The sequence below is a fragment of the Candoia aspera genome, chromosome 2 (genome assembly GCF_035149785.1).
Source record: "Candoia aspera isolate rCanAsp1 chromosome 2, rCanAsp1.hap2, whole genome shotgun sequence".
NCBI classification, from domain to species: Eukaryota; Metazoa; Chordata; class Lepidosauria; order Squamata; family Boidae; genus Candoia; species Candoia aspera.
In genome coordinates, this window is record NC_086154.1 from 57,684,802 (window position 1) to 57,756,890 (window position 72,089).

At 38.7% G+C, this 72,089-nt stretch overlaps 1 protein-coding gene across 1 annotated transcript; it reads right to left on the minus strand.

The window, feature by feature from the left end:
* Positions 1 to 13,807: 13,807 nt before the first annotated feature.
* POC1A (POC1 centriolar protein A) lies at positions 13,808 to 51,797 on the minus strand. Its single transcript, XM_063291907.1, has 12 exons — positions 51,690 to 51,797; positions 46,429 to 46,513; positions 45,800 to 45,971; positions 44,385 to 44,564; positions 42,909 to 43,016; positions 41,189 to 41,304; positions 39,438 to 39,571; positions 33,345 to 33,413; positions 31,389 to 31,541; positions 20,131 to 20,190; positions 18,519 to 18,674; positions 13,808 to 14,050 (listed from the first exon to the last, which is right to left on the minus strand). Exons 1-12 carry the CDS (start codon positions 51,705 to 51,707, stop codon positions 13,952 to 13,954), a joined length of 1,350 nt encoding a protein of 449 aa, XP_063147977.1. The 5' UTR covers positions 51,708 to 51,797; the 3' UTR covers positions 13,808 to 13,951.
* Between the last annotated feature and the right edge of the window lie 20,292 nt (positions 51,798 to 72,089).

Consider the following 72,089-nt stretch of genomic DNA (forward strand, 5'->3'; position numbering starts at 1 on the left):
TCCTTAAGATTACACACATATTTGTTTGGGTGTGTGCATTCACAACTAATACTTTTGAAACAAGGTAGGGAAAGGCTGGAGATAATGATCTGTGACATTTTTTTCAACCCCTTAATCACTTCATACAGGTAGTCCTCGGTTAACAACAGTAATTGGGACTGGAATTTCCACTGCTAAGCGATGTGGTCGTAAAGTGTGACATCACGTGACTACGCTGCTTAGTGACAGCAGTTCCAGCAGCCCCCAGTTACTGTCATTAAGTGAATCACCGTGGGTCGTTAAGCAAAGACCTCACATAATCATGACTTCTGACTTCCTGCCAGTTTCCCCATTGACTTTTGTGGGAAGCCAGCAGGGAAGGTCGCAAATCATGATCACATGACCATGTGACGCTGCACTGATTGGAAATCCAGGCAGGTTGCCGAGCACCCTGATTGCAATCATGTGACCATGGGGGCACTGAGATGGCTGGAACTTGGAGGACCAATTGTGCCACTCTTTCAGCACCACTGTAAGTTCAAATGGTCGCTGAACACATGGTCATTAACTGAGGACCACCTGTATTGGGTCCCATGACATGGAGGGAGGGGGCTTAAAACAGAGCAGTTGGCACCATTGGGAGCCACCACTCCCATTGGAATACATTGAGGGATTTTTTCTTGATAGCCCCAGGCCAGATTCACCCCCTTTCTCTCCATTTACCTACCCCCCCCCCTTCAGGTAGTTTAGTAAATCGATCCTTCCTTCCTTCCTTCCTTCCTTCCTTCCTTCCTTCCTTCCTTCCTTCTTCTCACTATAAAGCTCTTTTTATTTAAAAGGTTATGTTTTGTATTTAAAGTATGCTGTCTTTTATATCGAGTAATATGGTTATTATACATTGTTTTAATATTTAACCTTTGTTCTGCAACCAGCACTGGCTCCCAATTTGCTTCTGGGTGCAATTCAAGGTGCTAGTTATTACCTATAAAGCCCTACATGGCATGGGGCCAGCCTATCTGAGGGACTGCCTTACTCCCATTGTTCCTACCTGGCCCATTGGATTGGGTAGTAGGGCCTTACTCCAGGTCCCATCAATCAGGGTTTTTCATCTAATGAGACCCAGGGAGCATGCCTTTTCCTCTGGAACGTGAAACAGCCCAAGATTTGGATGGCCCCAAATCTGCTCACCTCTCAGAAAGCCTTGAAGACCTGGCAGTTTACAAAATTAGTCAGATTCCTGACTGCATACTGGACCAGATATTTCTTTGAAGTTCTTGAATGCCAAACATTTAGGGTTCTGCCTAAGGTATCTTCAGAGCTTGCATTAGTGTGGTAGACTGTTGTGGACGGTTTACTGTATTGATCCTACTACTGGGAGCAAAATCTCCACATCAGGGTACAGTCAAATGAACTCTCCCATAAGAAACAGTGAATCAGTCTTTTAAAAGCCAACTAAGGAAAATCTGTGCAGTACTTAAGCTAATTCTGTAAATAAAATAAATCGATATCTAAACCTTTAACTTGCTGGCTCCAGAGTTTTCCTCTCACTTCGAAGTGTAGAGATTGCACTTAGAGAAAATGGCAGTTGATCTAACTGGCTGTTCAGCCAGTTTCCAAATAGACACAAGACTGGAGGTTGCTAAGCCTCCTGCAGTCCTTTAGAAACTGGTATGAACAGTTGCTGTGGGAGTTCAGGTTGGCTGCTAATTACTGAGAGTCATTTACATGACACGCACGCTGCTCTGTGTTCCTACCTCTTATCCCAGACAGATTATGTTCTGTAGTTGCTATTGTTCTGCAGCATTCTTGTCAAACCATCAATAGCAGGTTTGGATTTCTGGAGAAAAGGCATCAAGCTGTGCCTGTGATTCTCATCTGGCTTGTGGATAAAGAAAGGTTTAAAAGAGCCAGGGAAGCTGTTTGGCATGGCAGTGCTGTCAGTTGTTAAGCCAAACAGACAACATGATAAAAGATGTTACTTTTCCAAAAGCAACTCTTAGTACCATATAGAAGGATGTTGTGAAGGTCTTGCAAATAGGAAAGCAGCAGTAGAAGGTTGGACAACATCTCTCGCCTGGTCTTTACTTTCCTGCTCAGCCATTTGCTGGCAGAGAAAGAACAAGATGCCACTTCACAGACATCACAGGCAGAATTCTTGGCCCAATTCCTTTTATTCTGGCCCAGAAAGAGGGAAACGTTGTATTGTCCAAAAATGCTGTTTGCCACTAAATTTCAGAGATACAGTCTCATGTTTTGGAGGCCACAAAAATGGGCCATAGCTTTTCCCACATTGATATATACCCCAAAACTGGAGCCAAGGGCTAACAAATCTGTATCTGCCAATACATATAAATAATGAAGAATGTGCATGCATAGACACACACACTGACCCACAGCTTTTTGTCCTCTGAGGGTTAATAAACCAGGGCCAGATCATTTTATGTCCAGATCATCTGGTGTAGAAGAATTTAGTTCTGGTCTTGAGAAGAAGGAGAGAGAAGAAGACAGTTGCCTAACCCTGGGAAAGTAGAAGGCATGAGGAAGAGACTCAGAATAGCCCCAGCCTTGATCTTGTTGTCCTTAAAACGGGGTAGTGAAGGTTTTGGACGGGCTTTCTAGATTGTGCTGATGTACCTACAATAATTAAGTAGCATTCCTGGAATCCCTGCCATGTCTGTGCCTTGACCTTGACCATGCCCTGAAAGGCTGACCTGGGCAGAAAAATCTGCCAAGAATCCTCTGACTGTGTGTTCCTATATACATATACAAAGATAGATCGTCTGAGTGCTACTTCAGAAAGAAGCCCATCGAGCATCTAGTAGAGCATGAGCCTTTTTGATGGTGGCCCCAACATTTTGGAATTCTCTTCCCTGATCAGTGCTATCTATTGTTATGTTTTTACATTTTAGCCTTTCTCCCACAGAGGCTGTCTAGAGTTTATGTTGAGGTCATGCTTTAGATATTATTTTGATGTGTTTTATATAATGTTTTGACTTTTGACATTATTAAGTGATTATCTTATTGTGGTTAATTCACTTTATTGTTATGTTTTGAATATTATAAACTGCCACCAACTGGCTATTCTGCAACTCAAGCAGTATGGACATTTGTTCAATAAATGTACGTACAGGTGCACATACATATTCATGTATACACACTGCTTTGACAACGGAGCAAAATACTATTTAGCAATAGAAGGCATAACAACAAAGCATCCTATCTCTACACTATCATGGGATAGCTGGAGGCACAGTATAAATTAAATAGTCATTTCCTGAACCATTTTTGCTTTCTAAAAGAAAATATCATTCAAAGCTAAGTTGAACAACAGCAGGTAAAGTTATTAATTTATATAATAGCTTTGTCTGCACAACACATTAAGCCTCTAAACCATGGTTAGCCAACTATACTAGCTGTGTTCACACAACATGCTTAGCCAAAAATAACAAATCACATCATAGTTTACCATGGTAGCCTAATTCATACAACGCACTACAACACAATGTGATTGGGCTTACTCATATCTGAAAAACAAAGATTAACAGTTTAGCATATTGCATGAGCACAGCATATATGTGTGAGTTTTCTATAAGCATAATCATAAGAAAATGTGCAGTTCTGCACATTAATTGTGCCTAGACTCTCTCTGACCCACAGTACTCGTGCAGTGCCAGCTTTACCTCCAGGAGCTCTACTTCTGTAGGGCAGAGTTCCCATCCGCTAAAACTGTATTATTACTGTTCGAGCTTCCTAAATTATCTGAAATCGCTGGTTGCTCCCAAGTAAGTCTCTGTTAAAAAACAACTTCTAGGTAAGCTGTTTAGGGTGATCAATTTATAAGTTCTTCAAAACAGTCAAATAAATCAGTTAATATTATACTTCTCTAATCCTAAAGAGCCAAAACTGCGTTTGAAGTTTCAGTCTCAGAAAACCTGCGAACTTTTGCAGTCTCCAGAGCCCCTCCAGAATCGGAGAGGCCACCATTTTCAATTTATTTTATTTTATTTTATTTTTGCTTTTAGGAGTGGAGTTTTTGGGGAGTTTGGAGTGCTGGTCTCAACATGCCACATAAAACCCAATGAGCCAAATAAAGGTGTATACATCTGACTCAGCATAAAAATACTAGAAGGAAGCAAACTGAAAATAAACCTATGAGTAAATATAGTTGTTTTGAAGGGCATGCTTGGCTGACTGATAATCAAAGAGGCATCCCCTATTATTCTATGCCATGATAAGACAATGTATGAAATCCAAGTAATGGAATTAGGACACAATTTTACTCAGAAGCAGATCCCCTATGCTTGCCTTTTGGGAAAAACCCTCACTGAATACTGAACCTAAGAGGTAGAACATACCACTGAGTAAATAACCATAGGATTGTAGTATTAGTTAAGAAAAAAAATAACCTGGGGAGAAAACAGTGCAAAATAAAATCCATAGTTGAGCAATATCTTTATTAGGACCTAAAGTATCACAAAAGAGTGCAAGTTTTCCGATTGTCAAGAATCTTCAGCAGGTGGGGGGACTTCTGGTGGGGACCAATGGCAGCTTGAGCTGTTTTTTCCTGCTGTCTGCAGACTGACCTGTCAGAGCAGCTTTTTTTCTTGGGCTCAGGCAGGCTTCCTTGGAGCCCAGAAGCGTTCTCCGGATTAAGGAGAACCCCAGGAATCACCCCATGTGTTCTCCAGGTGGCTGTCACAGCCAGAAGACCGCAAAACAGTGTTTCGCAATAATACTGAGATATGTAAATGTCTTGGTTTACTTTAAAGTGGGATAATTGTCTAAATGTGTTTATCAGGACGGTTTCTTAAAGGTTTGGATAAATGGTTATGCTGTTTGGAGAATTCTTACATTTTTGGTAAATGCTTAGTTTATTGTTTAAATGTGGTTATCAGGAGGGTTTTTAAAGGGTTTAGATAAATGGTTGTGCTGTTTGGAGAATTCATTAGGTTATTTTTTTTGTTAGTTTAATTGGCAGATAGGAGCGAATTATAGTGAAGGATAGTGTTTGTTACTGTATTAGGTTTTAAATTATGTTTGAAGGGTTTTGGGTTTTTTTAATTGGGAGGATAATCGTGTTTTAGAATGGAATGTAATAATGAGAATCTAAATGCTTTATAGAAATAAAGTTTACTATAATATGAATTGGAGTAAGAGATTGATACCGATTCATGTATATCTTTGCTGTAGAAAGTCGGAAGTCGCTTTATAGTAGTTTGTTTTGTGTTTTTTCACACCTTTTTAGTTCTGTTTCTTTTTCTTTGTAGGCTTCTTTGTTTCAATCTTTTTAGTTTTTATGTATATTTTGAAAATGTTTTAATAAAGTTCTTAAAAAAAATCTTTAGCTGGTGGAGGAAAGCAGAGAAGAAACATGTAGATTTAAAATAGAATTGCCATTTGTTTCCTGGCCAAGGATTATGATTCTACAATTATATGGTTTAAAAAAATCAACAGATGTGCTTTTCCTAACAAGGAAGTAAGTGTAAGGTGTATAGTTTTTAAAAACACGGAACATCAGTCGGAAGAAGCCTGAACCTTTTCTCTGATTGACAGAATCTGAGTGGTTCATATCATAGTCTTGTATGCATACAAAGAAGCAACAGTCCTATTCTAGTCAATCAACTCCTCTTTACATTGGAGTTTGATCAATGACTTTGAACACCCCTACCATGCTAACCATTGAGCTTCCGCCCTGACAAAGTTTTTATTTATTTATTTATATTTCAAATTCCGTCACCTATCTCGCTCAGAGCGATTCTGGGTGGTTTACAATAAAATTGGAAATGCCTCTGCTAACAAACCTCAATCATCTTTTTATGTTTTCCTCTCATAAACCTGAATCAGAGCAGACTTCTCATATTGTTTGGTTGTTTTATGAGCCCGGAAAGACTTCATGAAACATTTACTACACATAAGGAAAGTTGAGAAAAGGCACTGAAGGTGTCTCTGCACCATTGTATTCAATGTTTCAAACAGAACATAGTGGCAAGGAAGTGTGCTGAAGAGCACATCCCAAACCCCAAGGTGTGTGAGTGTATGTATGGGCTTTGGTATTACTAGCCATGGAAGAAGATTCATTTGTTCTTTCAAGTGAAGAATAGTTGCCAGATTTGGGGGGCAAATGCACCACATCTCAAATCAAAGGGGTAGAAGAATGGCAATGCTATGGCCTCTTACCACCACCAACCTCCCTCTCCCTGCCCTCCACAAGCTTCCTCCCACCCCTCAAAACAACATTTGTATCATTCAGTCTCTAGTTTGCTGAGCTGGATGGCACAAAAAGGCAGCCTGAGAACAGAAAACTTTTTAACTTCCCATACATCTGCAGTCTCTGTGGTGCAGGACAGTTACCAGCTCCAAGCTGAAAGATGGTAGCTATCTACTGAACAGGAGGGGAATATTCTTTCATTAAGGGGTAGTAATGGGGAAATGTCTTTTCCTCAATCAGACTACACAGAATCTGAATTTGTTGTTCTTCCCCCCTTGTTTCAAAAATCTCTGCTCTTCCAGCTGGTCATTTAACTGAGATCCATGCTAGACTATTGTTGAAGGTTTCTGTAATACATTTATTATATGACTAAGGTAATAATTCAATTCTTTTCAGCCCCACAAGGAGACAGTGTTTTTTAGGTTATAGCTCAGTATCTATACTGACATTGAATTACTGAAAACGACAAATGGAGGCAAGGATAGGGGTTGTTATCACAGAATAACACTAGTGTGCCAGCAGCATGGTAGGACAAACTCCACAGTCCAGCATATTCAGCTAGAAATGCAACTATTGATTGATTATATGCCATTAAGTCAGTGTCAACTCCTAGCAGCCACACAGATATTCTCCATGACAATCTGTCCCTAACCTGGTCCTTCAGGTCTTCCAACAGTGCACCCATCACCACTGTAATGGAGTCCATCCACCTTGCTGCTGGTCACCCTCATCTTCTCTTAAAGTTACTGCTAGCTACATTTATTTAACAGCTATTACAAAAACAGGTAGGAACAGTAGGAGAAACTCTGCTTTAATGCTAAAAGCTGTTCTTCTTTCCTTCCTTTGTATTTCAAGAGGCACTGGCATCTGAGCAGCACAGTAGCAAGGATGTTCAAGTGTTGTGGATTGTTCTGTGTATCAGACAATGATAGATTTGCCCTACCTTCATTCATCCTTAAACTAGGATAAGCAGAAGATACTCTATATGTTAAATGGGACCACTGGGTTTTTTTCCCCTTTTCTTTCCCGTAAAGGGTGTGACAATGGAAACTTTACTGAGAGTACCAGACTGCATGTTTTCATAAGCCCACACTAGGGGAAGTCTGAATGGAACAGATCCCAGACAGCTGTTAAGAAAATACTCACCGAGGGAGTGCAAAAGAGAAGTGAAGCAATGCTGAACTTCATTCAAGCAACCCGTACTGCAGTTACTCCATTAACTCTTTCAGTAGTCAAACTACACGTATGAGCCATTTATGTGGGGAAATGATTAAGATGGCTCTTTGCCATACTGGAGAGACTAAAGAAGAAATGTTGCAAGGCCAGAGTGGCACAATTATGAAAACAGGACTTAAATCTACCCTTTGTGAGAATGAAGCCAGCATTCCAAGTTTATTGTCAGCCATGGAAACTAATCAACTGCACATGCAGTTGTGTGTGGACCCAATCACTTGAAGTGATGCAGATTTATTTTCTCTGATGGAAAGGCCAAGAGGGAAGATTTTAAGCAGATGCTAGGGGAGGAACATTCTTCCCCAAGGTTAAAAACTACAGATTGAAACAGCCTGATGGAGCAATTTAACCCTTCTAACTTAAATGTATAGAATAACAAATGCAGGAGTTAGGGAGGTCTCTGTTGAGAGTGAACAACCCAAAGGAGCCCACTAGTAGCCATCAGAATCCATCCTTCTTTCCTTCCTGTTTAAGCAGCACTAGGCAGATTGTGCCGGTTTTAAATTTCCCTGACATACTATCACTGCAGAACACCATAACAGAGTAAAATGGCTATAAAAATACTTCCAGTGTTGTTTACCACTGTCTAGGATCTGCTCAAACTGAAAGCTACTCCTACATCCATCTTTGGTAACGTTTGTCTTCATAAGTATTCTGGGCAAGCACACTTGCTATGAGTCTATTCCCATATTGAGTGTTCACATTCAGAAAGGTTTCCACACTAGAGGTATAGTTGCCTGGGTCACAAGTTAATGTGCTCCTGCTAGAAAAACCCTAAGACATCTACTGAGACATTTATATATGATTCAGGGTTCACCCTGAATGCTTACTTGCATAAGAATTTTATCAGTGTTAAAGTAACAATGGTAGGAATGAATTTTTATAGCTTAAAAGGCTATGTTAAACCCAAAATTTAGGGCTGGCTCAGAAAATGAGAAACTGAAATTAACAAGAACTCTAGTATTTAAACAGCTATTCTTATCCATTCTTGGAAAGATATATTGAGCCCAGTTCATGCATATTACATATGTACAAAATTACTGGTTATCCCTATCAGAATGAGCAACCAAGGCATGTAAAAATTAAAAATAGTTTTGCTCACAGTGACTATGTGGATATAGAAAAAGAATGCAAACATGTCTCTTGGTGCTTTCTGCTTTAATTGTAAGGCAATGTTCTGTAACCAAGAGTTAAATTATGGTGATTACAACTGTGATGATTGTATTGCCTACCCCACTTTTCACAATTTGATGCCCTCCAAATAGTGTTGGAATAACAACTCCCAGAATTTCAACTGCGCATCAAGTTGGGGAAGGATGGCCTAGCCTTTGAACATCAAAGTATCTTTCTGTGATAAGCCAGAGCTTCAAAATGGCCTTTTCTCCATCACCAGTTGTGAGATCAAGTAATGTATCAAGTATAACTACAAATTTAAAATACCTATTGATGCTAAAGAAAAAGTAAGAGCTAAAGTGAAGAGAGAAGAAAAACACTAGAATCAATACAAAAAGAGGCTTCATTTTTCCACCAGATTACATTGTCATTGTGAGAATGGGAATAGAGAAACTATCTCTCATGCTGGATCGCTGACATGCAGCTTTTTTCCATCCCTCATACTGAAATAAATATGCAGCGCTATATAATTACAAATTAACTATAACATTGCTTCAATTTAAACTCCTAGACAGGAAGGAAAGTGGGCATTAAACACTGCTTTTTTCACAGTATTTGAGTATGTTTTAACGTGTTCCATGCCCACAAGAGCCAAAAATATTCCTTTGCTTCAGGCCCTAGGGAGTAATCTAAGTGAAAAGAGCTGTTACTAAAAACTTTAGTGAGGTCATACATTTGGCAAAGCTAATGGCAACAAATTAAACTGCTGTTTTAAGAACTTGGCTTAGCATTGGCCTCCGAGTTGCCAAGAGAGTCCCTTAACTCTTTGTCATCTGCTCCAGAACCAGTCACAAGTCATTTCCTAAGCTGCATATACTGATGAAGTGCTTATCCCAGAATTTGCAACGCACAATTAACTATTTAGTTGTTTCCATAAAGGGCAGTTTGCAAGATGAGGAATATAGCTGTTTCATGAAGATACATGCAAGGAATAAGTATATTTATGATCCTCCCTGATTAGGAATATTATTTGAATCTACTGACATACTTGAATTCACACATCACACTAAGTCAAAATAAAGTTTGATTCTAGCTTACTGTGTTGGATGAACCTAGCTATCTCTGGCTTATTCAACAAACCATAATTCAACAAACCACAGTTTGGCAAGATATGTAAATTAACTCTGAGAGTACTAATTAGAATTATGACCATAATGCATTAAGAGTTATATTGGCCAGATAGAATGGCTGACTCATCTTAAAGGGAAACTTAAGTAAATAAGCATCATCAAGAGACTGTCCGTGTAATGACAGCAGACCATCAGCTTCATCTGCACCTTTATCAGAAAGTTTATTGCTACTTCATCTACAACTTTGTCACTTAATGGGCAACTAAGAGATCAAAGCACACCTCAATAAACTGGATTTCAGCTAGCAATGCTTTGGTGAGCACTTCAACTCCTTAGGCTACAGCTGTAGCAGCTGGGCTTCCCACAGTAGTGTAAATTGCTTAGACTTTTCAGCGCCAGTGACTTATTCTCAATGTGAGTTTGAAATACTGTCCAGCCTTTTGGGACATCTAAGGTACGGAAACAGATGATTTGGATGAGGCCCTTAAATGAAAGTCTGTATGGATACTCAGAACCTTCAGAACCACATGGGAGTACACCCAAAGGCAGATGGGCCTCAAACATTGATATATCTAGTTTAAAAGGACCATTTTATGTGTACTTACCCGCAATTAATCCCCCCCGTTTCATTTAGTAAGGCTTCCTCCTGAATAAAAGTAAATATGCAAGCTACATGTGCTCTTTTTCAAGTCTCTCTATAAATGTACAGAAAAGGACAAGGCTCATTTGTGAAGGAGATTTGATGAGCTGTCCCACATGTGCTTATATATTCCCTGCTGTTTTCCTCTTTGACCATTTCCAGTATGATGTAAAGAATCCAGGGGAAGAAACATACAAAACAGTGTATGTTTTTGGAGAAAAACATACAAAAATAGGGCAAGAAACAAATTTCCCTTAATTTCAAGATGTGAAATTATAGTCTTTTAGAGATATTTGGGGCATAATCTAATGGAAGGTGATGAAGAATTTATGGAATTGACAAATAGTTACTTTTTAAAAAGTCTCTAAAATGGAATAAACAACCTTCAAAAATTTCAGTAAATCACAGACAAATACAGACTACTACAGAACTTCCAGGGAAGAAATGGCGAACTGAAGACAGCTCCACTAAAAGTGGAGCCAACTGCAGAGGAATGAAGAGCCAGCGAGTAGAATGGCTCTTTGATAATTCCTCTCTGGACAAGGAGAGGACTTAAGATCTCTCACAAGTGCTCCATACAGTTGCTCCTTGCAAGGACACTGCAGGACAGAGGTCTCCAGAAGGTTTAGAGCTCTGGGAGACAAGGAAATAACCATCTTACTCAAACTGCGGTTGGCGTCTTTTAAAGGACACTGGGTACTTCCTTTTCTAATCACTTTCAGAAATTGCTTGTTAATGGCTTTTCAGCTATTAGGAACCTTTGGATTCACGAGTTTTACAGCACAAGGTGAGTTTCCTCCAATCCTTAGCAAAATAAATTTTAACTACAAGTTTAAAAACTAAAAAAAAAATTGTTGGAATAAACAGCAAAAGGGTGATTAAAACTTTGATTTTAGAAACTTACAAACAGACTAAAGATCCAGATAAATTTAAGATTTTGAATTAATTATAAAGAATCCTTCCCATGGGAAAATGCTTTTGTTTTGAATTTTTCAAAAACGTAAGATTTTAAAAGACTTTAAAAATTGGACACTAGAGGGAACTAGAAGGAACTAAAGATTATGATTAAAGGAGAACACTCAAACTCCACTTACAAATACAGAATGAAGCAAAATATTTTAACATTGGACATACTGAAGGATATTTTTGAACAATGGACCCAGAAGTTAATTTTAAGACTGTCTGCCTCTACAGATGGACTGTGCCTAAAAGATGTTATGGAAGAGGAACAAATTTTACCTGACAAGATTGGGACTGAACTGAAAGTAGATTTAAAAATGACAGGCTACAACGACATGGAAAAAGATGTTACACTGGACATACAAAAGAAACCGGCTGATGCCTTAATAATTAAAAGGGATATACAAATAACAAACCAAGAGAGTGACCTGGATAATTTTCCTATATTGGATTTACAAAAGAGGCTCATTAAAGTTTCGAAGAATTTTGTGAGAAGGGACAAAGAAAAAAATGAAAAGAAATCAAATTCTAGGACATTATTTGAAGGGGCTAAAGATCAAGATTGTTAGAAGTAAAAGGAAGGAATATAAAGTTGATTTGATCAAGGCTAAAACAGGTATGTTGTTCTCTGTTAACAATGACTATAACAAGGACTGCAATGATGAGGTTTTATGGATTTGTTTATAGATAAGAAATGGATATAGGAAGAAGAGATTATTTGTTGTATTTTAAGAGAAAGTGATAAGTTACTAAAATTGTTTATACTTGTTCTGATGAAGATAGGAAGTTACTTCTTTACATATTTTTCTTTTTCTTTACTATATTATTTTTTTCATTCTTTTCTATTTCCATTTCCATTTCTATTCCTATTTCTTTCTCTTTTTTTTTTTTGCACCTTCTAATTTTTCTAAAAAGAAAATTTTTTTCAGTTTGTATTAATTTTTACTATTGTAATTATAATTCTTAATAAAATTATTGTAAGAATACCAAAACAAATACAGACTACCTGTCCTAACAGCCAGGAACCACGCTGAGACAAGGAATAGGTCTCTAGTGTTTTATTACTGCTACATAACAGAGAATCCTAACAAACTGAAGAAGCGTGAGAAAAACCCAGACCTATAAACCCCAAAGGTTAAGGCGGGCCCGATCTGTGTCTCTTTGAATGGCCACCTAATTCCTCAGTGCTACGCATGCGCTTTACAGCCTGGATGGGAGCCCCCTGCTCGCCATCCTCACTCATGACACTACCAGGGCATGGGAGTGGGGGTGAGAGGAGGGAGATGAAATTTTGTATATTCTATTAAGTATAAAATGTATGTTAGCAAAACAAATTTGGGTTTATATTCCAGGACAATCTGATGGAATGTGGAATGACTATTATTTATATTATTCCTTTGAACTGGCATGTGGAAGGTATCAGAAAGACAGAAAAATGTCAATGGCTAAGTGAGGGCAAAACTAACACAACTTACTATTACAGCTATACTCCATCATAGACCCTTTCCCTCCTGCCTGGTTAACATCAGATACTTCGTTCTACACAAGGGAAAACCATGTTGTGACTTCTTCCTACACTAATGTCACTGCTGCTTCCAGGACAGGTAACTTTCCAAGAACAGAAAATTATGCCACTGGACTTCTTGACCTACAGCTTAAAAGCAAGGAAACAAACTATACAACAACACTCCTATATGAAAGAAAGAAAAAAGAAAATTGTAGCAGACATCACACTAATAAATGTTCTAAGGAAAAGTAATTACAGGTACTGTATCAGTAATAGAAGTATGGCAAACAAGCAGCTACGGCAAACAAGTCTATGACCAAGAACAGGCATACAAATCTAAAACTGACAAATGGAAAAAATATACTAAAGGTATTGATATTTGATAACTAGACAAATAATGTTCATATTAACATTAAACTAAAATACAACATATAATGTACTTTATTTTACAGACAAGCTTACTCTTTTCAGTCCCAACCTATTCAAAAGTATGTGAATCAGCATGGTGTAGTCATTTGGATGCTGGACAGGATGAGGAGGATCCAAGCTCAAGTCCACCCTCAGCCATGGAAGCTCAGTGGGTGACCTTAAGCTGATGGTCTCATCTCTCAGCCTAACCTACCACACAAATTTTTATATTTGGAATAAAAGGAAGTGGGGGATGGGATACTCCCCCAAATAAAACACCTTGAGCTCTTGGGAAAAAAAGCAAGACAGAGAGGGGCAGTATAAACCATGGACCCCTCTGTATAAATAAAATTTCAGACGTTCTTCTGGCACTTGAGATTCCAAACAGAATCTCCCCAAAGCACCAGTCATGTTTTTGCTTTTGTTTTTAATTTGGAGTGTTTGCAGCACATTTGTAAGAGACCTCTTCTATTTTCTAATGAAAAACTCCCACAATGTGCCATATGCTTGAATGTATTCATATTTATTTAATTTCATTTTTGTTAGATTTGAAATGTTATTGTTAAATATACACGACAGTATTTCCTCCTCTGGACATCAGGACAGTAAAGCCAAGCAACACAACTGGCCATTTTTAATAAGAAAGGAAAGTTTAATCTTAACCAAAATTTATTTCAAGCATCATTAGCTATACAATTTATTCTAATAAAATAAGGTATGTTTCACTTTAAAAACATTCACACACAAAATGCCTTCATCAGCTCGGGGGAGAATCAGTTAGATTTACTTTGAGCAATTTTTTGTTGATTCTCAAGACACTCCTTCAGCTTGTCTTCTGTTAAAGTTAATCTTTGTTCTAGAATGGAAACGGTCTGCAAAATGAGAAAGGTAATGATAGAAAAGTACTATAGGATTAGCATAAGACAACAAGCTATGTAACTACTTAGAACAAAATTGAATTCAGTGAGACTTACAGCTGGGTAAATAAGTATAACTTTAGACTATGCTGTACATCTTATTTAAGGATATATGTGCTGTTTTTCTAAGAAAGGAATGCAACAGAATAAAATAATAAAAGCAATAAACTCACACAAATATCTGGCAAAAATCATATTTAAGCATTGGCAAAAACACAGCATTAGAGAAAAAAACATGTTTCACCATACTGCATATCTGATTTGCTGGCTGTTCCATTTAAATAATGGTAAATTAATATCCAAAGTAGAAAAGTATAAAATTAATGAAATAATTCATTACTACTAATCTTATCCTTTGGGAAAAGCTAACACGAAAAGAAAATACAGTCTAAATTCCACATTAAGGCCCATCAAGCAGAAAGGATAGAGAATTGTCATCGTTTTTCCAACTCTGCTTCTCCTATTAATTCATCCAACTGCCTCAGGAAGAACAAACTTGCTCTTTTATATATTTCTTTCACCTCTCCAGCATAAATATTGTCTCCAGTATCCAAATCATTAAAGCCAATCCCAATCTAAAAGGCATCTCTGATGAAAAAAGAGAGGTGATGCTCTGCCAAACATTGGGGAAGACCCTTCCAGAAACTTAGTGGACTTCCCTTGCAATTCAGGAACTTCCTTAAAGCAGGAGAAGAATGGGGACTGATGGAAATATTATTCTGAGCTATACTTTATTCATCCCCACAGGTATGAATGATAGCAACTGACTTACATTGAAGAAAGTAGTGACACACATTCAAGGTCACCAAGGTGGTAGCAGTAATTTGCATGTCAGCAATACAGTGTCTGACATGAGAGAAGTTTTTGTTTGCTCTCAGAGAAAAAAGGGAACCAGAAACAACTCAATTCCATTTTAAAGGCATAGCCAAGATTCTGTTTTTCTGAACCTGGAGAATGATGAGAAGATGATAGGGACTAGCTTTTGCAAGCATCTTTTTGGGGAGGGGGTACCTTCCAGTCAGTTTTTCACTCCTGGTGACTCCCTGTGGACTTGTCCCTGCGGTCTTCCTGGCAAGATTTAAGAAGATTTCAGAAGGCTGCTTCCTAGGGCTGAGAGGGAGTGACTGGCCCAAGGCCACCCAGCTGGCTTTGTGCCTAAGGCAGGACTAGAACTCCCAGTTTCTAGCCGGATGCCTTAACCACTACCCCAAACTGGCTCACTTTGCAAGGGTCTAGCACATATTAAAGCCAGGTACCATATACAGGAAAGCTAAAAACTATCACTTCTCAATAGATACCAAATTATTACACTCTAGCAACTTAAAGCATCTGCTAGACTATCTAACTGTCACAGGGCCAAAATAAAAATGGGAATAGGCTTCCTATCACTTCAGTGTTGACTGACTGATGCTATAAAGATGCTGTAAATCCCTAGTGGGAAAATGGCCCATGTATGGCTTAGGAAAATACCATACAGCAAGATTTCTAAACTTTTATTATTAGGAATCAAGCAATCTGGTGGCAATGGTTTCCTTAGTTTCCTTAATCTCCTTTAAGCCTTATGACTGAAAAAAACCACATATTTAAAGTGATTGTGACTATATACTTCAGATAGGTTAGAAAGCAGAGGGAACATAAGCAGATGCTCCTTCAGTGTAGTGTGGTATATGTTTAGATCCCTCTGCTGTTCGTTCTATGGTACTAGCCAAAGAAGTGCTTATGGTACAATACAGTTCTTGCTTGAAACTTCTTCTGCTATTCTTCTGGAATCTGTCACCATGGAGGAGCAGCATCCCAAAAACCCTTACCCAACCCAAAATACCTTGAAGATTAAGGCCATGGTGCAGTAATGAAACAATGTTTTCAATTCAAAACACATTTTTATAGCTACTAAGCATGGATTCCTGTAGGCTGTATTTTTTAAATATTACAGATAATAAACACAAAGTAATGTACTTTTGCATACAGAAATAAAAGGACTATATAAAAAGATAAAAATTTAAATTCGCTTAATAAATAAATAAATAAATTTCTCCGTTACACTTACTATTTTTACAACTTTTTTTCCAAGCGTGGCATTACATATGTTCAGTAATAACCAAAAGCCTCCTGCACCACACCCAATCACACCCAGAGCAAGCAGATCATCATCCCTAATGTCACTGCCATGGCTGAGGTAAAGGTTGATCTAGGATTTCCATATTGTAACTCCTGGTCTTAATGTACTAACTCCTGTGAGTTCCCAATACAGACCCATTTTCCTCCTTTTACACTACAGCATCTTGTTCCAAGCCATCCCCAAATAGCCATGGCCATATGCCCCATGCCAGTCTTACTGAATTTCCAAAGCAAAATTCTTCTATGAAACTTTCTCTAAACTCATCTTCAGGCTGACGTTTCTAAGCTTAAGAATCATGAATGCAGCCTCAGTGCTTCACTGAGATTTTTAAGACCTAGGCCTGACCTCATTCTTGAGATTGGGAGCCACCGTCTTTTTGCAATAGTTCTTTCCCCTTTAGCTGAAATCCTATTGTGGAAGGTATCATACCATTCCAGCCTCATTATTTCTACTAATTATCATTTGGCAGATTGAAGTTACTTCACAGAATAAAAAGAGATTCCACTGTCCTTCAACGTATACAGCTTTCTATCTTAGCAATGTTACCTTTGGGGGGGTGCAGTACCACCCATCCTAATGAGACAATCCAGAATGCTTCAGCAAATCTAAATTAAATTAAAAACATTTACATCCCATCCTTCTGCCTCTGTATGAGGCATTCAAGACAGCTTGCAACAGAATAAAAATGTATGTATATATGTCCCAAAGAACTCCCCTGCTTCCTTAATATCACACTAAAGTAGTTGTAGTGGGATTAAATAAGGACACGTCTCAGAACCTAATATGTTCAATGTTTTAGCAACTTCTAAAAATTAGTTATTGTTCTAAATGCTACTTTGCTAAAGACTTATTCTTTAAGCACCCTAAAGAACTGGGTTTCATTTGTGGATGGGGGGGGAGTCCCAGAATTCTCTTTCACCACACCTTCAAAATTGCAGGTTTTCCCACTTATCTAGGCAGGAAGTTTAATAAAAAGTTTGTTTAAACCTTTAAAAAACTTTAAATATCTGACAACCCACAAACCTACATTTAAAAACAACAACAACATATAATCTTGGCTCTGGCCACTGACATGTTGTGGCTCGATATACTTTATATCATCCCTCTACTCAGTGAGATCCTTGAGGCTAGAAAACACACGAAAGTATGGCCTCTGCCTAGCCAAGCAGTCTATTTACTCCTGACCTTATTCATTTTGGCTCATGAATTACATTAAATAACAATAAATTACATTTACTGTAGGGGAAGTTCTTTAAATAAGCCATTCATTATACTGGAGAAGACTGGTAGGACCCTAGCAAAAGAGGTGTCTTAGAGATTGCCTACGACTGAGGCAGCACATAGCACTGAATTTATCTGAAAAGAAGGTGAGCCTAAATTTAAGATATTCCCCCAAGAGAAAAGTAGATGGAAAAAAAGAACGAGAAATACAAAAATCATGTACAATGCTGAGCTGCTCCACCTTTTCAACCTAAGGCTGCCAATATCCACTAAAACCAGTAATAGATATTCCACTTGCCTTTTAAATGTGTACATGTGAACACTTTCATATGTGTATGCATATATGTATGAATTAGCTCTGTGCCAATAAAGAAAATGGCAAAGAAATGGGAAGCCTGCTCATCTCCTCCTTTAAACGTGTGCAAAAACTTTTCCGATCATACAGTGCAACTTCAAAGGAAAGTCACCTCACAACTTTCAAATGGGGTCACATTACATACAAATCCACCGCCCTTATAGTGTCCATATAGGGAAAATACTAAAGGCTGTCATTTGGGAGCCACTGTGGCATGTTGGTTAAGGTTTTTGCATAAGAAAGGGGAGAATCAGGCCCAAATCCAACCCATGGACACAGAGCAGCTTTGGACCAGTCACTATCTCTAAGCCAAGCCTACCTCATCTGTTGTGGGAAAAATTGGAGAAAAGAATGACATATATGCCTCCTTAAGAAAAGATGAAATACAAATGAAAGTTAAAATGTCAAGCATTTTGCCATGAGCATATATGGCAGGAAGTTGCTAGCCATGTATTATGTGCACAAGCTAATTCTTCAACATTAGCAACTTACAGGCAAAGAACTAAAATATGCTGTGAATCAGAAAATTCTGCTTTGCCTTCCATTACTAAGAGCAAGGCAAGTATAAAAACTTTTTCTCTTTAAGACTTCACCTTAAGATGGAGCTACCCAGAAGTTTCTTCATCATATTCTCAACACCAATTCTTCTTTATCAGCATGATTCCATTGTTATAAAACTATTTATAATACTATAAAAGTTCATCGAAATGCCTCAAAGCCTTTTCTACCTGAGTGAGAACGTCCAACTGTCCCACAATGTGCTGGAGAGTGCTGGTAAGCCCAACCTCATCCATCTGTTCTTGCTGCCTTTGGATTGATTCTGCACTTCCAGCTTCCTGAGTTTTTTGTTTAACTGGAAAGTCTCCAAAATCCATCTCCAGGTGCTGGAGGATGAAGAGACACAGTGAAGATAATGAAACAAGAGACATGTTACTCTCATGAAATATGCATTTAAAGTTGGCACAAACACATGCACACAGAGAAGCACAGGACAGATATTAAGAGAAAAACCAGAGTTGTGCCAACATAGCCTTCAATCCCCATGGTTGGGGAATGGTGATCTAAATGAGGAAGCTGTTTTTGACTAAAGATCCTCTCTTTCAAGAAGCAGCTAAATTGCCACTTCTTGTTGCTGGAGGAAGATGGTGGCAGCTGCTACTTTCAACCATGTCTGGGACCTCCAGGAATTGAAACAGCAAAAAAGAAACCTGGAGCAAAGTCAATAGGGAAGCCAGCAGGAAGCTGCTAGTCCCAGGTGGCTTGCAAGCAGGCCGGCAGGCAAGTAAATGACTGCTGTGGCACAAGTGCAGTGTGGGTGCTCCAGAGGGTGCTCAAGTGGCTGCTGCAGCCCAGCACGAGGGCAGCCAGGTGTGGGGGTTGGTGCTGCAGAGTGTGGGAGGGTGCACGGGAAAGTGGCAGGAGTGGGAGCAGCTTACTGGGGTGGTTTGCAACCTTCCCTGATGGCTTCTCCATTGACTTTGCTTGTGGGAAGCCAGGAGGGAAGGCTGCAAATCATGATCACGTGACCATGGGATGCTGCAACCGTCATAATTGTTGTCGTCAATTATGACAGTTGTCAAGTGCCTGGATCATGATCACATGACTGTGAGGGTGCTGGGACAGCCAGAACTTCAAGGACTGGTCGTAAGGACCACTCGTTCAGTGCCATCGTAACTTTGGTCACTGAATGAGTGGTCATTAACTGAGGATAACCTGTATACAAATATGATAAATACATCTGTCAGCTTTGGGGTGAGCTTTCATCCATGTTCTACTGATACACAGCTATATATCTCCATCCTTGGTCGGATAGGAGATTTAGTAAATGGAGGAGATTCCACGTGGGTTTATTTTTCATTTTGTGCATACCTCCAGAGGGGAACTAATGAAAAAGAGAGAGAGAGAGCAATTATAAACAGTATTAAGTTAAATTTAGTTTTGTCCTGGCCCTGACCACTTTTGGCAGTCCAAAGAATATATGTGGCTCTCATCTCATAAAAGTAATTCCTTTTCTTGTTAAAATATTGTGCTGTAAATATTTTTACAGTATTTTATAAAAGTTTGTAATTATGTTATAAACAAACAATAAACAAATATCTAAGATTCTTGATAACTATAGTTACTGAAATTCTAATACCCACCAATCTGCAGACAAACTCAGCTCTTCAAGCATTCAGATGTCCTTTATGCATGCAATTATTTTCAGAGTGTACCAATTATGACTTCCTCTAATTTGTTACGTGAGCCCTATGATAAAGGGCTCTTGTGAAGGGTTTGTGGCTTGCCTCTGTTGTGAATAGAAACATTATGTCAGTCTAAAAAACATTCAGTTTGGCTTACCTTTTCTTCTCTGTTAATTCCAGATTTTTGTTGCTCACTGCTGGCAGTGTCCATTGGTTTCTACAATCAAATATTTGATAAGGAACTGTGTTATTCTACATTACTTGCAATTTCACCATAAGCATCCAGATATTCAATCTGCTATCCCCAAATCTCAAGTCCTATATCACCCCTTACTTTAACAAATGTCCCATCAATTAAAGAATATCATCTGATGGGACTGCCTTTTCTGTTGTTGTGCCTGCCCTGTGGAACATCATCCCCACCACCACCGAGGTCAGACTGGCTCTGACCCTATTGGCCTTTTCCAAGGCCCTGAAGACATCACTGTGTTCCCAAGCATGGGGGTCAAAGTGTCAGTTAGAACTCGTAAAATGGTTGTGTTGATGGTTGTCCGGCTGCAGGCTATTTATTTTGTCTTCTTGCTGGTTTTGTTATTAGTCTCCCAGAGTCACTTTGATGAGATGGGCAACCATGTAATTCCTGGCTGGCTTTTTTCTCTATTCCCAGTGCAGCCTTCACGATGAGCTATTACTTGTTTGTTTTAATGCAAGAGTCCGGGTTTTCAGTAACCCATGCTGGACTCCCATTGTCTCCTCTGGTTTTCTTCAAACCAAAGCCTCTCCAAATTTATACTTTGATTATTTCAGTCAAAGAAGTTGATGCCTTCACACCTTCAGTCAAGGAAATGTTCACACTTGCCTAACAATGAAGTGGCTGCTTGGCCATAAAATTATTCTCCAGATGCACTTTCTGAGCTTCACAGTCAATACCAAAAAATCTAAGTAGGGACTATTTGGAAGGGAAACTATATAATTATACTGGGGAAGAGATGTCATTTATTTTAGTTCATTGTTCCAGTGCAAAATTTATTCAGCACAATGGAACAGAACTATTTAATACTAATAGGTGATGGAATTAAAGAACAGAAGAATATTTACAGTAAATGGAAAGATAGACAAGTGAGTGTTAGTTCAGTTATCAGCAACAAAGAATCCACATTACCTAATTGTTTATAATCTCTACTAAAATATTGGAATTGAAACAACTGTGAGGTAGGAAGGAGAAAAAAGTAGCCTTTGTTCGAAAATTCTATTATATGTCCATCACAGAACATTCTAGTTAACTAAGTTGGCCAAGCCAGACAAAACAATCTATCTACAAATAATCTTAAAGACATCAGTGCATTGAGGACTGAAGGAGATGTTCTTCACAGAAGCATAAATTCAACAATAACCTTAAAAACAGTTACTAAGCATTTTATCCAAAGTTTCTGAATATTAAAGTATTTCACATATTTTCTTTACTATAATCTTTACACTTCAGCAAAGGATCGTTACCTTGTCGTGGTGCTGGAGCTTGAGCACCTCAATGATGCCATGAGCTAAACCGTGAAGGGCCACCCAAGACGGGAAGGTCATGACAGAGAGGTCAGACTAAATGCGATCCCTGGAGAAGGTAATGGCAACCCACCCCAGTATTCTTGCCGTGAAAACTAAATGGATCAGTACAACCAGAGATATGTCGGTATACCATCGGAAGGTGAGACCCCCAGGTCGGAAGATGGTCAAAATGCTACTGGGGAGGAACAGAGGATGATCTCAACTAGCCCCAGACGTGATGACGCAGCTAGCTCAAAGCCGAAAGGACGGCTAGCGGCCGACGGTGCTGGTGGTGAACGGCGAATCCGATGTTCTAAGGATCAACACACCATTGGAACCTGGAGTGTAAGATCTATGAGCCAGGGCAAATTCGATGTGGTTATTGGTGAGATGTCAAGATTAAAGATAGACATTCTGGGCGTCAGTGAACTGAAATGGACTGGAATGGGCCACTTCACATCAAATGACCACCAGATCTACTACTGTGGACAAGAGGACCACAGAAGAAATGGAGTAGCCTTCATAATTAATAGTAAAGTGGCTAAAGCAGTGCTTGGATACAACCCAAAAAACGACAGAATGATCTCAATTCGAATTCAGGGCAAGCCATCTAACATCACAGTGATCCAAATATACGCCCCAACCACAAATGCTGAAGAAGCTGAAGTAGAGCAGTTCTATGAGGATCTGCAGCATCTACTGGACAACACACCTAAAAGAGATGTTATTTTCATCACAGGAGACTGGAATGCTAAGGTGGGCAGTCAAATGACACCTCGAATTACAGGTAAGTATGGCCTGGGAGAACAAAATGAAGCAGGACATAGGCTGATAGAATTTTGCCAAGACAATTCACTCTGCATAACAAACACTCTCTTCCAACAATCTGAGACGGCTTTATACATGGACTTCACCAGATGGACAACACCGAAATCAGATTGATTACATCCTTTGCAGCAAAAGGTGGCGGACATCTGTACAGTCGGTAAAAACAAGGCCTGGAGCTGACTGTAGTTCAGATCATGAACTTCTTCTTGCACAATTTAGGATCAGACTAAAGAGATTAGGGAAGACCCACAGATCAGCTAGATATGAGCTCACTAATATTCCTAAGGAATATGCAGTGGAGGTGAAGAATAGATTTAAGGGACTGGACTTAGTAGATAGGGTCCCGGAAGAACTCTGGACATAAGTTGGCAGCATTGTTCAGGAGGCGGCAACAAAATACATCCCAAAGAAAGAGAAAACCAAGAAGGCAAAATGGCTGTCTGCTGAGACACTAGAAGTAGCCCAAGAAAGAAGGAAAGCAAAAGGCAACAGTGATAGGGGGAGATATGCCCAATTAAATGCAAAATTCCAGAGGTTAGCCAGAAGAGATAAGGAATTATTTTTAAACAAGCAATGCGCGGAAGTGGAAGAAGACAATAGAATAGGAAGGACAAGAGACCTCTTCCAGAAAATTAGAAACATTGGAGGTAAATTCCAAGCAAAAATGGGTATGATCAAAAACAAAGATGGCAAGGACCTAACAGAAGAAGAAGAGATCAAGAAAAGGTGGCAAGAATATACAGAAGACCTGTATAGGAAGGATAACAATATCGGGGATAGCTTTGACGGTGTGGTCAGTGAGCTAGAGCCAGACATCCTGAAGAGTGAGGTTGAGTGGGCCTTAAGAAGCATTGCTAATAACAAGGCAACAGGAGACGACGGCATCCCAGCTGAACTGTTCAAAATCTTGCAAGATGATGCTGTCAAGGTAATGCATGCTATATGCCAGCAAATTTGGAAAACACAAGAATGGCCATCAGACTGGAAAAAATCAACTTATATCCCCATACCAAAAAAAGGAAACACTAAGGAATGTTCAAACTATCGAACAGTGGCACTCATTTCACATGCCAGTAAGGTAATGCTCAAGATCCTGCAAGGTAGACTTCAGCAGTTCATGGAGCGAGAATTGCCAGATGTACAAGCTGGGTTTAGAAAAGGCAGAGGAACTAGAGACCAAATTGCCAATATCCGCTGGATAATGGAAAAAGCCAGGGAGTTTCAGAAAAACATCTATTTCTGTTTTATTGACTATTCTAAAGCCTTTGACTGTGTGGACCATAACAAATTGTGGCAAGTTCTTAGTGGTATGGGGATACCAAGTCATCTTGTCTGCCTCCTGAAGAATCTGTATAACGACCAAGTAGCAACAGTAAGAACAGATCACGGAACAACAGACTGGTTTACGATTGGGAAAGGAGTACGGCAGGGCTGTATACTCTCACCCTACCTATTCAACTTGTATGCAGAACACATCATGCGACAAGCTGGCCTTGAGGAATCCAAGGCTGGAGTTAAAATCTCTGGAAGAAACATTAACAATCTCAGATATGCAGATGATACCACTTTGATGGCTGAAAGCGAAGAGGAACTGAGGAGCCTTATGATGAAGGTGAAAGAAGAAAGTGCAAAAGCTGCCTTGCAGCTAAACCTCAAAAAAACCAAGATTATGGCAACCAGCTTGATTGATAACTGGCAAATAGAGGGAGAAAATGTAGAAGCAGTGAAAGACTTTGTATTCCTAGGTGCGAAGATTACTGCAGATGCTGACTGCAGTCAGGAAATCAGAAGACGCTTAATCCTTGGAAGAAGAGCAATGACCAATCTCGATAAAATAGTTAAGAGCAGAGACATCACACTGACAACAAAGGCCCGCATAGTTAAAGCAATGGTGTTCCCCGTAGTAACATATGGCTGTGAAAGCTGGACCATAAGGAAGGCTGAGCGAAGGAAGATCGATACTTTTGAACTGTGGTGTTGGAGGAAAATTCTGAGAGTGCCTTGGACTGCAAGAAGATCAAACCAGTCCATCCTCCAGGAAATAAAGCCAGACTGCTCACTTGAGGGAATGATATTAAAGGCCAAACTGAAATACTTTGGCCACATAATGAGAAGACAGGACACCCTGGAGAAGATGCTGATGCTCGGGAGAGTGGAGGGCAAAAGGAAGAGGGGCCGACCAAGGGCAAGGTGGATGGATGATATTCTAGAGGTGATGGACTCGTCCCTGAGGGAGCTGGGGGTGTTGACGACCGACAGGAAGCTCTGGCGTGGGCTGGTCCATGAAGTCACGAAGAGTCGGAAGCGACTAAACGAATAAACAACAACAACAATAATCTTTACAAGAAGTCTATAAAATCTATCTGATAGGCATTAAATCAATTCACTGTAGTATCAAGATCTGACAAAGGATTACTAGTTCACAGTTCAATTTTTTTTCCAGTATCTTATACCAATTTCCTTAACCTATTACTGAAAAACTTGCTGGTCATCTAGCTTTTTCTTAAACAGCTACAAGAATCTTTGTTATTGAACTCTGGACAGATGTCTTTTTAAGGCAAATTTGAAACGTAAGGAAGAACATCCTAGCCTCCCTAAGAGCAAATTATATTTCTAGCGTTCAAAAAACGTGCCAGGGCCAGGACCGGCTTAAGAGAATCAGAAAGGATATAATATTTATGGAGATCGTATACAATTAAAATTATATCTCTTGTCTAATGTACCAAATATCCTGGTTGGGAAAAATCAAGCGAAAGTAGCATTAGAATTTCACTTAAGTCAAATTAGTGCTCACAGCTTATGCCCAGTTAGGTTGTAATAAAAATCTTTATTTTCTGCCTTTACTGGTTGTTTTAGCTGAGTAAAATATATTTTCGCTGTAGCTGCACAGAGTGTAAGACTGACATCCAGTGGAAGCACTATTTTGCTAAAATAAAGCAAATACTATGCAGAATATTAGACAAAGTAAAGCGGAGGCACGAGATTTCTATAAAACCATTTGATTCAAAAGTAAAGGATGGGTCTATTATAGGAATACATAACTGGAAAATAATTTTGTGAGATAAATGTTCCACAATCCTCTAATTCAGGAATACACAACTGAAGCGTCTTAGATGCTACTGGCTCCCAAATGTCTTGAGACTTGCCACAGTCCCTCCAAACACTGTCCTCTAATTATAATTTTTTATGTGACAGAGTGGGAAAATTATTAAATACATTGGAAGGAATTATTAATTGTACTTTATTTAATGAAATTTCAACTTACATTAAATTCAATCACATTTAGCTTTTGCCCATCTACGTCTTGGCCCTGCTATTTCTTTCATTTTAGAGGATGGCACATAGCATGCAGATTCATCCATTCCTACAGCAGCAACCCGTACCATCCTCAAACCCACCCATGGAGCAGATTTTCAGGAGTCATACTCAAGAAGCCTGGACCATAAGGAAGGCTGAGCGAAGGAAGATAGATGCTTTGGAACTGTGGTTTTTGGAGGAAAATTCTGGGAGTGCCTTGGACTGCAAGAAGATCAAACCAGTCCATACTCCAGGAAATAAAGCCAGACTGCTCACTTGAGGGAATGATATTAAAGGCAAAACTGAAATACTTTGGCCACATGAGAAGACAGACACCCAGGATGCTGGGGAGAGTGGAGGCCAAAAGGAAGAGGGGCCGACCAAGGGCAAGTGGATGGATGATATTCTAGAGGTGACGGACCCGTCCCTGGGGGAGCTGGGGGTGTTGACAACCGACAGGAAGCTCTGGCGTGGGCTGGTCCATGAAGTCACAAAGAGTCGGAAGCAACTGAACGAATAAACAACAACGCTCAAGAAGCAGGAATCAGTCAAATCAGAACCATGTGGAAATTTCAGCTAATAGATATCCTGAAATGAAAGCATTTAGCTTAGCATTTCTTTTGACTGAAAAAGAAAGGTAACAGAGTTCTAAACACTGCCACTGTATTTCCTTAAATCCAAAACTTTCACTTAAAATGAAGTAAAATTGATAAGGTGTATTTAAGATGAAGACCACTTCAACAGTTTAATTAAACTGCTGTGATGTTTTCTGAGACACATTTTTGTCTTAACTGAATAAATTAAGCAAACTACTGCCAAGAACACAGTGTTGATTAAAAGTACAATAGATACAAAGTCTTAACTCATCTGCTCTGTGTCCTACCAAAGTTTATAAACTGTGCCCCAAAAAGATGACACAACCAGAAAAAAACAAATCATGTATTCCAAAGTGTGTGGACTGAATGGTACTTATTGATTACTAGCTTTACTAAGTCATTTCTGCACTTAATTTGTCAAAGAATTCAGAATTTTCTGGAAGTACCACAGTATTACTAGGGACACAGTGGTGCTGCGGGTTAAACCACTGAGCTGCTGAGCTTGCCGATCGGAAGGTCGGCGGTTCAAATCCGCGTGACGGGGTGAGCTTCCGCTGCTAGTCCCAGCTCCTGCCAACCTAGCAGTTCGAAAACATGCAAATGTGAGTAGATTAATAGGTACCGCTTCGGCAGGCAGGTAACGGCGTTTTGTTTAGTCATGCCGGCCACATGACCACGGAAGTGTCTATGGACAAACGCCGGCTCTTTGGCTTTGAAATGGAGATGAGCACCGCCCCCTAGAGTCAGACACGACTGGACTTAATGTCAAGGGAAACCTTTACCTTTACCTTACCACAGTATTAAAATAAACAAGAAATGCAAATAAGCAAAAGAGGATTTTTTTTTTAAACCAAACAGTGAAATGCCACCTGATCCGCATACTGATTGTTTACAGGATGCTTCTACAAGTCTCAATTTCTCTGTGAAAATAAGCTATAGGCTACAACCCTCTTCACACTAATTGGACTCAATGAAATTTTCTTCTGAGTAGACATATATACTGATCTGCTTTTCAAGAAAAAAGGCATCATGTCAAACAGAAGAAACAAATAATTCTGCATGCAACTAGCTTTGTAATTTTAGCTACTCCTAACAGGAATTCCAATTTTCAAAGAAAATATTCATTGTATTCCCTCACAAATACAACAAAAATATGTTGGGGAAAAAATGAACTTTTGCCAAAAGTAGAGAATAATGAGTTCAGAACTGAAAGCACATCTAGTACAGGAGTAGCTGGTGAAGAATTTGCTTACTTAAAGAATAGCTGTATAAAAATAATAAAATGTTACAATCAGAAATAGGAATAATCCATGAGATTAGCAACGAAGTGCAGAAGAAAGAGTCTTACATAGCAACTAGAGGATTAAGAAAAGCACTTCTGAACTTGAGTACTAAATCTAATTCAGTTTCTGAGGCTCATTTGTATGTTATACTATTACTGCAAATGTTTTAAAAAGCTGAAAGGAATAAATTTGTGATATTCTTAATAAAATGTTTATATATCACCAAATCATGTCACAGGGAGCATGACAAAGCTATCACAGTATGCTTTCTTTAACAAACTTCTGTAGTACTCCCAGAATATTAATATGAAAAATAATTGCAAAGCATAAAGATGATTCCAACACGGTTTGTACCCCAGAATTTCAGATTTCTCCCCGAGTTCATAGGATTTTTTTGTAAAATTTACCAGAGTTTGTGTTTTGTTATATGGGAGGAGGAGAGAACTCATGCTGGATTGGACCTTCATTCACCCATATACATTATTATTAGTATTTCTATTGCACTTCTCCACATACATTAAATTAGTGGACAAGAGCCTGCTTTTGAGGCAGATAATACATTTTGAAGGGCTTTAGAACATGTAATTCTTCTACTCTTATAACCTTGCTACATCTAATAGGATTGCTAGAATAGGCAAGAGAACAAACACTTATCTAACTTATATTAGGACATTACAATCTGTAAAAGGAAATCCATAAATAACTTCATCTGTGAAGAGCACATGTGGGTTTTACTACCAGTGCATATACAGGTAGTCCTCACTTACTGAGTGCTCGTTCAGCAACTGTCTGAAGTTATGACAGCACTGAAAAAGGAGACTTACCACCGGTTCTCGAACTTGTGGCTATTGCAGTGTCCTCGCAGTCATGTGATTATGATTCAGGTGCACATTTATGATGGTCGCAGCGTCCCACTGTCACGTGATTGCCATTTGCAACCTTCACAGCTGGCTTCCAGCAAGCAAAGTCAATGGGGAAGCCAGCAGGAAGTTGCAAGTCTCAGTCATGTGACATCACATTTAACAAATGCGGGTGAGTTGCTTCACAACCGCAGCTGGAATTGACATCATAAGTCGGGTGCAGTCACATACTTAACTTTACAACTGCGTCGCTTAGCAACAGAGTTGCTGGTCCCAATTGCAGTCAGTAAGCAAGGACTGCTGTGGTGGAATTTGGTGCAGCCGCTGATTCCCAGGAAGGAGGGGGCACGTTTCAGGCAGATAAGAGGATTCACAGTCCGGAGTCTATTGCTGGGAAAGTTAAGAGGTTCAAGGTAGCTCTGCCCTAGAGTCTCCCAGGTTATAGTTAGAGTAGATTTAGTCTGGCAAGATTCTGTCTGTACGATGAAAGCAATAAAGAACCGGAGTCTGAAATATACTGACTTGACACTGTTCTTGTGCCGACCCTGACAACTACCCATTGTAGGATTCCAATCTCTTTCTATGAGTGTGCAATTTGCTTTCCTTCACATACAGATCTGTGCAGGAATATCATTATGGATCAATGATCTTAATGGAGCAAGTTAACATGTTTTAAATTTTAAAAGTTTGTTTCTCAACAGTACATCTACTGACACAGCTACATCAATGATACAGAGAAAGAAGCCAGACAACCCTCATTCTAGATATAAGTTCCACCCTATGAACAAGAATTTCCATCAAGAGATATTACACTGATTTTGTTTTAAATTACAGTGAAACTTCAATTTTAAGGGTCCCAGTTGAACTGGCTTTACATGCAATAAATGAAATTCCATTGTAATTTGTGTCACTTGAGTAATGACGTCATCATGCAAATCATGTAATTTGCAATTCAACAGATTCTCTGGATTCAATGGACATTCAAGAATAATAAATACCCCCAGTTACTCCATCAAAACAAGATTTCACTATATGAAGTATTTTGTACCTCTTTAAACTTTCAAACCAAAGACTCCTACAACTACCAATAAAAAAGACACTGTAGTAACAGTGAACAGGAAAAATGTAGAAGAGAAGGTTGGAAAATATAGGGCAACTGAAGATCATCATCTGAATCACTCTCAGACTGAAAGCACAGGTAGTAGCTATTATATATGTGCATGCATGTCTGTATGTGTGTGTATGTGCATTACTACAAAGTAATTTCCTTCCATTTCTATTTGAAAAGTTTAATAAAGATTAAAGTTCTTACATCCTATTCATATTTCAAAAATTCTAGGGGGAGGATACTTTATAGTGAATTCTGAGAAGTAAATGCTATAATGGGGTAGTAACAAAATAATTAGAATTATTATACTTGCTTATTGGGAATCAAGTGGTGTACAAATTATACCTATGTATATATATATATGTATGAATAAATAAATATTTCTCTCAATTGACTCTCCTGGAACTAAACTTAATACTCCTTTTTTCTTTCCTCGTTCCCATACATTATGTTCTAGACTAGCAGAGACCATTCCAGGAATTGTTCATAAAGGCTTCTATTGTTTTTCCCTTGTTGCCAACCTTACTTATTCTTTGTTACCATTATATCTGCTCTTTGCCTTTCACTCAATCTGGCTGACTGCTAGTGTGTGTTTAATATCTGAATCCAAGCATGCTTTGGAACCAGAACGTGCACCTCTTCTCTCAGGTAGAGAGCTGACAGGTAAAGAAAGAATGGCCACTACAGAGACAAAGCACCTTTGCCCACTTCAGATCCAAATGCTGCATATTACTCTTTACCTTTAAGTGTTTCATACAGTTCCACATTCTAAAATGATCAATCTGCCCTACCAATCATTTTTATTTTTTTGCCTGCCGCTTTGTCATTCTTTTAACTCCATCTGTAAACTAATGATAATTATCAGTGGGAAATAACTGAAAGTGAGAAATGCTAAGCAAGGGATAATTTTTTTTTAAAAAGCTAAAAATGCAAAGCATTAGTCCTATTTTATGTTGGCACTTGTTTCAAATAGTAGTAAGAATTACATCACTATAATAGTGGTTTCATAGTCCAAAATAGCATAGTATATCAGAATAAGCAAGATCACCATGCACAGACAATAGTTAGAAAGCCAGATTGCTAAAGAAAACACTTATCTCAGTTCTATCCACTAATACATGAGTTTCTTTCTGCTACTTTCAGTGTTTTCCTTATAATAACAGGACCCATCTATTTTAACCCAAATAAACAAAAATTCTAAAGCTGCATAGTGGTTGAAAACTTCCTATTATCAAAATCAATCTTTTTCCATTCCAGACTGTCTTGATCTTTCTGAGAATTAATTATCATCACTACTGACATGTTAACAGCAAGTATATGGGAAAAGCAAACAAGATGAGAGCCAGGGTAATGTAAACTACTGGTTAAAGCAGGCTTTCTCAACCTTCTGACCCTGGAGGAACCCCTGAAATATTTTTCAGGCCTCAGGGAACCCTTGCACATTCAGGCTCAAATACAGGCCAGAAGTTAAAAAATTGTTATATGGGAAGGCCTGTATATATGCATTAAGAACGGTGTTCTTAAACTAAAAATAAAGACTGAAACTTACCTCTTTAATGTGAAGTTGCCCAAATTTGAAATAATGTTTTAAATAAATCGTGATCTCCCAGGGAACCCCTAGTGACCTCTCACAGAACCCTGGGGTTCCATGGTACCCTGGTTGAGAAACCCTGGGTTAAAGTGTTGAATTAAGACTGGGGAAATCCAACTTCAATTGCTCTTCAACCATAGAGCTTGCTAGGTAACAAAAGGCCAATCGCATCTTCTCAGCCCAGCCTACCTCCCAGTGGTATTGCTGTATTAAATAAATATAGTTGTCTTATTATCTAAGAAAGCAGGAAATACCTGTTGTTTCAAACCAAGTAACTACAGAAAAGCCTAGAAGAACAATTCCATCAACTTACCATACTGTTAAAACTGCCATTCATATGCATACTGGATTTCTGTGTTTTCAGGTTACTACCGTAATCAACACCATTCACATTCATACTATATTTCTGGGTTTTTAGTGTATCACCATAATCAGCAGCATCAAAGTTTGTCTTCCAAACCATTACCTGAAAAGGTAAAATTTACAGACACCTGTAAAAATGTTTAAATAATCAGACTCAGGATTATAAGTCTGAAAGGGCAATGCACTAGTTCACACACACCTCGCTCATTCTACATATACTTTTTTATATAATATAAATTCTATACAGAATTTTTTTACAGAAATTGATTTGGAAGATTATCAGAATGATTTCAACCTGAAATCCTAACTGAATTTGATAGCAAGAGTCTCTCTGATCAATGCTATATTAAAAACCACTGTATGTATGTAATTGCTATTTTTTATCTAAAAGTACATTTTTGTCTCATTCTTTGCCCTGCTTGTCCCCACTTGTTACAAGGGTTTACTTGGTTTTTAACAAGCATAAAATTAAGTTCCAGGTGCTCCTAGAATTACCTGTGCTCTCCCCACACAGGGCAGGCAATTTCTTGGAGAACATCTGTAAATTCAGACTAATGCTTATCCTCCAGCTCTTCTCAAATGAAAAAAATGCAGGGTGGGCAAAGCCCCAAGCCACTAGAATTAGAAGGGGAATGCTTCCAATTACTTGCTGTTTGGGGTTTTTCTGCTCTTCCTGTGTAAAAATAACTACATTAATTTTGTTTTAAATGGATATCCTAAAGCAATGAACATTCATAAGAAATAATGGGAATTGAGATGCTTCCATCACCAAGGTAGAAATATTTCATCTTACATTTTCTGTGCTGCAGCGACAGATTCTTTCTGGGAGTTGAGGGCTTGGAATAAACTGACAGGCACAAAACTAGGAGCAGAAAGCCGGGCAGGGCATCAGAATGATGGATCCAATAGGCCTGACATTCTACTTCAAAGAGCCATCAATCCTGGTATCTCTACTTTTCTCTTTCTTAATATGATTAAATCAGTTTTACTTCTTAAGTTTCAAAAATAATAGAACAGACCATGGTGATTTAAGTAATTTTTATGTTTGCCACATGAAGCACGTAAGTATTTTAAAGGCATATAAAGCAAATATAATTAACACATAAAATACAGGAGAAAAATAAACCATCTGATTTCATTTCTATTTCTTTGTCCCATTCTAAATTCTTTCAGAATATATCCTGGAGTTTACATGTTGCTCATGTGCACTGACCAGGGAGCACAATAATGTCATTAGTCATTCACAAAAGAGTGGAGAGAAAATATTAAACATTGTTATTATTAACTATTAGGCTAATAAAATATTCATTTCATTATATATGAAACTTCTTCCCAAGAAAGCCCTGAGCCACTGGTAATAAAATGAGGAGTTCTAACCCTGACACTTCTAAACCATCAATGGTTAAAGACAAAACAGCCTTTTCCATATGTCTTCTTCACGGAGTTCCTAACCCTTCTGGATCAATGGGCACATTTTCTAATTTGAGAGTATGCCACAAGTGCTCCCAAGCAGTGGTTGCTGAGTGGAGGGTTTTCTTGCCAATTCACAAAATAATTGTCATAGCCGGTATAATTTGTTACCAAACAGCAAAAGATGAAGTTGCTCCCTGATGCACACTCTAGGACATTTACTGTAGGCACAATTAGATTGAGGAGCACGGGGGTTTTCATGTAGCATCTGTTTGCAACTCCTTAAAGCCAAATGCATCTTTTCCTGGGGTTTGGCGATTACAGGAAAAGGCACAGCTGCTTTAAGGAATGGCAATTAGGGCACTATGTAGGCACACTCATGCGTTCCAAAGCACCTTTTCCCTTTTGAATCTAACAGGTTGCACAGCACTCGTGAGCATACACCATTTCTATCGTAAGCATACACTTGCTAAGAATTTATTTACAAAAGCAGTACCTGCTCATCAAAACCTCCAGATGCAAAAAAGTCTCCTGTTCTTGAAAAAGAAACACAGGTAGCTGGTCCCTATAAAGTTAAAAGAACAAACGTTTAGTATGGACTGGGGATGCTAAATATCAGTGTGAAAGCCCTGTGGGGATAGCATATTCTCTCTATTATTTATTACAATACCCACACCAACAATATTGATTTTGATTTGATCTATACAGAACTATACATATAAATAATATATACAAAATGCTGTTTTCATTGATTTTATTCTATATTCTATTCTTTATTCTATCTTGCAAATTGCCTTGAGATCACTTTGCTTTGAAAATCTGACATAAACTTACTTTAAAGAGAACAAACAAAATTGTACTCGGTGTTCCCAAGAAGGCTTTATTGTTCTTAGTTCACTCTTTAGATAGACTCCTGTTTCTAAGTCATATACAACAGTGTCCACTATCGCACTGAACAGCAGTAATTTCCCTAGTAGATGACAGATCTATGAGAGTCATGAAGCATGGTTTCTGTACCAGTCAAACATCGACAATGGATCTAAGCATTCATTCCAAGCCTTGTTTATATTTTAAGGGAAAAGAATTCCTTAAGTCAAGACACTCAAGATGCAGTCAGAATGTACCAAATTGTGCAGCTGTAAATGTCAGCAATTAAACTCCATCTCCCTAACAAGCTTTCTGGTATGAAAAGTAAGCACCATTATAATTAAAGACAGCAATGTAAACTTGGCAGTATTTCTATGTAAACCACAACTAATCAACTGGCAATGAATTCTGGTACAGAAATATGTTATGTCAAAGTACATTTAAGACATCTGAGGCTTTTCCCATGAGTAAGTGTCCCAGAGAAGTAATCAACGGTTAGAATACAAACCATATTTGAGCTGAACAGTGTCTTCGGTACAAACATTCAAGGTATAAAAATTTAACAAGCTCTTAATACAGATAACTAATATTCCTCACAGAATTAACACGTGATTTAGAAACTCTTGTATCTTTAAACCTGCTCTTATTTATTTATTTTATTTATCACATTTTTCCACCGCCTATCTCAACAATCTTCAGCAAAGGATCGTTACCTTGTCGTGGTGCTGGAGCTTGAGCACCTCAATGATGCCATGAGCTAAACCGTGAAGGGCCACCCAAGACGGGAAGGTCATGACAGAGAGGTCAGACTAAATGCGATCCCTGGGGAAGGTAATGGCAACCCACCTCAGTATTCTTGCCGTGAAAACTAAATGGATCAGTACAACCAGAGATATGTCGGTATACCATCGGAAGATGAGACCCCCAGGTCGGAAGATGGTCAAAATGCTACTGGGGAGGAACAGAGGATGAGCTCAACTAGCCCCAGACGTGATGACGCAGCTAGCTCAAAGCCGAAAGGACGGCTAGCGGCCGACGGTGCTGGTGGTGAACGGCGAATCCGATGTTCTAAGGATCAACACACCATCGGAACCTGGAATGTAAGATCTATGAGCCAGGGCAAATTGGATGTGGTTATTGGTGAGATGTCAAGATTAAAGATAGACATTCTGGGCGTCAGTGAACTGAAATGGACTGGAATGGGCCACTTCACATCAAATGACCACCAGATCTACTACTGCGGACAAGAGGACCACAGAAGAAATGGAGTAGCCTTCATAATTAATAGTAAAGTGGCTAAAGCAGTGCTTGGATACAACCCAAAAAATGATAGAATGATCTCAATTCGAATTCAGGGCAAGCCATCTAACATCACAGTGATCCAAATATACGCCCCAACCACAAATGCTGAAGAAGCTGAAGTAGAGCAGTTCTATGAGGATCTGCAGCACCTACTGGACAACACGCCTAAAAGAGATGTTATTTTCATCACAGGAGACTGGAATGCTAAGGTGGGCAGTCAAATGACACCTCGAATTACAGGTAAGTATGGCCTGGGAGAACAAAACGAAGCAGGACACAGGCTGATAGAATTTTGCCAAGACAATTCACTCTGCATAACAAACACTCTCTTCCAACAACCTAAGAGACGGCTTTATACATGGACTTCACCAGATGGACAACACCGAAATCAGATTGATTACATCCTTTGCAGCCAAAGGTGGCGGACATCTGTACAGTCGGTAAAAACAAGGCCTGGAGCTGACTGTAGTTCAGATCACGAACTTCTTCTTGCACAATTTAGAATCAGACTAAAGAGATTAGGGAAGACCCACAGATCAGCTAGATATGAGCTCACTAATATTCCTAAGGAATATGCAGTGGAGGTGAAGAATAGATTTAAGGGACTGGACTTAGTAGATAGGGTCCCGGAAGAACTCTGGACAGAAGTTGGCAGCATTGTTCAGGAGGCGGCAACAAAATACATCCCAAAGAAAGAGAAAACCAAGAAGGCAAAATGGCTGTCTGCTGAGACACTAGAAGTAGCCCAAGAAAGAAGGAAAGCAAAAGGCAACAGTGATAGGGGGAGATATGCCCAATTAAATGCAAAATTCCAGAGGTTAGCCAGAAGAGATAAGGAATTATTTTTAAACAAGCAATGCGCGGAAGTGGAAGAAGACAATAGAATAGGAAGGACAAGAGACCTCTTCCAGAAAATTAGAAACATTGGAGGTAAATTCCAGGCAAAAATGGGTATGATCAAAAACAAAGATGGCAAGGACCTAACAGAAGAAGAAGAGATCAAGAAAAGGTGGCAAGAATATACAGAAAACCTGTATAGGAAGGATAACAATATCGGGGATAGCTTTGACAGTGTGGTCGGTGAGCTAGAGCCAGACATCCTGAAGAGTGAGGTTGAGTGGGCCTTAAGAAGCATTGCTAATAACAAGGCAACAGGAGACGACAGCATCCCAGCTGAACTGTTCAAAATCTTGCAAGATGATGCTGTCAAGGTAATGCATGCTATATGCCAGCAAATTTGGAAAACACAAGAATGGCCATCAGACTGGAAAAAATCAACTTATATCCCCATACCAAAAAAGGGAAACACTAAAGAATGTTCAAACTATCGAACAGTGGCACTCATTTCACATGCCAGTAAGGTAATGCTCAAGATCCTGCAAGGTAGACTTCAGCAGTTCATGGAGCGAGAATTGCCAGACATACAAGCTGGGTTTAGAAAAGGCAGAGGAACTAGAGACCAAATTGCCAATATCCGCTGGATAATGGAAAAAGCCAGGGAGTTTCAGAAAAACATCTATTTCTGTTTTATTGACTATTCTAAAGCCTTTGACTGTGTGGACCATAACAAATTGTGGCAAGTTCTTAGTGGTATGGGGATACCAAGTCATCTTGTATGCCTCCTGAAGAATCTGTATAACGACCAAGTAGCAACAGTAAGAACAGACCACGGAACAACAGACTGGTTTAAGATTGGGAAAGGAGTACGGCAGGGCTGTATACTCTCACCCTACCTATTCAACTTGTATGCAGAACACATCATGCGACAAGCTGGCCTTGAGGAATCCAAGGCTGGAGTTAAAATCTCTGGAAGAAACATTAACAATCTCAGATATGCAGATGATACCACTTTGATGGCTGAAAGTGAAGAGGAACTGAGGAGCCTTATGATGAAGGTGAAAGAAGAAAGTGCAAAAGCTGCCTTGCAGCTAAACCTCAAAAAAACCAAGATTATGGCAACCAGCTTGATTGATAACTGGCAAATAGAGGGAGAAAATGTAGAAGCAGTGAAAGACTTTGTATTCCTAGGTGCAAAGATTACTGCAGATGCTGACTGCAGTCAGGAAATCAGAAGACGCTTAATCCTTGGAAGAAGAGCAATGACAAATCTCGATAAAATAGTTAAGAGCAGAGACATCACACTGACAACAAAGGCCCGCATAGTTAAAGCAATGGTGTTCCCTGTAGTAACATATGGCTGCGAGAGCTGGACCATAAGGAAGGCTGAGCGAAGGAAGATCGATGCTTTTGAACTGTGGTGTTGGAGGAAAATTCTGAGAGTGCCTTGGACTGCAAGAAGATCCAACCAGTCCATCCTCCAGGAAATCAAGCCAGACTGCTCACTTGAGGGAATGATATTAAAGGCAAAACTGAAATACTTTGGCCACATAATGAGAAGACAGGACACCCTGGAGAAGATGCTGATGCTAGGGAGAGTGGAAGGCAAAAGGAAGAGGGGCCGACCAAGGGCAAGATGGATGGATGATATTCTAGAGGTGACGGACTCGTCCCTGGGGGAGCTGGGGGTGTTGACGACCGACAGGAAGCTCTGGCGTGGGCTGGTCCATGAAGTCACGAAGAGTCGGAAGCGACTAAACGAATAAACAACAAAAATCTCAACAATGACTCTGGGCGGTTACCTATAGTTATTATCATAGATTTAACTACAGCTCATTAATTAGGAAGATGTCATTTAGTAAATTATACTGCACAAAATAAACAGTACAGAAATATATCCTCAGGTCTTTCTGGTTTATTCCTACTAACAGAACTTACAGAAGTCAACTGTAATGCAGATGACAGATTTCCAAGTACACAGAAAAGAAAACTGGGAGAACAGGCAGCTTCAGAAATGTTAGACTCAAGTATTATAGATAAAAACCACCATCTTTAACCAACATTAAGTCAATCAAACAAATTATGTTTACAAAAATTACATTCTATCATTCTAGAGCCCCCACTGCACAATAAGATCTGTGGCACAGATCCTTATATACTGTGTTTTTTTTCCAAAGGATTCTCCCCTCCAAAACACACACAACCCCCCTCCCCAGCAAATCATACCTTATCTTTGTGACCACAGATATAGTCTGTGATGTGAGGGTTCTGTTGAAATCCCATGTAAATATCATGGATACCTAGGTACAACTGTGCTTTGTAACTGTTTCTGTGCAATAGTGCCACTGGAAAGCAATGAATCCTTTTCCTTTTTTTTTATTTTAACTGCACAGTTTACTTTCTTAGTGATTTGGAGAGGCAAGTAATGGTTCTTTGTTGGCTTGGAGGAAAGAGCTCATGTACATTTAGGATAGAATGCTTAAAAGAATGTATTTTATCCTTTCTATTGAGATTGAACTCTGTTCAAACTGTATCAAAAGGAAAAGTGAAGAGGAATAGGACATGTGCCCATGCATGCATTTGGCTTCCTGACTGCTTGCAACACTATGCCTGTATATTGCAATGTGTCGCATGTGCAGCTCCCTTGGAACTTCACTTAATACAAAATGCATCTGCAAAGTTATTGACTAGGATCAACTAGAGTGGGCATAGCACTTATAGCACTGGTTACTGGTACATTTCTTGGCAGAATTCTAATTACTGATTATTTCACCAATGAAGTCCTAAGTAGCTTGGAACTAGGCTCTACAAAGGATATCCCAACAGCCTGTGATCTGGAGCCTTTTTCCTTTACCAGAGACAAAAGTCCTCAAATCCCTCTATGTCATAGTAATCCCTCATGAAATACTGCCCCCCGAAGCTTGCATAGCATCAATTTTTATATCTTTTTGATGCCAAGCAATTAATTCTTTTATATAGCCAAGCTTCCCAACATACTTAATAACCTGTTTTAATTATGATTTAATGCATTTTGCTCTTTTTTAAACTCTACTGAATTTATAGTTACTGGTTTTCAATTGCACTTTTATTGTTTTATTCTATTTGCTTTTATAATAATTTTAACATATAACCTTTTGTGAGACTTGAATTAAAAAAAATGACTGATCTTTTTTAAAATATTGAATGCTGGTAGCCAAACTGCTACATGAGATGGAAAAAACTTTTTTTGGATCTTGAGAACATCTGAAATTCTGAGAAAGCGTTGGAGCACTCAGTTCAAACACAGTCCAGTCACACCAAAAACCTGCCTTAAAAATTAGTTGATTTCCAATGACTATAGAATTGAACCCTTGAGATTGTTCAATGTGTGATCTATTTCTCCATGGATTTCAAAAAATGTTTATGTCCCATCTGAAAGTTGTACATTTTTGTAATGACATATGTATAACTGAACCTATACGTATATGTAAAAGATATAAATGAATCCATATGTGTTATATTATAACAACTTCTGCTATAGAATTGTTTACATATTTATTAAATGCACAAATGTTATCTATTCTTCTGAACCAGCTGTCCTTACCTGGTGGCCATGTAGGGTATACAGCAGCCTGCCTTCTAGTAAATCCAATATTTTTAGGGTTGAATCATTAGAAGCAGTAATGAGGTAGTTTCCAGAGGAGTGAAAGGACAGGCAGTTCACTGAAGCACTGTGAACTACAAAAGAAAAAAGGAAAACAAATACTTGCATGTTACTAACGTTCACTCAAATTAAAAAATAGGAAATGAGATAGGAAAACAGTGAAGGAATCATTCTAACAGAAAATAACTGGAAAAAAATTAGCTCTTGTTTTATTGTAATATAAACTTTTATAAGTTTTGCTTAGCTCTCAAGCATCCTAGGGAGAAAAAAGACTCATGTTGTTTAATGAGAATAGTAACAAATGTGAGTTTTGCATAGATTAATAGCACTGCACCTAGAAATATTCAAAGTCCATCAAGGAACAGTGAGTTCTAGTCCTGCCTTAGGCATGAAAGCCAGCTGGGTGACTTTGGGCCAGTCACACAGTCTCAGCTCATCCCACCTCAGAGGGTTGGTCTTGTGGAGAAAATAGGAGGAGGAAGGAGTGTTAGGTATGTTCACCACTTTGAGTTGACCAAAGATAACAAAAGGGAGGGAGAGAGGGAGGGAAGGAAAGAGAAGGAGGAGGAGGAACGACACATACAAATTTAAGCCTGCTGTATGTATTAACAGGATAAAAACATTAAAGGCAGAACAAAATCTGGTGATAAAGCTAGCCTTGGGACCTTCTTTTAACAAGCTGTATTTGTAGCTTCCTGCATCTCCCTCCTCCTCCTTTCATGACTGTGTCCTCTTCCTCAACTTTTGCTATTTACACCTATTGCAATGCCATTTAGTTATCTGCACAGATGTAAGAGAAGGCCTGCCAGGCCTTGAACAATGGAGCTATAAGGGAAGGGAGGCAGGTTAAGGAGATCTAAAGATAAAAAATTCAAGGACAAATTTTTGCAGTTTTATTAAATATCATGGGCTTTTAAATTAGAGTTTGATGGTACAAAATGGCTGGGCAATTTTTAAATATTTATTAGGAAAACTCTTCAATCAAGTACAGCTAGTTGCTTATGGTATGTCATATATTTGTTGACCAAAAATAGTCTGTCAGATCGTGAATTAAATACATACATATAAAAAGTATACAGCCTAAAGACAAATATGTATAAAATAGCCATGCTTTATTGTGATATGTATGTGTGTGTGTGTGTATGTGTATGTGTGTAAGTGTGTGTGTGTGTATGTGTGTGTATATATATATATATAATATACAGCATCATTACTTTTTAAATATTTAACTCCCTAAAGTTAACAGCACTATCCATACATAATAGTATAATCAGGAAGGAACTCTGGGGCTGTATTGTTTAAAGAAGTATATTTTTATATAAAAATGAAAATGATGTTTGCATACCGCCAAAGCTTCAAAGCAAAATTCTTCATACAGTCAAGTACGAAGTCTTTTCAAATGTTCATTAAGTTGAAGGGAAAAATATGATCAGAGAAATAAATTGCTTTTTTCATTATTAGGGGTTTATTGTTGTCTGAAAATCCAACAATAAGCTTAACAAAGTTTATTAACTTAACCCTAAGTTCTGTTACTGGTTCATACGCTGGGCTATGTTGCTCCCTTAACTGTAATTTAATGAATTAATTAGAATGGACTGAGTTTACAGAAAACCCTAGGCTGAACTCAAGCAGATCACATTATGGCATGCAGCAGTGAGCACACCTAGTCTAACAGTGCACAAATTACTTACCTTGATAATGTTGCAGCAGCCTGTTCATCCTGACATCCCACACTTTCACTGTGTTGTCAGTGCCAGCTGAAGCAATGGATGTACCACTAGGATGAAAGTCCACATGAGGGACAAACCTGCAGTGATTAAAAATGAGGGGAAAGATATTGATCCAAACCAAAAATGAAGAAAAGTTGCTCAAATGTTGTTTTTAAAGTTTTATCATTCTCCTGTAGAGTTTATCATTACTGTAGAGTTTTTAAAGAGTGCTGGATGAAAAATGCTGGATTTAAAGGGCGCTGGATTAAATTTTCTTCTTTTTAATTCTCCTGATAAGGCAAAGCAACCAGGGATTTGTCTCACTAAAAATATATATGTAACAGTACACCTCTTACCCCTTTAGAAGCAGAAGTGTACATAAGGCCCAATGCAAGGGATGGCTAAACCAAGGCCCAGCAATTAGTTAACTACATTTTTACCTTTGCTTTCCATTTAGAACTGCAAGAGTCTCATGGTGATATGATTCTCTCTACCCACTAAATTTATTTTCATTAGTAATTTTAACAATTGGTTCATTCTTTCAGTCAGTCCACCTGCTTGCGGATGATACGGGCTTGTACAAATCCCTTTAATGCCCAACTCAGCATATAAATATTTAAGTAATGCTGATTGGAAATCGGTTCCTTGATCAGTAAGAATCTCTCTAGGAATACCCAGTCTATTAAAAATTACTAAAAAAAAGTAAAAAGTCAGGTGTTTGTTCAAGGTCATCCCAATAGCTTTAATGTTGAGTCTTATATAACCACAATGGGACCTAGCAACTAGAAGTAGCTCCCATTCTATGGGAGCATTAGGACAAACTGAACCCTTGAATCAACAGTATGCATAAAATCTAGTGACTTTCATTGAGGACAAAAGCAAGGATCATCCTAAATTATGGGTATGACTAGGTTTGACAGAATATTGTGTAATTATACTTTAAATAATTTTTTCCAACGTAGAATGGGGTTATAAATATTTTAAATAATCAAGTAAGTGTTTTATAAGGAAGATGGCTGTGCAAGACTACCGTATTTGTGTAAAATTCCAAGCCTGAACTACATGAATTCTAGATGCAACCTATGAGGACAACTTGGAATAATGGGTACTTCTTTCATCAGCCTTCAGTGAAATTCTCTCCTCAGTAAATGCTAACTCCATTTATAAGGGGCTCTGTTCAGGGTTCTACAAATCATAGTTAATTATTCCATACTCTTTGGGGGGCTTTTCCAGTTAATCTTCTTATTTCAGCCCTATGGTCTCTTGGACTAATCACATCTCATGCACATCTTCCAGGCTACCCTTGCTATCCCTGCTCCTGAGTATCTTTTATGCCACTCAGTGGTTTGACAGAGCAAGGCAGAACCAGGGTTTTCATCAGGTGTGGGTGGAAAGAAAAGCCCAGCAGTTCTACTGATCGTAAAATTGTTAGAATTTAACTTAAGTAATAATGCCTGCGGACCATTGCTTTGATTGTTAGGATAGCAACGTATATAAATTTCATTATAAAAATTGGATCACTTTTAAAACATTTTCTAATTAATTAATTCTTACATTGGCATGCTGCCTGACTCCCAACGATTTAAATACCTTCAAGGCAAAATATAAATGGCATAGAACTATTCTTTTTTTTAAAAGAGAGATTTCTTTATATACTTGAAAAAATGTAAGACAAGCCCCAGTGACTATAATTGATACTTGCCCACCATGCTCACAAAAAGAATGTATACATTCTCGGCTTGCTTTATCCCAAAGCTTGACTGTTTTGTCATCGCTCGATGATACAATCAATCTTCCATCAGGAGAAAACCTACAACAACGACATTTGTTGAAGTGCATTTAGCGATAGCCAGTATAAATTAGATCTGAGTTATTCTCAGAGGGAAATTACTAAAATGGTGCAAATGCCATCTGGTTAAGGGGCTACGTGAAACGTTCAGAGCGATGTTTCACAAGTCAACGAAAGCACCCATCCGTACTTAAAACAAAATCCATGCTTTGGGCCCCCTCAACTGTTCACTGTGGCCACTTTGAGGGCCTTCCCACGTTGTCTGGGGATTCAGGTACATGCACCAAAAGCATGTCCACCCCGGCTGCTGCCCAAACAAAGTCCCTCTGAATGGTTTGCACAGCCCTTATAGTTAATAAGACACTCGTTTTCAATCATAAGGTTATGAGAACCATTTTTTCCTGTTCTCTCTCTGGCAAGCCATTATTCTATCAATTATGTAGCCAGGACAACGGATATCTGCATTTCTGGACAGCTCTTAATAAATCAGCAACTACTAATATACTATTCTTAATCATTTTTTTTTATATTTTTGTAAACATGTTTTCCCATTTTTCAACTTCTCCTTTCCTGGATGATCTAAAATTCTAAGCATTAAAGAGTGTAAGAAAACAAATTAACAGTGAAGTTTTAATCACATCTATTTAAAAAGTAAACCTATTTTCAACAGCCCTTGGCTTCAGTTAAGCATATTTGAAAGGTCTTCAGAAAAAGCCTATTACATTACATACAACTGAATAAATGTTATTGCTTCTAAAAGTAGAAGTTTTCTTCTTTTTCCTAACTTGAAAAAGAGAGTGAAACCTCTCCCCTCTTCCATTCGGTCCATGTAAAACAACTGGTTTTATTCCACATTATTCTCATTTAATCTAGGCCAATCTGGCCTTGAAGTAGTAATAATCTTTTCCAATAAGGCAGAGGTATGTAGAAAGGAGATCTGGAAATATGAAACGTAGCAAGTTCCTAAAGTATATAGGTAACCATGTTAAGAAATAAATCAATAGGTACATTACAGGCCTTCACAGATAGTGTTTATGAGAGCCCTAGTCAAAATCTTTTCCTGTCTATGCAAATAGCATTGCATAGAGACAATGAGAGTGTGTGCTATAGGCCTGTCCTGCTCTCACATCTTTTTGGTCTCCCCTCAGTCTGCATATTAGAGGATGACCTAAAGGACAGACAACCGACAACAGTTTCTTCCCCTTCCAGGGCTTCTTCCAATAGATGGACAGAGGCTGCAGAGAATTTAAGAACAAGGCAAGGCTACTGCACACAGCTTCCCATGCAACATTAGTCTCTAAGAGAGACTTGAACACAGCTTTCATCACATGACAAACAGTGTGATGCCCTATGCATGATCACAAAATCGTTTTAAAAAAAAAGACTTACTTGGCACAGCGAACCCAGTTTATGTGCTGATTCAGGGAGAATAAGAATTTTTGTCTGTGAACAGCCCATACTTTGACTGTTTTGTCATCAGAGGCTGTAACCAATGACTGGCCATCATTAGAAAAGTGAACACTTCTGACTGTTGCCGTATGAGCCTTGAATGCAGTCGATTCTCCCTTGCTTAATTTAGGGGAACAAACACACACAAAAATAAGAATTCTAAATCATTCAGTACTTGTACATGTTTGGTAACTGGTTTTAATATACACATTTGCATTAACAGAAAATTGTTGAACTTAGACTTACACAGCAAACCAAACATGGTATGGGAAGAAATTGTCTACTTTTATTTAGGAGCTGGAACAGCTCCCAATGACAAATAGCTATTTTAATCTGTTGCACAAAATAATAAAGTAATGTTTGAAGTAGTAAAATAGTGACATACTATAACTGTTTATACTAATGACGCAACAAAGAAAAGTAGAACATTTTGTTAAGTGTTTTCATATAAAATGAAAAAGAGCATATAAACAACAGGGGCAAATGGAGAACTGGAGAAGCTTTATAATCAAATGAGAAAAATCACACTTAATCAGGCACATATATAATTTCATCTCATCGATTATTTTTCTGTCTGTTGTGTATAACCTAGCAAAATTTTATTAAGCTAGGAAATAATTCCAAACACAGGCACCGAGTTGCCAGCTCAGAGTAAACTGCAGTGGATTTTCATGCAACAAGTAATGTATTTATCTTCTTACCAAAAAGTTACAAACAGGAAATAACACACAAAAATGCCTAGTTCAGCATATTCTTGAAAAAGTGACTGCCATATAACACACCTTTAAAAAAAATTCATCCTGTGAGATCTTCCCAGGATACAACATGGATTAGAGGAGATAAATGATTTTTTTTTCTATTGAAGTAAGAATGACATATAACAGCACTTTCCTTCTATTATCACTAACTTGTATTATCCTGATCTCTCATTTCTATTTCATAATTTAATTTTTTTATATACTGCTTTACATTAAAAATCTCAAAGTGGTTTACACTAAAATTCAAAATGAGTAAATATGAAGTTAAAACAGTTATATAAAATATTGATGAAAATGTATAAAATATGTATGAAAACAAATGTATACAAATATATAAACATGTAAACATACATTAAAGTAACTGAGAGCCATCTTTTCTGCTATGAAGACAAGATACTTTGACCTTTTCTCCTCTTACATATAACTGTTTCAGCTGATTTTTAAAGAAAAATAATATTCAAACCACTCTTCACAGCAATAATTTCTATGTCCGAAGTTAAGCAGCAACCATTTGCAGTATCGATTTAAAACAAAAAACAAATTTGAAGAATCTAGAAAGAAAGCAAACTAAGCAATATAATTTAACATTGTACTTACACACTTGGAACCCACAAGCGAACTGTTTTGTCTCTAGAACCTGAAGCAATCAGGTGGCCAGATGGTGAAAAATTAACACACATTACTGCATCTTTGTGACCCACAAAGCGATAAGCTCTCATCTGAGGTTTCATACTCCAGATCATCAAACAAGAATCCATAGAACCACTTACTGAATGAAATAAAAAATTATGTTCATTATATTTTTTAATGACTGGAAATAAATCACTCATTTTACAAAGTCAGTGGAAAAAATAATTGGCCAGTTACATCAAGCCACCGGTTCAGCGGATTTCCCTAGTATACTTTTTGAGGCTCTTCTTAAAAGTAGTCAAAGAACAAACTGAAGAATGAAAAGCAACTATGTCATTCCAAGCGAAGCTACTTTTAAATCTAGGAAGCATCTCCCAATTTATCCTTTACTGAAGCCAGAATAATCTGCAGTATCCTTTCAGTTCTCTGGAACATATGACTTTTTGCCTCAGATTAAAATATTTGAAAACTGCTCTCTTTCCTTCAAGTTAAATGAAATAAATGTTTTAGCAATATATTTTAATAACCTGGAGCCAGTGTTCATGGTGTTTGTTTTAGGAAAGAGAAATCTGAACAAAATGATGAGAGTAGCTTACCTAGCTGTTTCTTATTTAGACTGAAATCCACACTAATTACTGCATCCCGGTGGCCTTTGAAATTCCTCTCCAAAGTTGGGTCTTCCTATATAAGAGATGTCATATTGAACCAAATGTTATCTTACCACAATGCAAACATATTCTTAAACTTGAATATTCAAATATCTGTTATGGGAAATCCAGGGGGGGTGGGGGGGACAAATGCCAAGAACCAAATATTCTGAAGTACTGAATTGCTTTCTACCCTTTATTTAATACTATATGTTCACTGAGTTTTGAACTCTATCTGGCTCTGGTGAAAATTCAACCAACTACTTCAAATTCAAGTTTAGAAAACAATCCTTTTGATTCTGCCCCATAACTTATATTTTACATGAGATACTTGACATTCTACACAATACTTCTTTAGGAAAGGACAGAGATGTTACAATTTTACAAATACATAGACAGTGCCCTAACTATAGGGTGCAAAGCACTGTAGCCTTTCCATGGCTAGGAAAAACCTACTATGTTTTTAATATTTGCTTAATGTGATTAATTAACCCAAGTTCTGGAATTTAGCTTTTCTTCCATAGAATCTACATCAATTTTCTTTTAATTATACTGTTTATACAGATCTGGGACAGCAGATATTTGCAGAGGAATGCTGTTAAAATCATTGTTTTAATGTAAAAGAGAAAATGACAAATACGTTAGCTTTTAAGTTCACTTGGATTCTCCAATCACAGCAGTCTGTTGAACAAACTACAGTGTGGGAGTTCAGATTTCCCACTTCAGCTTAAACCACAATATGCACACCACAATAACTGGGATTGTACGCTACAGTAAGCCAAAACCAAATAAACCAACTTTTGGCTTAGAACAATTAACAGATCCAGCCTAGGATTTTGCTGTTACAGGTCATATGAAGCTGGACTTGTCATTTATCATGTCAAGGTTTTGAGCTGATTTTATTTCATACTTAATAGCAATAATTTATGAAATATAGGTACATGAAATCATGACATTATATTTTCACACCATAATTCCACCAAAGATGTACTGTGATTAGCAGCTATTACAGCACTCTCCTAACACTTAGGTTTTTTTAAATAAAAATATTTGGAATCATAATATTCAGCAATCCATTTCTTACCACTGTAATAGTAAATAGCAGTGATCAGAGATCACAATTAAACTGGCAAGCCAAGCAGCACTTGTACATTGCCCAAATACAGGGCAACAGGAAGAATAAAGTTTCTGGACCAATTTTTCCCTCAAGTTTCTGATTTTGCACTTCAGAGTCAAAATGAATAGCTTCTATGTACATCTGTCCAGAAAGCAACTTGGTCATCATATAGAAAGCAGTTATATTTTGGTTTCATATATTTAGAGAATGATTCAGCATCAAAAAAGAGCAACTCCTGCTGCTTATAGCTGTGTAATAAAAGGAATCTTGGCAATTATGATCAAGACATTCAATATACAATAAAATCTGAAGCACACTGATAGGGATAATCTATGATTCAGGAACAGATAATAATTGCCCAACAATGGAAAACTCTAGATCACGTAACAATTGAGATGTAGATTAACAAGGCCTCTTCAATTGCCACATTAGAAAAAAATCACAAAGTTAAATTAAAGAGACATGAGAGGCAGGAACCACAATTTTATCAAATTTGGATGGATTTTATGGTTTACCTCATTACAATAGACTGTAATATGGTAGTACTTTGGTACATATTTGGTAATTTTTTTTATGTATAGTACCTATTTACATTTTAGTAGATTTGTTTGCATTTATCTTTTTTTCCTCTATGCATCTTGGAATTATGTTAATTTAGTTACTTGATAATGTTTGCTAATCATGTTGTTGTTTATTCGTTTAGTCGCTTCCGACTCTTCGTGACTTCATGGACCAGCCCACGCCAGAGCTTCCTGTCGGTCGTCAACACCCCCAGCTCCCCCAGGGACGAGTCCGTCACCTCTAGAATATCATCCATCCATCTTGCCCTTGGTCGGCCCCTCTTCCTTTTGCCTTCCACTCTCCCTAGCATCAGCATCTTCTCCAGGGTGTCCTGTCTTCTCATTATGTGGCCAAAGTATTTCAGTTTTGCCTTTAATATCATTCCCTCAAGTGAGCAGTCTGGCTTTATTTCCTGGAGGATGGACTGGTTGGATCTTCTTGCAGTCCAAGGCACTCTCAGAATTTTCCTCCAACACCACAGTTCAAAAGCATCGATCTTCCTTCGCTCAGCTTTCCTTATGGTCCAGCTCTCGCAGCCATATGTTACTACGGGGAACACCATTGCTTTAACTATGCGGGCCTTTGTTGTCAGTGTGATGTCTCTGCTCTTAACTATTTTATCGAGATTTGTCATTGCTCTTCTTCCAAGGATTAAGCGTCTTCTGATTTCCTGACTGCAGTCAGCATCTGCAGTAATCTTTGCACCTAGGAATACAAAGTCTTTCACTGCTTCTACATTTTCTCCCTCTATTTGCCAGCTATCAATCAAGCTGGTTGCCATAATCTTGGTTTTTTTGAGGTTTAGCTGCAAACCAGCTTTTGCACTTTCTTCTTTCACCTTCATCATAAGGCTCCTCAGTTCCTCTTCACTTTCAGCCATCAAAGTGGTATCATCTGCATATCTGAGATTGTTAATGTTTCTTCCAGAGATTTTAACTCCAGCCTTGGATTCCTCAAGGCCAGCTTGTCGCATGATGTGTTCTGCATACAAGTTGAATAGGTAGGGTGAGAGGATACAGCCCTGCCGTACTCCTTTCCCAATCTTAAACCAGTCTGTTGTTCCATGGTCTGTTCTTACTGTTGCTACTTGGTCGTTATACAGATTCTTCAGGAGGCATACAAGATGACTTGGTATCCCCATACCACTAAGAACTTGCCACAATTTGTTATGGTCCACACAGTCAAAGGCTTTAGAATAGTCAATAAAACAGAAATAGATGTTTTTCTGAAACTCCCTGGCTTTTTCCATTATCCAGCGGATATTGGCAATTTGGTCTCTAGTTCCTCTGCCTTTTCTAAACCCAGCTTGTACGTCTGGCAATTCTCGCTCCATGAACTGCTGAAGTCTACCTTGCAGGATCTTGAGCATTACCTTACTGGCATGTGAAATGAGTGCCACTGTTCGATAGTTTGAACATTCTTTAGTGTTTCCCTTTTTTGGTATGGGGATATAAGTTGATTTTTTCCAGTCTGATGGCCATTCTTGTGTTTTCCAAATTTGCTGGCATATAGCATGCATTACCTTGACAGCATCATCTTGCAAGGTTTTGAACAGTTCAGCTGGGATGCCGTCATCTCCTGTTGCCTTGTTATTAGCAATGCTTCTTAAGGCCCACTCAACCTCACTCTTCAGGATGTCTGGCTCTAGCTCACCGACCACACTGTCAAAGCTATCCCCGATATTGTTATCCTTCCTATACAGGTTTTCTGTATATTCTTGCCACCTTTTCTTGATCTCTTCTTCTTCTGTTAGGTCCTTGCCATCTTTGTTTTTGATCATACCCATTTTTGCCTGGAATTTACCTCCAATGTTTCTAATTTTCTGGAAGAGGTCTCTTGTCCTTCCTATTCTATTGTCTTCTTCCACTTCCGCGCATTGCTTGTTTAAAAATAATTCCTTATCTCTTCTGGCTAACCTCTGGAATTTTGCATTTAATTGGGCATATCTCTCCCTATCACTGTTGCCTTTTGCTTTCCTTCTTTCTTGGGCTACTTCTAGTGTCTCAGCAGACAGCCATTTTGCCTTCTTGCTTTTCTCTTTCTTTGGGATGTATTTTGTTGCCGCCTCCTGAACAATGCTGCCAACTTCTGTCCAGAGTTCTTCCGGGACCCTATCTACTAAGTCCAGTCCCTTAAATCTATTCTTCACCTCCACTGCATATTCCTTAGGAATATTAGTGAGCTCATATCTAGCTGATCTGTGGGTCTTCCCTAATCTCTTTAGTCTGATCCTAAATTGTGCAAGAAGAAGTTCGTGATCTGAACTACAGTCAGCTCCAGGCCTTGTTTTTACCGACTGTACAGATGTCCGCCACCTTTGGCTGCAAAGGATGTAATCAATCTGATTTCGGTGTTGTCCATCTGGTGAAGTCCATGTATAAAGCCGTCTCTTAGGTTGTTGGAAGAGAGTGTTTGTTATGCAGAGTGAATTGTCTTGGCAAAATTCTATCAGCCTGTGTCCTGCTTCGTTTTGTTCTCCCAGGCCATACTTACCTGTAATTCGAGGTGTCATTTGACTGCCCACCTTAGCATTCCAGTCTCCTGTGATGAAAATAACATCTCTTTTAGGCGTGTTGTCCAGTAGGTGCTGCAGATCCTCATAGAACTGCTCTACTTCAGCTTCTTCAGCATTTGTGGTTGGGGCGTATATTTGGATCACTGTGATGTTAGATGGCTTGCCCTGAATTCGAATTGAGATCATTCTATCATTTTTTGGGTTGTATCCAAGCACTGCTTTAGCCACTTTACTATTAATTATGAAGGCTACTCCATAGTTGCTAATCATAGTTCATTAAAAAAAAATCTTTGAAGAGTCTCTGATACTTTTTCCTCCCACCAGGGAGGTGGGGGGAGAGAGAGGAAGGCTTCCTATATTTTTAATATTTATAATATTGATGAAGATGTATAGAGACTCAGGCACTCATCGTAAGAAGATAAATCTAGCAGAAGGATCTGTTAAAGAGAAAATCTTCACTCCCTTTATCCATATACGTTATTACCAACATAAAGAAAAGGCGGGTTTTCTTCCAGGCACAGAAGGAGAGGTGCTTTATACTACTTAAATCCTCCAGAGCCTTAGAAGGGAGACTTTCACATTCCGCTCAGAAACATTTCCTCTCTTCCTAGCCTGAGCCTCCCCTAGTCTAGAGGAATATTAGATGCAACCCTGAGCGCGACTCAGTCCTACTGGGATCTAGAATGATGTGGCGCAACTTCTGGATCGCCCCCTCCTTCGGCGCCGAGCTAGCTTCCCACGATTGAGGGTGGTCACGTGGGGCCGAGCCGATCCAACGCGGGGGCTCAAGTCACCGGCCCAGCCGCCAGTTCTTCCTCCCGCGGCTCGGCGGAGCCTGGCTCTCTCCGCACACTTGCCGCGTCGGGCCGGCCTCGTCCTGCTTTGCCCCCCGCCTCTCCCCAGCTCGATCCAGCCCCGCTTTCTCCCTCCGCGACCTCGCTGCTGCCAGCGCGGCGGAACCATCCACCTCAGAGCCCAGTCCGACGGCGCCTCGGTCTCCCTTAGCGCTGCCCTTACCAGGCAAGGGAACGCCATTCCACCCCAAGAACCGCAGCGGAACCAAGGGCCGCCCCGGTTGTTGCCGCCGGAGGGATTCAGTTTACCCGCTTCTGCTACAGCCCTAGTAACGGCGTTCCTGCCTTAAAGGGGAGGACGCAAGAAAAACTGTCCGCCGACGCAAAAGGGGTGACCTCGAGAGGAGCCGTTTGAATTGGTCGGAACTGAAGGGCCAGCGAGGGAAATGAGCTTCCTTTCGCTTTCGGGCATGGGAAGAAAGGGAGACATTTCCCAGGGACCAACAGGCGGTGAAAGTTCCTGAAATGGAGCTAAGCTAAAACGTTTAAGAATGTCAGCTAAAAGCCTGACCACTGAAATAAGTTTATGGTAGGGTTGTGCCTATAGACAGTAAGTCAGATGAGGGGTTTCTTCAATATCATAGGATGTCCATACTCTGCCTAGACCAGTGTTAAATCAACCATGGCAACTTGAAGATGTGTGGGCTTCAGTCCATCCACCATGCTGGCTGGGGGATTCTGGGAGTTGAAGCCCACTCATCTTCAAGTTGCCAAGGTTGAAAAACACTGGCCTAGACACATTTAGTGAAGGGAATTCCACCACCTCTTTGAAGTAACTGATTGCACTATAGAACTGCTCTTTCTGTTAGTAAGTTTTTGTAACATTCAGGTGGAATTTTCTTGGAACTTAAATGCTGCTTAATTTAACCATAGTTAGGTGTGTTGTGTGAACACAGCACAAAGCTCTATTTCATAGTAGGCATGAGTACATTTCCCCTGAAATGACCTGCACACTTCATTCACTGCTACCCTCCATTTGAAAGAAACCATAAACATCCTTAAGCTAAAAGCAACCAGCACCAACAAATTAGTCCTGTGCCTGCTGGCCCCTTCAGGTTATTGTGGGTGCACCCCCTGCCCTCCAGGTGTTAATACTCTTCCACTGCTATTTTTTTTTTTGTTGCCTCCCTGTAGACAAAATCTGGCATAGTTTTGGAACTATTACCATGTTTGGTCTTGCGTGGGTGCTGGATTTTGAAAGACAATTAAGAATGAAATAAATCAGAAAGCTTGTATATTCATCTGTTCTGTGGGCTTGTAGCAGTATGGAGTTCTAAAAGCACTAAATCTGCACTCTCCTGAGAGTGAAAGCAGAGTGCAGTTTAAACCAGCTTTCAAAACTCACCACATCTGCAACCCTGCTAAATAGCTGTTTAGGTTACAGCATTTGGGAGCAGAGTCACTCTTTCCTGCTTTGCTTTGTGGGGTAAAGCAGAGGGCACAGATCAAGCTGTCCATCAGAACTTACCACCCCTCAAGCTCCATTTTCATATTGCTGTCAAGATTGGCCATAATTCCTCATCAGCTGGTGACATTTGGAAAGGGGAGGGGCAGCAAAGCCAGAGGGTTTAACCCATTGCTTTGTTAACATCCTCCATAATCTGGGCATCACCATTTGAAGTGAGCTAAAACAGAAGCAATAGGAGCAGAATAGGGATTGGAAAATGGGAACAGCAGATGTTATGCTGGTATAGTATTCTGCTGATTTAGGTGAATATCATTTGAACATGGCAGTGGGGAAAGGCTCTAATTATTTATAATGAGTATGCTGTGGACTTCTTATCCAGGTGCCTGGGGGCTCTGAGGATCTGGATGGGGAACAACAGGCTTCAGCTGAACCCTGGCAAGTCTGAGTGGCTTTGGGTTTTGGGGCCCGCAAGTTATAAGACTATGCCATCTTTGGTGCTGGATAAGGTTGCACTGCCCCAGACAGACCCCGTGTGCAGTCTGGGGGTCCTCCTAGCCTCACAAATCCTGCTCAAATAGCAAGTGGCAGTTGCGGCTGGGAGGGCCTTTGCTCAACTTTGTATTGTGCGCCAGTTGCGGCCATTCCTAGACTGGGGGGCTCTACTCATGGTCACTCATAACCTAGTCACCTCCTGGTGGGACTACTATAATGAGCTGTATATGGGGCTGCCCTTGAAGAGTATCTGGTGGCTTCAGCTGGTACAGAATGCAGCAACGCAGGCAGTTATGTATGTTTCTAGAAGAACACAGGTTACACCTCTGCTCCGCGAGCTGCATTGTTGCCAGTCTGTTTCCGGGTCCAATTCAAGGTGCTGTTTTTGATCTTTAAAGCTCTACATGGTATGGAACCAGGTTATTTGAGGGACTGCCTCTCCCTGATTACATCTGCCAGTCCCATCAGATCCAGCAGAGAGGGCATGCTACGGGTCCCATTGACTAGGGAGCTACACTTGGCGGGTCCTACACGGGACTTTTTCTGCTATGGTGCCCGCTTTATGGAACATTCCTCCTCCCCTCCGCCCCCCTAAGTAAGCCTGGCTGCATCCCTTTTGACTTTCCAAAAGTCCCTCAAGACCTGGTTGTGCCATCAGGCCTGGGGACGCCAGAGGATGGGTAAAATGTTGAGGTGGCTCCACTGTTATAAACACCTGCTCTTCCCCCAATATTTATATTTATATTTTATTCTTTCTGTTTTATGTTTTATAATTTTAAAGCTTTTACTAATAATAATTAGTAATTGTCTTGTAAATATTGTTTTTTAGTTTTGCTGTATGCTGCCTAGAGTCACTTTTTTGTGAGATGGGTGGCCATATAAATTTGACAAATAAATTTGACAAAACTTGATAAATAAATGTTTTAACTGTAGATTTTCTCAGCAGGTGGCAGCACCTGACTGACTTTGCTTGGGATCAGAAGCACAGCACAGTCAGGCCAGGTTAGAATTTGGATGAGAAAAACTGGGATCATAAGCTACTCTGAGAACTTGAAAAACATCCCAGAAGAAGGCAGTGGGGAACCACTTTTGTAGTATTGCCCAGAAAACTGCACGGGCATGCCTATGAAGGCATTGAGAGTTAAGAAGGATCAAAGGAGATTTTATCTTTACCAATATATTCATAATTCGTTTTTCTTGTGAGTTGCTTCAAGCATTATTTTAAAAGACAGCAGATAAAACTGCTGATATTATATAACTATGAAATCATGAGTATGAAATGTCTAAGAGTAAGCAGTTATTATTTTATCATAAGTACCATCAGATTAAATACAAATTCCATGAAATTCCAGTGGAATGTTGCAATGAACTTAAGGAGTTCTCAGTATTTATTCTGTTGGTCAGGCTATTTTGACTTTTTAAAGAAATACTTTAACCAAGTTGGGAGATGGTGCATCTCAATTTATTCAGTCATTATTACTAGAACCTTGCACACTAATGTTCTTTTTTTACTCCTAAATGAAAGAAGTTACTGGTAGGTGGCACTTCTATCTATATATATTTTACTGTATCCTTTAAATGCCTGGATACCAAAGCTTGATTTTTCATGGGAACTGGCTTGAGTAATGTTCAGCTTAAACACAACTTTGTTATTACAGTACTGACAAAACAACATTCTACCAGGAACACTTTTTTCCTGCTACTGAAGAAAAAGCACAACCACACAGAAAGGGCAAATTACCATCACTGTTCAATAGTTACAACATGGCAAAGGACATGAAGGCATAATTTATCTGTTCCTAAGAAAAATGGAGGAAAGTGTGCAAAATGTAAATAAGTGAGGCAGAAGAACATTTTGACACATGAGCTGTAAAACATGAGCTGTTTGTCTGAGAAACAAAGTCAGTCTGACAGGTGACTTTATGGTCTGTAGCATTACTAACTCACCTGTGTTCTTTGTTCTTCAAAAAATTTGGTCTTTGAAATATTGCCACTTAAAAATAGACAGTTCTCCAGTGAACCATTTAATCCATATTTGTCTGGATTAAGGCATCAATACCCCAGAAGTCACACATTCAGCCTTTGAAAATTAAGAGAAATTAATCTTTATCGTTATGGTACTTTCTTCTATTAGGAGTAACATTAATTTAGGAGTTTATGATTTGGTATTGTCAGTTTGAGCATTCCATAGGCATGGAAGAGTTTAGAGAGTTGTTGGCAAGTGTCCTTCCACCAGAAGGTGTTCTTTTCCCTCCAATAGTTGGACATTTGTGTTACACTGTCAGATCAGAGTTGAGATATGTCTCTTGTCAGCATAACTGTGGAAATTATTTTCAGGAATGATCGACTGTTTTTTCCCTCAGTGCTAGAGATTATGGCTACAAGTTCTGGGCTACGAAAGTCTGGATGTCTAGTAGATAGCAGCAAAGGGATACAGAAAATCCACTGCTAGAATCAGTAGCCCTAATGGAGACGTATGCACCTGAAGAAGTAGCCTATATGATATGCAGATTTTACACATTTTCCTCCAAAGTAGAACCATTGAAATACACAAAGCAGCTTATATGACATTTCATAAAATGTGTTCTTTACTTGTTGGGTATGGAAACAAAATTGCTGTAAAACAGGTAATACTGGTTTTTCCATATATAGAAACAGAAAAGAAGAGAGGATGCATATACAATCTCCCAAATTAAGTTCCTGGTATTTCTACTTTGGGTTTGTTTTTTTTAAATTTTCCATTAGCAATACTGCCAGGGTAAACGTGGCTGGGCCATATAAAGCAGTAATCTAATCTTATGTAAAGCAGCTTCTTATATCAGTATCAAATTACTCTTGTCTGGGATGCAGAGTATTAACTCTGTTACCTTTGAAGAGAGAAATGATGGATGCCAAAAAGAAATCTATTGGAAGTGTGGGAGAACGTGTGCTTTCTTGCTCAAGCCTTAGGCACAAAATTTGGTGAGCTCGCTTCCAGCTGAGCTCTTTTCTATAATATAGTTTCACAAAGCAGATTACTTTTACTGAGTTATGCAAGAAGGATAGATGTGATCAGCTGTGTGTATGAATGTGTTGTGTAAGTGATATGTGCTAAATTCAGTAAGTTGATGTGTTAGGTTGATTGAAAAGGAACCTGATTCTCTCCACTATAGCAACACCTTCAAAATATAAGTAACTTTATTGTTGCTTTCTGCTGTTATTATTTTAAATTTGTTGGACTCAAGAAAATGCAATGGTCTTTGCTATTTGAGTAAATTAATCCACCAAAAATTGAAGATCAGAAGCTTGCTAGAGGTAGGCAAGAAATTGGAAAAAGGACATTAGAAATCTCTAAGACTTCCTTCCTAGTGATGATATTCATATAGAAAATAATATCTCTAGTTGCTGGAACTATAGAGAATGTGAACAAAGAATGTCCTCCAATGTTTGACTATGTGTTTATATATCTTGTGAAGCTCAAGAAACATCAGAATCATTGAAAGGGACAGGGCCACATTAGCCAAAAAGAAAACCCATGAAGCTATGCCTAAGAAAACATTGATTTTGCAAAGTTTGGCCATGATCTGTGCTATTAGTCTCTAGGTTTTTTTTTTTTCCCTTTCCTCCCTCCCTCCCTCTAGGCTGGAACTTTGTACAAGGTCAAAGAAGTTCATAGCCTTCACTGTACTCAGGGATACATGGGCACAAATAGCTTGGATGCCAAGATAGTATCACAGGAACTGATTAGAGTTGATAGAAGTTCACATTCAGCTCTTCATAACATACTATTATTCCATGTCACTCCGCCTGGTTTTAGCTATAAACTATGTAACGTGATCCAGCTTCATTAAATGTTCTTGCACAAACATTTATGGTCATAATTTTGATGGCAGCTTTCTGCAATCTGTTGTGCCTTTTAGCTCTATTGGGCAACAGTTTCAGTCCCTTACCAACAGTAAATAAGGGATACATTTTTACAGAAATAGAATAGAACAGAACAGAACAGAACAGAATAACTTTATTGGCCAAGTTTGATTAGACATACAAGGAATTTGACTTCGGTAGAAGAGCTCTCAATATATTTACATAACATCAAAAATAATAGTAAAGTAACAATGTTATTTAAATGTCATTATAAGTTGCATTTTCAGTTGACTTTGGGGACATCACTTGAAGCATTTGTTGTGTTGAGCTATTTCAATTGCTTTTGTTTGATTAGTTCATTGCAAACAGCTGAAAGTCTGTACATTTTGACAATCAACCTGATTTCCAATAGGGGTTGAATAAGTTCAATTACAACAGTACTGTAAACTGTTTCGATGAGGTTAGGCTTCCCAAGTTTTGGTCCAGTAACTTTGAGGGTTACATCACAATCAAGTTTTGAAATATTCCCTTTTCACCTCATTTAAGTCAGAAGCAGAGACGAGGAAAGGTCAGCACAGCAGTGAAAGAACCATCACAACAGAAGACAACTGAATTTTCCTCATATTCTTGGAAATGCACCCAAAATAATCCCTTCTTTTAACCTTTTCTCCTTGGCAGTTTGCAAGTAATTAGGTTAGATGATTTAGTTGTTTCCTAAGTACTAGAGCCTAGAAATGTAATTATAATGATAGCAGCCAGAATGACTAAATGAACTGGACAAGAGCACAATACATTTCCAAATCAAGAGAAATGGGGAGGAAATAAAAGGAAACATATAATAGGAATATTGAAGTTTAGCATAACTATGGATTTTTTTAATGCAACCTTGTACAGGTAGCCCTTGCTTAACAACCGTTAGTTTAAGAACTGCACGAGTTACGACAGCACTGAAAAACCAACTTACAACTATTCCTCACACAACCATTGTGGTGTCCCCATGGTCATGTGATCACAATTTGGGCACTTGGCAACTGTCGCATGTTTACGACAGTTGCGGTGTCCCATGGTCACGTGATTGTCATTTTCAGCCTTCCCAGCCAGCTTCCAATAAGCAAAATCAATAGGGAACTGCATGATTCACTTAACCATGTGGTTCGCTTAACGACTGCTGCAAAAACGGTCATAAAATCTGGTCTGGATTTGCTTAATGACCGCATCACTTAGTGACCTAAATTCTGGTACCAATTGTGGTCATTAAGCTAGGAATACCTGTATGTGATCTTGGGCTCCAAGATCACCGCAGACAGTGACTGCAGCCATGACATTAAAAGATGCTCTTTGGGAGGAAAGCTACGGCAAACCTAGGCAGCATATTAAAAAGCAGAGACATCACCTTGCTGACAAAGTTCCGTATAATCAAAGCTATGGTTTTCCCAGTAGTGATGTATGGCTGTGAGAGCTGGACCATAATGAAAGCTGAGCACCGAAGAATTGATGTGCTGGAGAAGAATCTTAAGAGTCCCTTGGACTGCAAGGAGGTCAAATCAGTCAATCCTACAGGAAATCAACCCTGACTGCTCATTGGAAGGACAGATACTGAAGCTGAAGCTCAAATACTTTGGCCACCTAATGCGAAGAGAGGACTCATTGGAAAAGACTCTGATGCTGGGAAAGACTGAAGGCAAAAGGAGAAGGGGACGGCAGAGGATGAGATGGTTAGATAGCATCACCGATTGCAATGAACATGAATTTGAGTAAACTCCGGGAGACAGTGGAGGACAGGAAGGCCTGGCGTGCTATGGTCCATGGGGTCACGAAGAGTCGGACACGCCTTAACGACTGAACAACAACAAACCTGTATGCTGCAGGAACTCACTGCAAAGACATGGCTGTAAATGTGCCTGTGTGTCTAATATCTCAATTCAATTATTTTGCATAGACATTGCCAAGTAGCTGCAACAAAACAGACATACCCAACAAGGAAAACTTTCCAGATCATCTACTTGACTACCCCACCTACAAACATATACTGTTTAACGATTCAGCTGAAGTAAAACACTGAGCAACAATCATGGATTAATTATACTATATCTGAATTAGTTGTAATATAAATGTTTTTAATATAAGTTTACAGATTTATTATTGTTTAATCTTGCTTACAAAATACACAGTATCTTACAAGTCAGTGACAGTGTAGCATGTCTACAGGAATAAAAGGACTTGCTCCCTGAGTGTCTTTGAAGATAATTTCTGAACCACAGTTGGCTTAGAACAGCATAGCCATTAACTGAGACACCTAGAAATTAATATATTTTCCCTAATTGCCAGCTGGTTTACAGGCACACTGCAAAAATGCTGGTTTGGCCTAGGATTAGTATGTTTGAAAATCTGAATATATCCGTAAAAAGCCACATGAGCAATAAACATAGGTTGTCTGATTCGGGGGCAGGTGATGAGCTAACAGATTGATCCTTTTCAGTTATGGCAACTCTTAGCTGTGAAACTCTTTCCATCTTCTATTTACCTGTCACCTAATCTGATGCAATATGTTGGGTATAGTTTTTTGTTTTTGTTTTTACTGTAGCTTTCAATGGGCATGTAATACTTCTAGGACTTTTGAATGGCTTTTAGGGATCTTCTGTTGTTGAGAATTGAGCTTTTATTTTGTTTTTTTATGATCTGTTATCTCTTTATATTTCAACATTACAGTGTTCTTAGAACCTATTTAATGAAGAATCCTTATAGTGCAGTGTTATAGCTAATATTAAAGTTTTTTTCATATTTGTAATCTTTGGTGCATGTATCCTAGGCCAAGGATGAAGTGTTTTAAAATAATCAAATGTATTTAATATTTAAATACATAGATACCAATTTAATTAAGAAAAGGCTTTAACCACATACATATACACAGACTGTATAAGAGATGATGATGAGCCGATAGGTATCATAGATAACAGGATGGTTTACTGAGAGATGGAAACATTCGCCAAGTAAGCAAATACGTTATTTCCAGTAGAGTCAGAAGCCAAACACAGGTGACTTATGAGACACAGTAGAGAACAGAGCTGCTGTTAGATATTTTCACTGAAATCAGTGTTAGTGGCTCAGGATTCATCAGGTAATTCAGCAGTTTTGGAGTGTGGGTTTTTTTTTTTTTTTGGTCTGTGAGTCAGTCTTGATTCCAGGACCTGTTTGTGCAGTTTTTTAGACACCATTTCAGAAGTGATTTGCATTAATGCCTTCAAGATGCCAGGCTTGTCGATTGGAAGGTTGCAAGTTCAGTGGTTCAAGACCTGAGCACCGCGTGATGGAGTGAGCTCCCACACTCGCCCCAGCTCTTGCTAACCTAGCAATTCGAAAGCATGCAAATGCGAGTAGACGGTAACAGCGTTCCATGACTGTCATGCTGGCCCCATGACCACGGAAGTGTCTTCAGACAATGCTGGCTCTTCAGCCATGAAATGGAGATGAGCACCGCCCCCTAGTGTTGGACACAATTAAACGAGAACCTTTACCTTTTTACCTTTAGGGCTGAGAGAGTGACTGGCTCAAGGTCACCAAGTTGGCTTCTGCAGCTAAGGTAGGCTAGAACTCAAATTTCCCCACTCCTAGTCCAGCACCTTAAACACTAGACCAAACTAGTTCTCTAATTCAGTACTTAGAAAGCAAAATGTAAACAATCGTTCTGTATTCATTTTACTGCTCTTATAAGCCCTCTTATGCAGCTGATTGAGGATGCATATCTGAAAAAGTTCATTTATTTATCAAATGCATATCTGAGCATTTAGCTGTCCTCCATGTTTTGCTGGTGCTGATTCAAAAGGCCAAATAATTAATGGTACCTCTTTTGATTAATAGAATACAGGTTAGCATGTTCATAATGAAAGCCTACATTTTCTGCTATCTGTACTGTTATTTTTTGAGTACTTTACCATCACCCTTCATCATCATTGCAAATCATTTAGAAGATGTGGATTGAGTGGGCATGCTCTGTAACTACCCCTTTTTTTAGAAAACTTACCAAAGCTGTTGTACAACTTGGTATTACCGTTGATTTGTCCCTAATCTTTGTGGTAGCAACTATCACTGGACATAATGAATTCACCATTCCCTCTCCAAAAGCATTAAAGTTAGGTATATCAGACATGTTATCAAGGCAGAAAGTTATATATATCAAGTTTATCATGGTAGTTATATTGGATCTAGCACCATGTGATAAAGGGTGGGTGGTATGTTTAAACTCTTAATTTGTTTTGAGATTCTATATCTGGGATATGGCAGTTTTGATAGAATTACAAACATTTTGCTATGGGCAATATGTCACTCCAGATAATACCCAGCTTGTACTATGTGCAGCTGACTTCTAGTATAAAACTTAAAGGTTAATACAAGCATGAATGGTAAACTTGGGCTCTTGCGAAAGATATTATTTCTCTACACAGTGGTTACTCATCAAATGAGAGAAACTTGCTTAATCGCTTGTTTCTGAAAGATTACTTTAACTGAAGGACAGAATAGAACACCTTAGAGGTACTGTAGATACCAAATAGAGATACCAAAATTCCAGAAAGACTTCTGTGCAACAGGAAAACAAATGAAGCACTTGGATTCTTTTAAACAAAATGCTTCAGGGCAGTTCTGTGTGTCATTGATCATTGTCAGTGCTGGACTTTAGAAAGAGTAGCATGAATTGCTGTAATGTAAGTATAACAAACTTCTTGAGCAACAACCCTAATCAAACTTTTGGCTAGGCTGCCAATAGCTTTATTAATTTAATTATCAGGTACATGGAGATCTAGACCAAAGGATCCTAAATGGCAGAGTGGAGGGGCTGATGATCAAATTTGGAATTTTGAGAACATACTGCATCTGTTCTTACAAAATAACTTCTGGAAGCATTCACAAAATGGCTCTCATGGAAACATAGCAGTTAGAAAGCAAGGAATTGACCAGAATGCCTCTTGCCACTCCTAGCCCATTCTTCCACAGGATCGTTTCTACTACTCCACTCTATTTCTGTCCTTTTTCTTGGCAGATATTGCCAAGATTTTGGGAACTTTGGGACCCAGGGGCATTCTTGGAAATAACAGCTTACACTAGAGGTTCTTGCTTTGTTTTGCAGCATGCCAGCTTCCCTCCTTTTTTAAATTAAAAGGGTTTATTTTAAAGTAAAACAGTGAGATGGGGCAGGAAGTCTAGGTGATATCAAGGGAGATATTTGCAGATATAGTGCACTGGCACTCTGGGTGTCACATCAGGAACTTAGATTTAAATGCATTGTTCTAAGATACCATTTTTGTTATTCGTGATCATGGAAAAAGCAAGGCTGCAATAATACATGGAAATAAGTATTTCTTGCAGTAAATACACTTTAAAGTCAATGTTCTCACTTCAGCGTGAGCTGATACAAGAATACAGATGCACGGTTAGTCCCAAAAAGAAAAAAAATATGTACCTTTCCAAAAACTCAAGAGAATTCTGTGGCTGTTCATTACTGGTAGCAGCAACTGACTGTACTTCATAAATGCACATGAAATACATTTAAGGATGTCTCGGGCAATCCCCTGAATTCTTAAAACAGCCAAAAGTTTTCCTTGTGGCTGGCTGGCTGGCTGGCTGGCTAGCTAGGCTGTATCATTATTGTGCAATTATCAGTAATCACCTGAGTTTTTGGCCTGGATAGTCAATTGCTAAGACCTCCCACGTGACTTTTTGGCTGATCCATACCATTTATTAAGCAGGCATTGCACTGTACATTTGTTTCACTTGCCCCATAACTTTCATTAGAGTCTGCCACAACTGAAGCCAAGCTGATTGACCATTTGCTGTTGCTGAAAACTTTGTCACAGAAACCAGGAATTATAGACATTTCAGAGACTTAGTTGCATTGAGCCTGCAGGATCCATCATGTTCTGGTTTTTACCTTTACCTTCCAAGTGATACCCTCTCACTTGTCTGCCTTTGATAACTGCTGTTTTCTCTCCTTCATACAGTAACTTTTGAATTATAGCATTCCAGTTTTGTACTCAAGCAAAGTAACATCATGAGGTTAGCTGAAAGAACCATAATGGCAATTGCAGTGTTCTCCAATCTCATATGTCCTGTATCTTCAGTGTAATGCCTATGGGCACCTCCCTTGGCACCTACAGGCTCTATTGGATTTATTGTATATATTTTAATAAAATAAATAAATGGAAAGCTAGCATGGAGCTAGCTTCTGGCCCCTTTATGTACTCCAGAAACATACATAGAAAATAAAATCAATAGGAGATTTTAGCTTGATGTTGTGTTTGGAAGCATGCCAAACTGCTCTTCCCCCTCCCCCAGTTTGGAGGGTGGAACAACTTTACCAGTTTGTCTTCCAATTAATGGCTTTTTGTGCATAGATATGCCCACCTTGAGTGGGTATGTCATGTTCTCAAATATGCTCTGTCACCTGATATATACAGAACAGGAGACCCAGGAACTGGAATCAAAGAGCCCTGTTTGTGCAAAATACAAAATCTTGCCCCAGTTTCACTTCATGCAAATTATTTCCTCCCCAGATCCTTTTCTGAGGTTGGCTGAGATAAGAAGCTATAAGGAAGTAAATAATAATTCCCTACACCCATCTGACAAATTTGTTCTAAAAATAAGACTATCCACTGTGACATAATAGGGATTTACTGCCATCATGTTTTGTTTGGTGCTAAATTTTATTATTTAAAAAACACAATGCACTTGTATCTATCTTATCAAGTTGTGCTCCAAATTCCTTGGCCATCTGAGGCTCAGTGAGTGGTAATAGGACTACGGCCTTTTTGGTAGCCATACCCATGCAGACTACCTTGGGATCAGCTCCATTTAAAGTATGTTAAGAGTGTTTTCTTTCTTCTGTAACTTTACACTTGAGGTTATGATTACATTTTTTTACGGTTATTTACTGTATTTGGGGATTAGGATATCAACTACTTCAATTAACTGTATAAGGAAAGATTCAAGGGAAGCACAGTGCTGGCAGATAATACATATCGTGTCAGAAAAATTGACATACAGGGTTTGGCAAAAATATGAAGTCTTTGTTTATACAATAACTTCAAAAGAGCAGACAGCATTGATGGTAGCCAACCCCTAATAGGAGATTACATTTAAAAAATGATATAGCTGTAAGCCACTTTGGTTGTTGTTTTTTAAATAGAAGACATTTGATTTAATATAAATTATTTGTTGATTAGTTTAGCATAATAAGATAATAATTAAAAATAAACACAATCCATTTCAAAATTTTAATTGCTACATGAGGCAAACATAACCCTGAACAGCTTCAAAGGCTAAATTGTTTCATAAATTGTTTCATATTTCCAAATATAATATAGCTTACAACTTGCTTTGTCTTGTGGAACTTATTTTCTTCCTGCAGTAAGATTGTACCATTATAAGAAGTGAAGTAAAGCCTACCCTTACGCACATTGCAAAAGTCTAGATCCAGATTTAGCTTCTTTAAAAAAAAAATGTTGACCTAATCACCAATAAGGAATTAAAGATTGGTCTAGTATATTCTAGAAGTACATTTCAAAATGCAGGGTTTTTTTTCCCATGATGTCAAATGATCAAAGTGAAATGTACTTTGCCTTCAAGGAATGTCCTAGAACTGAATTTCCCAAGCCTTTCCTCCAGACTTTCGTTTCTTTTTCAAAACACTTTAAATCACTTCAGTATTCTCTGAAAAATTTCACTGTAGGTTTGTGGACACAGATGTGCCCTTTGCTCCCAGCCTTGTTCAATCCCATTTCTCAGCTAGGATGAGAAAAGAGAAATAAGCATCTTTTGAATACAAGTAATGTCATTTCTGCTTATCACTATGCCTTAATCCCCTGAGGAATGATTTCAAATACAGTGCTGTAGACGAAAGCAAAGCCCTGAGTTTTGGTAAACAGAAGACAAGCTGCTTGTCTGGACTGTTGGTGTGTGTTGTTTGCCAAAATCTGAATTAATCTTTCTTCAACCAAGGTGGGCAAGGAAAAAGATGATTGAGCAATATGGTCAACATTTTGGAACTGTTCTGTTTATAACATGATTCCCAGAGTTCTTTTTCCTCTTCCCCCCACTTTTTTTTTACTGTTATACTTATCAGTATTGAGCTTATGCTATCTCTTCAATGCTGTTTTGTTGATTAGTTTAGCATAATAAGAACATTAAAAATAAACACAATCCATTTCAATTTTTTAATTGCCACATGAGGCAAACGTAACCCTGAACAGCTTCAAAGACTACCAACACTGATCACGGAAACCAGTATTGATAAATAAAAATATACTTAAAATTAGAAATGGCAGGCAGATTTCTCTATCCTTCTTTTATTGGGCTTTTTAAGGAAAAATAATAGAGCAACTAGTACATTTGATCATTGAGAATCACTCTGCTTCCAAGTAATCTCGTGTGGGGTGTGAGGAGGGGTAACCAAACTTGGGGGTGGTTAGCACCCTGAAGATGCTCCAGTAAATTAAATTAAGAACTTTTTTAACATCTATATCTTGGATTACATATTTTTTATTTAAGAACATTGTTTTTATTGTATTTTAATGACTATTTATTCTGGTTTTATTATAAACCGCCCAGAGTCACGCTTTGAGTGAGATGGGCGGTGACTAAATTTGAAATATAAACAAATAAATAAATAAATAGGCAACAAATGAGTTAAACCAATTTCTCCTTTCCCTACTGGGCACTATTATTATTATTATTATTATTTATTTTTATTATTTATCAAATTTGTCACCGCCCATCTCCTCCAAGCAGAGGAACTCTGGGCAGTTTACAATATAAAACAATAAATATATAATAAAATTTCAATATAAAACACACTATAAATCAATTTCACAGAGCTACCAAATATAATAAAATCCAAATGGCTATGGTCTCATTCCGTCATTGTATAGGAGGGGCACTTCAAGGCACTAGCCAGCCCTAAGTATGACTATTCTCCTCCCTGCCCCAAGCCCGGTGGCAGAGCCAGGTCTTCAACTTCCTCCGGAAGGCTAGGAGAAATGGGGCTAATCTCACCTCCAGGGGCAAGATGTTCCAGAAGGCGGGAGCTACTGCAGAGAAGGCCTGCCTCCTGGACCGTCAAACAGAATTCTCTTACAGACAGGGTCCATAGCATCCCCTCTCTGCATGATCGGGTGGGGCGGGCCGATGAAACGGGGAAGAGGCAGTCCCTCAGGTAACCTGGTCCCGTGCCATGTAGGGCTTTATAGGTGATAACCAACACCTTGAATTGGACCCAGAAGCAGACTGGTATCCAATGCAGCTCACGTAGCCAAGGTGTTATGTGTGCCCTTCCAAGGGCACCAAAAATAGCCCACGCAGCCACATTCTGGACCAGCTGAAGCTTCCGGATACTCTTCAAGGGTAGCCCCACGTAGAGCGCATTGCAGTAGTCTATATGGGAGATAACAAGGGCATGAGAGACTGTTCAAAGGGCCTCCAGTAGTGAACAAAATCACTCTGTCCCTACCCATGTTGATCAGAAATAGATTTAAAAATGATATTGTATAAGTAATGGGACCTATAACAAAACACTGCATATGGAAGTCTGTTTTTCATAGTTCCAGTCATCCATGCCCTTCTTCAGGAAAGTTAGTTTCATTCCACATCCAATCTGGCTTTCTGTCCCCTCTCTCCAGCAGTCAGCCAGCATTGATGGCCTCCAAGCATACACAGCTTCATTAAACTATGATTGTAGTTCTTTTCAGTGAAAAGCTCCCCCCCCCACATAGGATCTTTATAGTTCCATAAACCTTGGGATTCCTATAATCTTGTCAATACCTCCCTCCTTATGTGCGCTTTTGGATGGATAAGCAATATTTGCACCTGAATATCAGGAAAAAAAAGCAAAATGATTGATTCACCTTCCCACATTTGGTGTCCTCCAGATGTTTAGGATTAACTCTCATAATTTTCAGCCCAAATCCATGCTCTCTGGGTGTTAGGGGAATTAAAGTATTATGCACCTGAACGGCATTAGAAGCCTGGATTAAGTACTTGTGTTTTCATGACTCTTGTTATTATCACCATCGTGTTATATTAGTAAGCATTATACCTGTTACCTAATATAAGCAAGTCAGAAACTTCATTGTTCCTAGGCAGCTACTTTCATGTTACTGATTATAAGTTAACATATCACAGCACAGTAATTAAAAGATACCCTGAGTTTACTTCTTCATACTCATCTAGAAGTTTGGTCTAAAAGGAAAAATACATTGTCTTGTACTCTGTCAATGAGTTACCCTGGATTCCAAGTAAGAATCCTCACCCAACAGGCTTTATTTCATCCATCTGCTGCTGCCATACAAAGATTTTAGTTATGGTTGCCTGACCTTTGCTTCAGTTTGATGAACACTTGAAGTAAAATCCTGGAGTGTGACAGAAGAGATGTCAAAACCACCCCTGGTTTCTGGCACAGGCTGTATAGATGAAAGGAGCACAACAACAAAGCTACCCTGTCAAGAACAGCAAGCTGCAAGTTAATAGGTGAATCTTTTCACAATATGAGCCGGATGTGTCATCCAGCAGCCATACAGAACAAAAGGCACATAACCATTTTGTAAATAATAAATAAATCGCAGTAGGACTACATGGACTATTATGTACTATGCTTTGTTCTCTTGCACATGGGCTATGGCCCATTTCTAAGGAGATGCAAAGGCAGCGGTTGAAATTAAGAGTCCTCTGCCATGACTGTATGTCATGTAAAGGAGGATTTTATGTACCTTAATCTTTCTCTTGCCTTCTATTTTTCCACTGTATAATTCTAGCTTTAACCTTCCCTCGTCATCACCATGTACAAACCCTGTTTCCATGTGTACTGGTAAATACAAAATGGCACCTTCCTGAAAATTCCATAAAGAGTATTTAAGTAGCTTAAAACTATTAACCAATTGCTAAAGCTGGGCTCCCCAGAAACATGTTGTGAATTCTAGGCCTCTATTAGAAGTCAAATGGTTGGTAAATCACCTGAAAAATGTGTTGGATAAACAGGTTCTGTTGATAGCTGAAAGCAAAATTTACACTGAGTTCTCGTTGACTGAAAGGATGAAGGGTAATGTTTCAAAAAGTTAAGTAACTGGATTACTTTCATTGTAGAATCCGATTTATCTTTTAGTCTCTTTAGGGCAGAAACGACTTCTATTTCTTTCAGCTGTCACTTCTTTGAAACTTCAGATTACCTCCCTGTTTCTCAGAGAACTGAGGAATGTGCTTTCCAAATCATGTCTTGAATCTTTATCAGACTGGGGACAAACTGTCACAAATAGGCTGTTTCAGGGTCGGTATGAGGCCTCTAGAGGGAATGAAGTTGGGCTATGTTAAAGAAAACACCAGCTACTTCTAGGATAACATCGAGATCCTTGACACTTGGTAGGTTAGTGATAAAATCCAGGGAAATCATATCTCAAGGCCCCCATATGCAAGTACTGTATTAGTGTAAATGACGTAAGATTTTTATGTATTTGAGGAAGTAGATTCTAGTCCACGTCAGTTTATCCCTCTATATGAGAAAGGTTATACCAAACAACCATTATTTCCTCTAACTGGGAAATTTTTTTCCATGCATGAAAGATTTGGTTGTTTGCTATACCTTCCTGTATTTGCTTAAACTAAAAAGACAGAAGTTAAATAAAGAAATGATAAAAAAGAAAATAAACGAATACTATATAAAGGAAGTAACCAAAAAAAAATCAATTAATTGACCTAAACTTGTTTACTTTTTTACAAATGTCAATAAAAAAGAATATAGAAAAAATAATTTAGTGTTCTTTGAAACTTTGTGAATATGTATGTAGGCAGTAAACAAGAGATTGATTAATTTAAAAGATATATACCTTGCATTTTAGTGTAAGGTACTTCCCACGGAAGTGCACAATAAAAGAATAAAAATAATAATGAAATCAAAATTAATAATTAAAAACAGACAGTACCGTATGAACCACAGGCCTGCTACAGTCCTAAATTGTAGGCCAAGATTGGGCCCAGCTGAAGTCCTACAATTATGGAATTTAATGGACAACAGCAGGAAGACATTCTACAAGCAGGGAAATTCTCTTTTTCTTGCACATGCTTCCTAACTGGCTTTGCTAATGGACGTACAATTAGGATCCTTCCTATAACCTGGACTGAAATCATGTAAAAGTTTTGAAGGTCAATGCTAGTACTTTAAATTGGAACTGGAAAGCTGCTGGCAACTAATTTAACTGATACAATATCAGGAGCTAATACTAGATTAAATTGGAGAACACATCCTAGCTAGTACTAACCCCTGAGTTTCTGCTGAGTCCAGAAAAACTCATACCTGATTCTTTATGGATAATGTAATACCATCTAGAACCACTTGCAAACTTCTATCCAGAGTAGCTGGTTTTTCTACTTAAGTACAGTCTTAACTTGCTGTTGTTTGTCCATTCTAAAAACTGCCTCCAGACATTGATTGGTTCAAGAATTCCATAGCCTCCTTGGTATAAGCAGCTAGAAATGAAATTTAGAACTGAATGTTATATGCATCTCAGTATTGTCTCAGCTAAAATCTCTAGATGTAGTCTCTGGGCATTTTCATGTAGAAATTAAAAAGCACTTAAACAAGGTAGAGCCCTGCAGCACCCCATTAACTGACTGCCATGGGGATCTGCAATTGTCCCTTTTGTGACTAATTACCTTTGAAAGAGTGAAACCACCATAACTTTTGTCCAACCTGGATAAATGGCCCAGAAGAATATAATGGTGAATTGTAATGAAGAGGACAAACATTGTACTTCCATCCATTTGAAGCATGTAAACTACAAGGGAGATCAAAGCTGTTTTCATCCCAAAACTGGATTGAAAATGGGATTGAAATAGGCCTAAATAATCCAAACTGCCTGGACTTGGAGTCACCACACTCTCTAGCAGCTTACTCAAGGAGTAATGTATAGATACTGGATAGTAATTACCCTGAAGAACTGGGTCTACATTTAGTTTTGTTGAAGATTCAGCACTGCCTCTTTCAAAGCAACAAGGATCACACTACCACTCAAACTGTCTACAAAGTCCATCTCTGAAATAAGAATGTCATATTTTTTGAGAGCTCCCAGATGAAAGATTCCTCCTAATTCGAGCAAGGAAAAACATTGTGTACCCTATTCTGTATGTGTAGATGTCTAAATAAATGAATGAAACGTTAGAAAAGTATAAGGTAGAGGTTACAGAAAGAATGAGACAGATGCTTTCACAATTCAAGCCTTATCTGAAACCACACCGTGTCTTTCTGATTCCTTTATCTTTTTCTGTGCCTCCCTTTTAAAGCAAACGGTGTTTTTCTCATTCTCTCTGGAGCTAGGTTCTATCAACAAATCCCATTTTAGGGAACAACACACTTGTTAATTCCTACCTACTTTTACCAGCCAATTTCTTTAAAAAGGATGGGCAGGGAGTGTTCCTAATTTAAGTACATCAAAGCCCCAGCAGTCCAAAAGGGTATCAGAAGGTTACCATGGAGTTCTGCATAACTAGCAAAGATTCCAGAGCATTAGTATCAAGGGCCCAGCATAAGGACTGGGGGGGTGGGGGGGGTGGAATACCTGGAGTATAAAATGAGCTTCTGCGGCAGAAGGTTATCCAAATCAAAAAGTGAAAATAGATTTTAAAAAGGTTAAAACTCTTAATTTTCTTAACAAGTTTTACAGAATATAGGGAAATAAAATATAAGATGACATTTCTAGCTATAATGCTAGTTTCTGGGATTTGAAAACTCCCAAAGACCTTAGGGTTTTTTTAAGTCACAAACATAATTTCAAAGTTCAAGCTATTCTTTAAGACACACAAATACACATACGTACAGTCCATGTACTAAGCCTGGTGGCATACTTTTCAATCAAATAAAAGAATGGGCTTATCCTTTAGAGTCCTCCTTGAACTCTTCTTAGACTGAGTTTGTTGAGGTTTTCCTCCTCTAGACAGAATTAAGAATTAAACAGCTCTCTCCCTATGCTATTTATCTGAGACAAAATACACACATGATAAATTTAAAAAACCTGAAGTGCTGGTATCTTCTAAAGTTAGAGGAAGCAAGATGATAAAAACTGGATAATTGATGGGAGAAAAGCAAAATCTTCTTAGTCATTATGAATGTAGAGGGTATTACTTAGCAATAGGGCAAAGGTGGGCAAGGATATGATGGTGGAGGCACATACCTATTTATTTTATTTTACTTTATATTATTTTATTTAGGCACCGCCCATCTCACTATGGAAGTGACTCTACTTAACATTTGTTGAGAGTATAGGGCTGCAGTGGGCTATGTCACACACATGAACAGTTCCAAGATTTTCCATTTGATTTGTGGGGTTGTGGAGGGGTGTGTGTGTGTGTTTATGTATGAAAGTCTATTTTGTGATATAAACTACTGTTTTCAAGTTTTTTCCCACCTTAGCTTGGGAGTAGACCATGCCCCTGATTTTCACCATCTGTACTTGGAGAGAATTCCAAAAGTAGGACCTGGAGCCTCACCTGCTGTATTAGAACAAAGGCAGGATGTGGATGAAGGTGGGTGACTAGTTCCAGATTCATATGGAGAACAAAATGTGATCTTTACAGAAACATGCCATGTCCAGGTAAGAAACGAAAGCTTCTGACTTTCAATATGGTGTTTGGGATCTTTGGAAGATGCTTTTTTCTAAAAAAAAAAATGCAGCTTAGGTTTTACATATCTCAAATCCGTGTTTGCATGTCTATGGCCAAAAAACCAAACCCCAGACACAAAGCCTTACAAATTAGACCAAGAACTCCAGCCGCAGACTTCTGCAGAGGATA

What these genes read in the sequence shown, in the direction of transcription:
- POC1A (XM_063291907.1), bottom strand. An exon ending in CGCTTGTGGGTTCCAAGTGT is followed by an intron (nt 44,565 to 45,799) that starts GTAAGTACAATG and finishes CCCTAAATTAAG; the next exon opens with CAAGGGAGAATCGACTGCAT. An exon ending in ATGGCAGTTTTAACAGTATG is followed by an intron (nt 20,191 to 31,388) that starts GTAAGTTGATGG and finishes ATTTGATTGTAG; the next exon opens with AAACCAATGGACACTGCCAG.